The following is a 72,089-nucleotide window of genomic DNA, read 5'->3' on the forward strand; positions in this document are numbered from 1 at the left end:
CGATCATGTCGTTCAAAAAAAATTCTAACGCTTTCAACATCGAAAATCTAGCTCAAGTAGAAGGAAACGTGCTCTTAGGCTGCTCATAGTGGAGAGTAACTTAGACTAGTAACATATGCCATGTTACTAGTCTAGGTTACTATCTTCATAGTGGGTAGTAACTTATATGTGATGTCATGCATTGTGTCAATTATTATGTTGTAGACTCATTTTGCCTTGGGGTGTGTGATGTTATGGTAACATAGCTAGTTACCACCTTACTGTCTTTCTTCATTTATTCGCATGCCATGTCACCAAAATGCCTTGAGATGTGTGATGTTACTAGCTATGTTAGTCCCACTATGAGCAGTCTTAGCACTAGGAGCGCAGCCGCGAGAGCTTGAGGAAGAGCGTCATCCCAGTAATGCAGTCCTTGTTACTCGTCTCCACATGCAGCTTCAGGCTCTGCTTTGTAGATCAAAAGGAAAAAAAGGTTTCAAAATGATGCCATAAAATACCGGTGATGAGATGTCTGCTATCTCTCGGCAATGACGCCTGAAAATATTGTCGATGGCAACAACCTACATATTACATATGTACATCAACTTGTCGGGACTCCATGGGCACAGTGACGACGTAGTAAGCATGTTTTCCCCACAAGAGATGACTCGGGTTTAAAGTCAGTGTTTAATATCAAACTCTCAAGGACATAATAGAACACTTCCTCGTCCTATTCGATCAACCTAAAAACCAAATTAATTGTCTTGTGTCCCTAACTACACCGATGTGCATGACCGGGCCGACAAAATTCACGGCCATGTACGAACTTTTAAAATGGGGGCCTATCTCATTTGAAATATATAACTAATAACCAATTATAACATATCAAAAGGGTCCCAAAAAAGACCTACAAATGGTTCCTATCAAATTTACCTTAATCAAATGGTTTTGATGCATGTGAAGTTATTCCAACAACTATACGTATATAAATAAGCCTATTATAAGAACTATCCCCACAAGAGGAATGGAATATCACTATGTTAAATTTACCTCAATCTCTATAAGTTAAAATCATAGATTTTTTTGCATGGCAATTAATTATTTAATTTGAATATGAGAAGTCAAGATATCGCAGTACAAAGTTTCTAACATGTTTAAAAGCTGAACTAGAAATTTATTTCAAAAGTAGGTATAATATGATTTATAAATGAAGCTTTTTTTAATATTTCATGCTAATAAGATTGATAATAAAATATTTGTATCATAGGCATCAATTCGAATAGAAAAAATAAAAAAAGATAAAATAACAATCAAATAATTGATGCTAATAAAATGAATAATTAAATATTTGTGTCATAGGTATCAATTCGAATAAAAAAGCAAAGAAAATAAAGTAACAATCAAATAGTTGATCCTAATAAAAAGAATAGTCAAATATTTGTATCAAAGGCACCGATTCGAATAGAAAAAAAACCAAAAAAAAGTAACAAGAGGCGTTGCTGCCGAGATTTTAACTTGCAACCTCCTAGTTAGAAATCCCGCACGCATGATGCGTTAAACCAACTGGATGGAGCTTTCTTCGTGATAAATTTCTGAAGTAAAATTTACTACTCTATACCGAAATCCCATTTTGAAATTTTGGGCCCCAGAAATTCGAGGCCCGATGTGACCGCCGCACTCCCACGGGCCTGGGCCCGCCGATGTGGTTGTCAAGCACATGGTGCGTAAATAAGATGAAAACAAAAGAAAGATAAAACTAAAGATATATGCAAATACAATGATGTAAAATAGTGCAATGGTGATGAGAGTGATGCAAACAATTTGTAAACTATAAATACAAAAGGGATAAATGTTTTTTATTTTCAGATTTAATAATTGCAGGAAATAAAAGTATGTGTATCTGAAAGTAAAAGGTTGATCTTATGTTTAAAAATGGATCGGATTCATGGGTTTACTTGATTACTCATCTGTCATAAGCATGGTGACACAAATATAGCTTCGTAAGACAAGATAACCAATGCAACAATATTGAGTGTTTTATTCACATTCATATAGGTATCTCTCCCTATTGTTGAGATGACACAACACATCCTACTAAAACTCCTCTATTAATAGAAAACTTTGCATACTAGGTTTAAGACCAATAGAGTATTGTGTTTACTTTTGACATGATGCATGTTGAATATCAAACATGATACCTCATAATGACATCATCTTTTGAGGTCAGTAGATGGATGCAGCACATGCATTCCGTTTAACCCTATTTAGGTAACAAAAGAAAAGGTAAAAAATCATAGCGGGTCCTAAATTTTAGATCACTATCTAGTTGCTACTACCAATTACTCCATCTAACGCACGTGTTCCTGCACACGTGTTGCTACTATCAACATACTAGTTTGAGCAGAACATACATACATGAATGGGATAATAATATGCAAGTACATATACATCAAACACATAATAGAAAAAATTGTAATCTCATATATCATCACATAATCAAAAGATCCACTGTATGGGAATTACAATGACGGCTATAATCATGTAAGGTAGCTCATATGGTTCTAAAGCATTATAGTGCGCATGCACACACACACAGACAGAGAGAGGTCGAGCTTCTGGCATAAATGCATAATCCAGAGGTGGGCTACCTCCTCTTCATCATGGATGTGATGGAGATGACGTTGATCGAGGTGGAGAAGCAACAGGGGCTACTCCGGTGGCGTTTCCTCCTCTAATCTTCGCAGGGTATGTCTCTGTTTGATGCTTTCTCTGTTCGCGACCGCCTACTCTTGAAATCGCGAAGGGGGCGTATATATAATCGATTTTAGGGCAAGGCGCATCCATTGGCAGGGAAGCAAAGGGAAAAGGAGGTCTCAGGCGGTGGGACCCACCCATGGCTAAGATGCAAGGTTTGGTCGTGCCATGGGGCAACCAGGCGCCTCGTTGACCTTCAAGTGTCTTCATTCGACGTGAAGTCTTTGTATTTTCAAAAATGTTGTTACGGGCCAAAAAGATCCTATGTCCGTTTGAAATTCGGACGATTCCCGAAAACTATAAAGTACTATATGTATCTCAACACCTTATAACCCTACCTCCAACAAACTATATAAAACTAAGGAAGGATCACCTAATCGGTATGAAATCTAACCTTGCGATGTACCAAACTCTAGCATATATACGTGACGGAAGCAATACAACTCGTTGCAAACATGAGCATGGTATAGAAGCTCTCATTTAGATATTTTTGACAGAAGCTCTCTCGCTTGTCATGCGCCTTGAACATTCTAATGTTCTCTCGCATGGTTAAGTCTACGAAAATAGTTATAAACAAGGAATGCTGAACTTATTGCATAGGTCACTACGTAAGCACCACTATAAGAAAGGTTATGGTGGTAGTGAGGACTATGAGGACGAGAGGTGTGATCACTTTTCGCGTAATGGCCACAAAAACATGGATGAGATTTGCGGTTTCCTTCCGATGGAAACTTGTTTCGCATTATCTCTACTAACACTGAGCAAAAGCTGAGAGCTTGACAGCAGTGCTTTGCAAGTTGCCATCGCGCGCCTATGCATCGGCCAGGAGGAATGTTGGCCGCATCACATCACGCATCGACCAAAGCAGCAGCTAGCAGGGGACGACCATAATATCGGCGTTTGCCATTGTGGACAAGAAGGCGGATCCTCTCACGATATTTCCAAGCCACCACCGCACCATCGGCTATGTATAGGCAGCAAAAAAGCGGTGCGGTGCGCCACGAAAAGGAGAGGCGGTAGTGTGCAGACGTGGAGAAGTGGAGGTGACACGAGGCAGGCGCCATCGTGTGGGCGACGAGGCGAGGCAAGTGGTCTGGGCTAGCCAACCCGAGCCCGTCGCCGGATTGCGCGACAGGGAGAGGATAAGCCGAGTGTTATCGTGCGCTACGTGCACGTGCCTCCGCCGCGACGCGCGGCCGCTCCGGCCAGAACCCAATCCAGTCTGACAGCAGGGGTAGGAAATCCGGAGAGACGCGATCTAGACGACGGGGATCTCATCCGCGCCGCGCGCGTCCACGTCCACACGCACGCCGACGTCGGCTAAGCTCGATCGCGCCGTCTCGGCCCCGTCGTCTCTCATCCGCAGGATCCAACCCAACCCTGCCGGCGGCTGATCGAGATACACAACTCACTCCTGTCGTGGCGGAGAGCTCTACGTACAGACACTGGATGGCGCGCGCGCGCGCTTTTGTCCGTGATCTTAATTTGTTGGCAACCAAGACGTACTCATCTCCCTCCACCTTACCTTGGAGTTCAACTTGTCCCTCTCAGCGATGGGACGGGATCATGGACGGATGGCTCATGCGTTGCACCACCAATCGGCGCCTCGATCCTACTGCTAGTGGTAGTGGGGCGTGTGTCGGATGCTTCTTGCCTCCACCACTTAAGCTCATCAAAGAGATCTGCCTTTCCTTTCCTAGTGCACCGTAATCCGCCGAGATGAGATGCTAGTGGGAACCATGCATGCATTCTCCTCATCCCGGTCTCTAGCTTGAGGGAGAAGAATAAGACTGTCAAGCATCGCAGGACAAGTGCTTACATGTATCATGCTTACATCCGCATGGTGCCAGCCAGAGTTCCGCTAGCTTAGGTCTTGCAGAGGAACATTGTTAACACCTGAGCTTAGGTTTGGTTCAACTTTAGTTAACATTGTTAACACCTGAGCTTAGGTTTGGTTCAACTTTAGTTTTACACCACAGCTTATGACTGCAAGAGTTGTTTTAAGACGGTTATAAACCTCAAAGGAAATTTAGACAACATACATCCCGGTCGGCTTTAGATTAATAAAGCCCGGACGGCGGAAGGATGCAAGAGTGTTGATGAACAAAATGAATGCACCAAACACAACAAGCACACAAAGAGAAAGAGAAACAGAAAGAAAGCAAAAAAAAAAGTTAAAACGTCCACTCCGTCCACACAAGAGACACCCGACCTAGCTAGCCGGCAGGATGCATCGTCTTCCTTCTCTACCCTCTCTTCTCGTTTCTAAAGATGTCGCAACATCGAACAAAAGACGTCCCCACCCTATAGATCTACGACATGTACCGACCTCGAGACCTGCACGGGAGGCCAAACACCAAGTAGGGATACCTCGCCGAGACCCTCAAACCTCGGTGTAGATGATGAAATGAAAAGGAAAGAATAATAGGAAGAAACGACTGGTATTTTCCACCGCCTCCATAATTAGTAGAGACATAACTGAATTCTCGGCCATCTAAGGGTATGGGGCCCGAGGGGCCATCTCTAATAGTCGGTATTGTACTAGTGAGATAAAATCTAGGCCACCAACCTCGATGTCAATGTGACCACATGGAACACACCACCCCCACCAAACACACCATCACCACCCCACCAAATCCATGGTTCTCTTGAAATATTGGGCCCACATATAGTGACCCATATTAGATTTCAGATTTCCCGATAAATCTCAAAGCCCACATAGCGGCAACCCATGTGAGTTTGAGTCTAAGTTGGTGGTGGCTCACTAGGGAGTGGTAAGAGGTGGAATAGTCCCACATGGAAAGTTGGGAGGAAGTTAGACCACCTTATAAGGTGGGTTGTTCCACCACTTGTAAGTGAGTGAGAATAGGAGTGGTACACACACGCTCCTCCCCCTCCCAGCTTACTCGTCTCGACACGTCACGACGTGTCGCGTCACGATCGTGGTGAGTGGATTGAGCCTCGAGCCGAGACTTTCCTTTCCTTTTGCAGTTCAGGAAAACGAATAGAGTCCTAGATGGGCGCGTCAAAGTTAGTCGGTTCGGGTCGCTCCCGGACCGTGGGCTATCTGTAACCGACTCGAAACGTGTGTGCGACATGGGCGTGGCCCACGTTTCCTAGGGTTTCCTGAGCCTATATAATCTCTTGCCCAGCTACCGCAAAAACACATATGACATGAGTTAGGGTTTTCCCACCTCTCTGTGCTTGCACCACAATCGTAGCCTACTCCATCCCTCCCGCCGGTGTGCACCGGCGAACGGGAGAGCATGCCTCCGGAACTGCTCGCCTTTGCGATCCTGTACGGTAGATGGCTAATTAGTTTTTTGGGAAGCGCTCTGCGTGACTGCTCAAGCTCTTCATCATGGGTCCTCTTCGTCCAAATCGGATGGTGTTGCCTACCGTTGTCTTGAACGCCGTCTACTTCGATCCATCGTCAACAACGTTACTGCTGCATTGGCGACTGCTACACCGCCTCCACCAGAGTGGTACGTGAGACATATCTCAATCTGTTTAGCGATGGATGTTGTGCCGTTTGCCCTGCTACTATTCATGTTGATTAATGCATCATTGTGTTCGAGTTTCACATGTTAGTAGTTGTTGTCGTCATGCTTAATATTCTGGAATTAATCACGGAAATTGTGCCTAATTATCCTACAATACAAAAACCTAATTGTAGGCAATTTCCTGAGTTAATAATGGCTGGTTTTTCTGATGCACTAAGGCCGGATAATTTTATCGGTGTGCTCTTTCAGAGGTGGAAGATTAAGACCATGCTCTAGCTTACTCATCTGAAAGTGTTCGAAGTTAGTAATGGATTACCTGAAGGAACTATATCTGTGCAAGATCATAAAAAGTTCAATGAAGGCAATACTCTCTTCGTTCGATGCGTTATGAGTATTCTTGCTGATTGTCTGTGTGATGTGTATATGCACATAACAGACGAAAAAGAGCTCTGGGATGCACAAAATGCTAAATTTCGTGCAACCAATGCAGGCAGTGAGTTGTACATCATGGAGAACTTCCATGACATCAGTGAAACCATTCTATAGTCGAACAAGCTCATGAGACACATTCCATTGTCAAAGAGCTTGAACTCCTTAAGTGTGCCTTACCTGGAAAGTTTGTGGCTGGATGCATTATCGCTAACTCGCCCCCCTTCTTGGAGGAACTTTGCCACAACTCTCAAACACAAGAGACATGAGATATTCGTTGAAAATCTGATAGCATCTCTTGATGTTGAGGAGAAATATCGGATTAAGGGTACTACTGAGAAAGGAGAGAGTCAGTCTAGCGCCAACATGGTGAAGAAGAAACCCTACAACAAGAACAAAGAGAATAACAAGCCCTCATTCAATAAGCCTATGAAGAATACAACCTTCAAGAAGAAGAAGATGATAAACAAAGCAGATCTGAGCCGCTTTACCTGTGGAGAGACTGGTCACTTTTCTAAGGACTACCCAGAGCATGTAGACTGCGAGAAAAAGGCGAACCATGTCAACATTGTGACCGCTAGCAATGCTGATGGTTACGGTAATCTATTTACTGTTCTTTCGGTATTTCAATCTCCATGTTGTTGGATTGATACGGGTGCTAATGTCCATGTGTGTGCTGACATATTCATGTTCACTTCTTACCAGGTCTCCCAGGATTCCTCCGTCTTGATGGGGGGTCACATATTTTTTCGTGGTGTTGGCACGGTAGATCTGAAGTTCATTTCGGGGAAGATCGTGCAGCTGTGGAACGTGCAACATGTCCCTACTCTGAACAAGAATCTCGTTAGCGGCTCCCTTCTATGTTGAGATGGGTTTAAGGTTGTTCTAGAGTCAAAGAAAGTAGTTATTTCCAAGTTTGGACAATTTATTGGTAAAGGCTATGCGGGCGGAGACTTGTTCCGCTTTTCGCTTTCTGATTTCAGTAATAAATCTGTGAACCATATTTGTGGCAATGTTAGTGATGATACCAGTGTTTGGCATTCTCGTTTATGTCACATTGATTTTGGTTTAATGTCTCGGCTATCCAGTTTAAATTTAATTCCGAATTTCACCATTGCCAAAGGTTCTAAGTGCCATAGTTGTGTGTAATCAAAGCAAGCTTGGAAGCCTCACATGGTGGCCGAGGAGAGAAACTTGGCACCTCTAAAACTCATACATTCTGATCTATGCGAGATGAATGGTGTGTTGATAAAAGGTGAAAAGATATATTTCATGATATTGATTGATGAGGCGACTAGATTTTGCTATGTTTATTTGTTGTGAACTAAATATGAAGCTTTATACTACTTTAAAATTTATAAGGCCGAAACTGAAAATCAACTAGAGAGAAAGATCAAGCGTCTTAGGTCGGATCGTGGTGGTGAATATTTTCCTAAAATCTTTGATGAACTTTGTGAGGAACGCAACATTATTCATGAGAGGATGCCTCCCTACTCGCCCCAATCAAACGGGGTTGTCGAGAGAAAAAATCGCATGTTAACTGACTTGGTGAACTCCATGTTAGCCATTGCTGGTTTATAAAAGGCATGGTGGGGGAGGCTTTGTTGACTTCATGTCATGTCCTGAATAGAGTTCCAAACAAGAACAAAGAGAAAACCCCTTACGAGGGGTGGGTTGGGAGAAAACCATCACTTTAATTCGTATTTGCGCACGTGGGGATGTTTGATGAAAGTCAATATTCCAATTACTAAGAAGCGCAAACTCGGACCAAAGAACTGGATTGTATCTTTCTAGGTTATGCTCCGCGGAGTGTAGGCTATAGATTTTTAGTAGTTCAATCTGATGTACGTGATATGCATGTTGATACTATTATGGAATCTCGTGATGCACCATTTTTTGAAAATATGTTTCCTATGAAAGATATGCATAGCATTGCTACAATTTCTAGTGAGATAATTCCTACATCTAATGAGTATTTTGAACAATCACATGAGAATGTTAGCGATAAAGATGACAATGAAGCTCCTATACAGAGCAAGAGACAAAGGATTGCAAAATCCTTTGGTGATGATTTCACTGTGTATGTTGTGGATGATGATACTACCATGTCCATTGCAGAGGCATATGCATCTCGAGATGCAGATAATTGGAAATAAGATGTCCATAATGAGATGGACTTGATTCTTCTAATTGAACTTGGGAGCTATCAGAGCGACCCCATGGATGCAAGCCTGTGGGCTGCAAATGGGTGTTCAAGAAGAAGCTAAGGCTTGATGGTACTATTGAGAAGTACAAGATACGGCTTGTAGCGAAAGGCTGCACACAGAGAGAAGGCGATGATTACTTCGATACTTATTCACCTGTCGCTAGACTTACCACCTTTCGAGTACTAATATCCGTGGATGCCTCCTATGGTCTTTTCATTCATCAAATGGACGTAAAGACAACTTTCCTTAATGAAGAGTTGGGAGAGGAAATCTATATGGGTCAGCATGATGGGTTTGTAGTCAAAGGTGAAGAAAGAAAGGTGTGCAAATTGTTGAAATCTTTATATGGCCTGAAACAAGCACCTAAGCAATGGCATGAGAAGTTTGACAGAACTTTAACTTCTATAGGCTCTGCTATTAATGAGGCTAACAAGTGCATGTACTATCGCCATGGTGGGTGCGAAGGGGTTATACTATGTGTGTATGTGGATAATATTCTGATCTTTGGTACAAACATGAAAGTAATAAACGAAGTCAAGTCTTTCTCCTCAAATAGCTTTGATATGAAAGATCTGGGAGAAGCTGATGTGATTCTGAACATCAAGCTGATTAAGAACGTGAGTGGGATTACTCTAACTCAATCCCATTATGTCAGGAAGATATTGAGCCGGTTAGGCTATATTGATAGCAAGTCTTCTCCAACACCTTATGATCCCAGTGTGACACTACACAAGAACTAGAGGATTGTCATAGATCAATTGAGATATTCTCAGATCGTTGGTTCACACATGTACTTAGCCAGCATGACTAGACCCGACATCTTTTTTTGCTGTTAGCAAGTTGAGTAGGTTCATGTCAAACCCGGGTACTGATCATTGGCATGGACTTGATAGGTTCATGCACTACCTATGTGGTACAATAAGTTATATGATTCACTATTCAAGGCACACAGCTGTGTTTGAAGGATATGGTGATTCGAATTGGATCTCTTATGTAGTTGATCTCTACGCCACTAGTGGCTATGTATTTACCTTTGGAGGTGGCGCAGTCTCATGAAGATCTTGCAAACAAACCATATTGACGAGGTCAACTATGGAAGCAGAACTTACAACTTTAGACACGACCACTGTAGAATCAGAATGGCTGCGTGAACTCTTGACGGACTTGCCTTTGGTTGAAAAACCTGTTTCGGCAATTCTTTTGAATTGTGATAATCAAACTGTAATTGTCAAAGTGAACAATTCTAAGGATAACGCGAAGTCATCAAGACACGTAAAGAGATGTTGAAGTCTGTTAGGAAATTGCGAAACTCCGGAATAATAATTGTTACGTATACTCAAACAAACAAAAACCTGGCAGATCCTCTTACAAACGGACTATCACGTAATGTGATAGAAAGTGCATCGAGAGAGATGGGTTTGAGACCCGTTGATGTTCCATAGTAGTAACCCAACCTTTGTGATCGGAGATCCCGTGAATTTGGATCTGGGAAGAACAAACTAGTGGTTTAATTGAGGAGAGTATTATGTAGTCCTCTCTATGTCAAGATGTACAACTCTCAATTGCTGCAAGGCAGGCTGGCAACAAGCCTTAATGTGTTTATGTTGTCTATTTTGGCAAAGATGTTGTCCTACAGAGCATTCTTGAAAGAACACACCTATATGAGTCCGATTGTCAATGTCGCAATCTATGAGATTTGGGTGATTTCTAGTAAACTCATGAAGAGACCACGAAGTATGACGCATATACTTCACCCGCGGGGTAGGCTACTGGCAGACATGTACTGGTTATGACTTTGAGTAAAACCTTTTCAAGCAAAAGTTGCAATTCAAGGCTTAGTCCATTGTTCAAGTGTGAATGGATGTAGCTTAAAATTCTAGGCAGAACTTCAACTTAACAGTCTCTGCTGAAACACTGGTATATAAACAAGCATCGAGTTTTGGTACATCTCTAAATGGGTATTTGAAATATGGTGGGGGTGTTGAAATATTGGGCCCACATATAGTGGCCCATATTAGATTTCAGATTTCCCTATAAATCTTAAATCCCACATAGTGGCATCCCATTCCCATGTGAGTTTGAGTCTAAGTTGGTGCAGCTCACTAGGGAGTGGCAAGAGGTGAAAATTTTAGTCTCACATGGAAAGTAGGGAGGAAGTTAGACCACCTTATAAGGTGGATTGTTCCACCACTTGTAAGTGAGTGAGAATAGGAGTGGTACACGCGCGCTCCTCCCCCTCCTCGCTCACTCGTCTCGACACGTCACGACGCGTCGCGATCGTGGTGAGTGGACTGAGCCTCGAGCCGAGACTTTCCTTTCTTTTTGCTGTTCAGGAAAATGAATTGAGTTCTAGACGAACGCATTGCGGTTAGTCGGTTTGGTAGCTCCCGGACCGTGGGCTATCTGTAACCGACTCGAAACGTGCGTGCGACGTGGGCATGGCCCATGTTGCCTAGGATTTTCTGAGCCTATATAATCTCTTGCCCGGCTACCGCAGAAACACATATGATAGATGAGTTAGGGTTTTCCCACCTCTCTCTGCTTGTGCCTCCATCGTAGCCTACTCCATATCGCCCACTGGCATGCACCGGCGAACGGGAGAGCCAGTCTCCGGAACCGCTCGCTTTTGCGATCTTATACGGGAGAGGGCAAATTAGGTTTTTGGGAAGCGCTCTGCGCGAATGCTTCCTACCATCATCTTCAACACCGTCTACTTTAACCCATCGTCAACAATGTTACTGTTGCATCGGTGACTGCTACACCGTCACCACCACCTCCACCAGAGCGGTACGTGAGACATATCTCAATCTGTTTAGTGATGGATGTTGTGCCATTTGGCCTGCTACTATTCATATTGATTAATGCATCTAGTATGTTTGAATTTCACATGTTAGTAATTGTTGTCGTCATGCTTAATATTCTAGAATTAATCATGAAAATTATGCCTAATTATCCAGCAGGTTCCACAAGCGGTGTCCGCAAGGAGGAAATGATTGCAAGAACACCCATGTTGCCTAATATCATGTGCATTTTGGGCTTTCACCCAGGAACAATGGACGGGGTGCAGAGAAGGGCCTCGACAATGCCTTCAGGGAAGAAGACGACGCCAAGTGGATGTCACCTCCCCCGTGGTTAGACTCGTCAACCAAGGATTTCTCCCGGTCCTGGTCCCTCACAACCAACATCCTAGACATCTCTAGGTCCGACACCCAAGGGACTCCGATGATCTAATCTGGCCGGGAGAAAGAGCCGAGGGGGAAGGGGAAGGCTGGCCTCCGGATCGTACGCTACATGTCGTCGGTGCAACCACCACACCACAACCGTCAAACACAAGACAAGGATGCCGACAAGCACCCGTGTACGCCACCTGCTGCAAAGTCGTCGCCGCCTCGCCATCTTAGCTGATCATCTTAGTGCCTAGGAAAAACCCCCGCCGGAGAATTGGATCGGCATGAGCCACATTTTCACCTTTACTAGAAGCCACATGGGCTTGCCCAACACCCTCCTCGGGCACGATGGGAAGGTGGACTTAGCGGCGCCGAATCTCTATTCGCCCTCAAGAGGACAACGAGAGAGCCGAACGTTTTGTTTCTACTCTTAACTAGTTGTGAGAGACCTCAATTTGTTTTTGAACTGGTTAACCTAAAAGCAATAGGGTAAAACTGCCACTTAGGATTGTGCAGACACATAGTACTCAAGAACTAAATAATACCACTTCAAAGGTATCCAAAAGAAAAGGACTACATTAAAGAACAATGATCCCAGAGTCAATAAGAATAAATAAAAAAGGATCTGAGTTCTATAAATAAATAATTGATCACTGTTTACGTACAAAAAAGGGCAAAACCTACATATGAAGCGAACACCTAAAGAACTAGCTTGCTTGCAAAGAAAAGGCCCGGGGAAAGTTACAATTCAATTGCTCCTAATATGATGCAGGTGAAAGCAGCACTGGTCGGTGCATGATCGGACCAGATTAATTGGCTGCAACAACTTAGTAACCCAAAAGGTAAAGCTCATAGTACAGCTTCCAAAACGGTAACACCAAACAAGTCTATATTGTTTCATACATATGAAAATAGTATACATACACGTTTCAAGAAAAAGTGTACATATGTGTGCTTGGCTTAAATATCGCAAAGCATTCCACAGCCACACAATCTCCAGATGTTATCATGAAGTAATTGGCCCACATAATCCTGATGTTATGCAGTCTTTGGTTAAGCTACCTTGCAATGTGTGGTGTTCAGAGCTGCAACCCAAGAAAATGAAGAGCCTTACCTTTTCTTCATTAGGTGCGACCCCAAGTGCCTTAAGCTAACTAGTATAAGGATAGGTCAAATTGGCAATGACAAGCCTCAACCATCTTAACAGACAAAAAGGCATGTTAATTAAGAGCTTCATGCAGTATTCAATAAGAGGATATTGAGTGCAAGCAAAACTGTTCATCTCTTATCAGACAACATGACGTAGCCATCGATGCAATAAAAAGAATGCCGTCCAGACAACCACCACCGTCTACGAAGGCATGACCGTTGCTTTGTTCAGGAGCGGCCGGTTACAGTATATTTCCTTTGGTTGACCAAATAGCCACTCCATGTATCGTTGTTGATCTCAGTTACTTGCTAAAGCTACTGATGACGATGTCCGCATCGCCGCCCGTCGCAATCGAGTCCGCGTTAGCAATTTAAATTTGAAAGGATCGCGCGGTGGCTTGAGTTCGATGTGAAGCTGACACGCTTGAATTGTAGTGCATTTTCAGATCATCAGCGGAGGCTGACGCCCAGGTGCGCATTGAGGATAGCTGAATTATAATGCACTTCCCTCCTGGTTTTCACTGTCAGGCGGCCATATTGTTTCAGCACTGAAGCTATCAACAGAGGTTTGGTCTTCAGAGAGAATTGTTCAAGTCTATCATCCATTCGAGTTTCTTCTACGTATTCTTGTGATAGAGTGCGTAAGAGTTTACGCAGGCCCTCACGTCGGAATTGCATATAAACCAGTTTAATTTGGCAGACATGAAGAATCTAGTAACAAACCTGGAAAAAAACATCTACACTACATTGAACAGTTCAGAACTGTAGTAAGAAGAGTCTGAATTGAACTGTATAACTACGCTTCCGCAATAACGTACAGCTAGTACACACCGTGGATTAGGACTTGAGACAAGATCATTCTATTTCTGTTCTTCAGAAGCTACCGCTTGCAATCGAAGCAAAGTCGAGACGTTTCTTTACCTGAACAGTGCAGTTTCAGGCTCAAGTGTGGTGGCTGTCTCTGTTCGTGTGCAACTTATTTTTGTCTGGGAACAGTTTTATGGGGAGAGTTTTAGGGTTTGGTCGATCAGGATGTTACTGTCGGAGAGGTATACAGGCCATGTATGCTCACATCTTTCCACCGTGTAATGCTGTCAAGATTCGAGGTGAAGTGCTGTGCACATTTTCTCAGAGAGAATCGGAGCCTGACAGAGAAAAGCTGCCTTTTTCCAATCTCTTTTCCTCCCTCTTGGCCCTGTCATTCTCACCGAAAAAGGGCAGTTGGAAGGAACACTAAAAACTTCCAAGAATGCAGTTAGCAGGGCAGACCAATTAACTGTCCTCTAGAGTCTTGATTACTGTAAAGCTGGGGGAACATTTTCCATCTCCCAGCTATTTTGCCAACAAAATCAACTCGTCTCGTTAAAGTTATTTCGTAGTACTACAGAAATGTTTTACAAGTTGAGTTGCTCTGTAGTACTGCTGTTACAAGATTGCATCAAATCTCTAGCCTCCTAGGTACTAAGTAAGTCTGATATGGATGATTATAACAAGATAAATTATGCAGGAGACGACATGTCCAGAGATGTTCCTGTCAAGTCCTGCCGAAAAAGCCTAAAAACCGTGCCAACCTTTGGTTTCGTTGGAGGGGCCACAGGTGAAAAGCGAGAGCATGCATAAACAGGGGCAACCTACCACGATCTACAAAGACCAACCCTTCAAATCCACAACCTAATTACAGCCTAAATTAGGTCTTGGGCGGCCATTATCGCCAGCTGAGGTTAGCAAAAACATACACCTAAAAGTGAGCGTTTAATAGGGAAAAGAACCAAACAAACAACTTATACTACTAGCCAGTGTAGCCTGTTTCATGCAAGCATGAGTGACCCACAACTTTTTTTTCTCGTAATTAACCGAGCAACTCTATTTCTTCTGTGGTGAGTTACAGTACTCTAGTATTCCTTAGGTTTCTAGAAAGAGAAGTGTGAACCACTCAGTCCCCAAAACCGGGGAGACATGCCATGTAAATTTTGCTGTCAGGTCTCCAATGGTGAGGAGAAATGGGAGCGATTAATTGTATTTGTGGGGAAGCTTGTAGAGATGGTCAATGTGGGGTTCATGTGGCATTGCCATTGAGAGTGAGGGGTATACATCAACATCCCTATGCAATGCGCAATGGGGAAACACTTTGGAGGCGCCGGCACATTGTCACGATGACTTTAATAAAACGGGGTCGATTTTGACATGGCGATGATCAGGGAAGAGGCATCTGATCTGATTGGACGTGACGCCCATGGCCGGAAAAGGTACTAGCATAATTGAGGTGTTGAGATGCACCACCGGCCAATGGTAGCCTGACACGTGTCGCCGTCAGCGCAGCGACGATTGCCCGCTGGCTTGCGACCCTATACTATGATCCTTAATCAGTTGTCATGCATTAGCCTCTTCTTTGGGAGCTATCAAAATGTCCAAAAAGGCATCTTTAATAGCAGGGGAGAATTTAAGGATCTGTGTTGATCTGGCATCAATTAGGGAGAGAGGAGGAGCAGTAGTTAGTTTAGTGGTTTGCACGAGCTGGGTTTGGAGCAACTGTGCAAGTGTGCATAGACTAATAAGATCTGTCTGGCACTTTTGGTTCATGCTGATTCAGACATCACATGTAAGATGCAAATGAACAGTAGTTCAAACATATGTAGCAGATGCAGCTGGTGCCCGAGGAAAAGAATCTCTACAAGGAGGATACTCAATTTACTAGCACTATAACAAGTACATCTCCTGCTTTCCTGACCTAACTCTCATGGATGATTCAGAGGCCGTGGAGAGGGCCAACAGAAACGCATGCCTGCATCTGCTCCACCACTGCACATGCTTATCTTCCTGCACTGACCCAGTATACTATTAGCCACCATTGCCAAGTGCTAACCACTGCATTGACAATGGCTTCTTCTCATAATCTCATGCCTGCTTGCTTGTTGCAGTGCATGCATGTATCTGAAGAAAAACTAGGCTCGTCTCATTTGAACATTTTCTGCAGATTTATTCTTTCTTAATGTCAACAGGGTAAAAACTAAGAGCATCTCCAGTCGCGTCCCCAAACCGTCCCCCAAAGCGATTTGGGGCGCGCCGGACAAAAAAAGCGTTCCAGCCGCGTCCCCCAAAGCCCTTTTTCGTCCGGCGCGCCCCCATTCGGTGTCCGGCGCCCCGAGCCCGTCCCCGTCCCACGGGGACGCACCGGGGACGCCGGACACAACGAAAGCGAGGCGGGGAGTGGCGGGGCCGACCCGTCGCCGGCACAATTAATTTAAACCCAACCGTCGCCTACCTCGCGACGGAAGTTATTGGCGCGCAGCCGACGGTGCAGCTCCCGCAGAGGGCGCAGCCGACGCGTCCCGTCGCGCCTAGCTCCCGCGTGCCGGCGTTAATGAGCGCCACCGCTCCTCCGCCTCCCTCCGGCCTATAAAAAGGGGCGCTCTCATCGTCCCTCTCACACACAAACCCTAGCGCCTCTCTCCCAAACCCTAGCCGCCACCATCTCTCAACAAGACTCGACGCTATGTCCGGTAGAGGCGGAGGCGGACCTCGCGGCCGCGGCCGTGGTCGTGGTCGTGGTCGTGGCCGCGGCGCAGCCGAACGCTCGCCGTCGCCTTCCACGCCGCCGCCTTCATCATCGTCGGAGATGGACGTGGAGCCGGACGTCCTGTTCGAGTTCGTCCACGTCCTCAAGGGCGACCCGCGCGGCATCCGCGAGGCTGCCGGACTCCTTCGCCGAGTACGTCGGCGGCGTACGCCCGCGCACGATGCATCCGCGGGAGCATTCGTGCGGCCACCGCCGGTGGATCGTCAAGGCGATCTACGATGCGCGCGGCAAGATGTACCTCAACATCGGCCGGGAGAAGTTCGCGCGCCACCACAGCCTCCAAGCCGGCTTCATCCTCGTGTTCTCCTACTTCGGCAACAGGGACATGAAGGTCAAGGTCTTCGACGAGAGGCGCCGCCTCCGGGACTACCACGTCGACGGGGACGACGACGGCACCGACGAGGAGGACGACCGAATGAGTGTTGTTTCTTCGCGGCGAATACGTGCACGGAGGTTTCGCCCGTTCGCCTCATCGGTAGAACCAACAAGGGCACCATCCTCCCGCTGGATTTTCCAGTTTAGGTGATCGGGTGTGCCCTCGAGTGTTCTTTCTTAGCAGCGAACACACGAAACCTTCGATGCACGGCCTAGTTAGGTTTAGTTTCTTTGCAATATTTTATATTTGTGTCCACCATGGTTCAAACTATGTATTAGTTTGTGGAAAACCATGTTCCAAACTCGTGTTTTCGTGTAAACCACGTTCCAAATTATGTATTAGTTTGTGGAAATTGAAATAAAAATGCTAGAAAAATTATTTTAAATGTTTGGGGGCGGCGTTTGGGGGACGCGGCTGGGGAGCGACGTCCGCCAAACGCGGCACGAACGAAACACGTCCCCCAAACGCTCGATCCGGCGCGGTTTGGGGGACGGTTTGGGGGACGCGGCTGGAGATGCTCTAAGGAGCATATATATATGTATGGTGCATGGAGAAGGAGATACCGTTTTGTAGTTGGATTGGACACAGGGCTAAGATGACTTGTCGAGCTAGGAAACGCCAGCGGATCGGAGGATGGAGAGAAGAACAATGATATGCTACAAAAATGAGACTGTTAAGGATTAAGACAAGAGATGAGACAGGGGGTTTGCTGTTGCTGTCATCGTCGAGCGTGATCATCAGCCGACTGATGCTAGTACAAATTTGTGCCGTTCCAGTACAAAAAAAATCAATGTGTGACGCAAAAAGCGATGGATGAACACAAGCTAATTAAAACTATGGTATTGGCGTGGTGTCGCCGGTGCTAAGAATGCGTATTAAACCCGACCATGACAAGGGCTAGCTTACAGACGCAAGTAACAGATCAAGATGAGGCTCTATGGTTATCATGACTTCTGAGCTTTGCTTACGGCGCGCTGACAACATCAAATTAAGCTCGTTAATTCAGACATGTTCACTGCAGCCTTGAGCAAAGCCCACAGTTTCAGACTAGGTTAGGACTCGTGTAGAAAACAGTTATGTGCCTCTCTTATCTAACAGAAAGGTCTACTTTTGTTGGTTCCATACGACTGGAAAACTATACTAGTATATTCTCTTATCCGACAGAGTTGAGCACCAATGGCGATCTGAGCAGTGAACCTACTGCAGAATGCAGATAATACATATACAATTGTGAGAAGTGAAATCCGAAAGCAACATTTAGTCCATTCTAAGATGCAACAGTTAGTTTACACCATCAGCTATTCAGATGCATCTACATGCATATATGTATATCAACACACCTACAGCCTAGGCTTGTATCACGGCTACTCAAGGATAACAATATTAATACCGCCGTAGTGAACTGAAGCTTAGCAGCATGCGATGCGATTAGTAGGTTACTGAGCATGCGATTAGTAGGTTAAGATCACCAGCAACACCTACTTTCACCTTCACTCCACCAAAGGAGGAGAAGGATCGCCGCCCCGTTGCTCGGGGTGGTGTCACTGTGCTCTACATGTCACCTGACGTGCGCGTCCGACGAGGGCACAGGGCGAGCACCACCGCCACGGCGTCACGTCCACCGTAAAATAATGACCGTGATCGGGGACGACGAGACGTGACGCCCATGATCAGGCGACCGATCAAGAATGGCCTTTGTTAAACAGTGCTAGCACTTGTTGATTTGCGTGTTTCAGCTGCTGCTGGCACTGAGCTGCGATGCTGCTCTCTCAAGCTGGACAGATGAAGAAGCGTATCGAGAAAAGAAAGGAAATAAGAAACGAGCTGTTCATATTTTTATCAGAAGAAAACGAACAGAGATCTTCAGGCTTTGGTCTCGAATTATATATCGAGGTTTAATTTGTTATGGCAATGCATTACACGCGGCGTTGAGGAGACACGACGCTCGGGAACTCGGCAAGACGGGGAGAACTTTTTGGGACAGAATCGAACAACTCTCGACCGGTGATTGCAGCGACAGGACTTGAACCTTTTGACTACCTAATGGAAGTTTCAGGATCAGATCCTGGACTGTACAGAACTGTTCTCGCCAACAGCAAATTTTTCTATATGGTCATGTGATTGTTCTAGTCTCGAAAGATTCCTTCAACCAGTACCATTAGGCATCAAAGAACGAGTTATGAAGCGGTTGACGATGGGTATGCAAATGCTGAATATTCAGGAAACGCAGGGAGTAAGAGCATCTCCACTCGTCTCCCCACAGAGCCCCCCACGGCCACTTTTTTTCATCCGGACGGCGAAAAACGGCCCAGTCAGGCCCCCGGTTCCTCGTTTTGGTCCGGATTTGAGCCTATTTTCGTCCGGGACTCCCCATGCCATCCTCGGTTTCCCGGGGGTCTCCCGGGACTCCGGATGAAGCTAAACCAACCGCCCACGCCCACGTGTCTCCTCTTTCGTCCGGATTCCCCGAACCATCCTCTTTTTCCCCGAGAAACGCCGCTTGGGGAGCACACGACTGGGAAACTACTCCTCCCCACGCCAAATCTTCCTCCAATCCGGACGAAAATTTCGCCGGATTTGGGCGTGGGGAGCGCCAACGAGTGGGGATGCTCTAACGAACTGCTTCAGATGCAGGCTGTTCTCCGGAAAGTGTAAAACGAGATGATAACAGCATGCTCAAAAAAATTATAAGTGGAGAAAAAGGCAAGAGGGGCAGACAAATGATTGTACCGCAGCCTTGTTTTCTGACAAATTCTACGTGCCTGGTCTGGTAGAGGGGACAAAGCGGTACTGCCAATACAGTGATATGCTCCTACGAGCAACTCTTCAGACCAAAGCAAACACAAAACCCCAGCATGTGAGCTGAGCCTGATGAAGAAGATAACTTAGAAAAAACTCCAGCCAGGGAGCTGTTAAATTTGGAGTTGTCAACACTGGGGGAGTTGGCGATCGAGCAGGCGGGAGAAGATGAACAGCAACTCATCCTGATATGTTAAACAACAGTGGAGCAACATCAACTGCTGTAGGACCGAAGCAATCTAAATGCTACTGCACAGATCCGTCATCTGTTTAACTAAACCTCGTTTTCGGCCCGGATCGGCGACGTCTAAAGCGCACAGTTAATTAGTCTAGAAATGACTAATCACCTTTTTGATCCGTTCGTACGAGCAGGGTTAGGTCCCGGACAAGGCAGCATGTCTCAGGGCTTTACATGTCAGCCGGCCGGGAAGAAACAAGTGGAACATACCAAACGCTTTTGGAAGCAATGCTATGGCTGATCTTGGCAAAGCTCTGAAATCAGGCTAGTTGTTGTTAAGCTTGAATAAGATGTATAACCAATGATGCACCCGAAGCCTTGATCCAAAAGCAACCTTGGAAGGGAAATGTATGTTATAATACGAGGAGTTGTGCATCCTGTCAATGTCATGGCATAATTGATCAGCGTAAAGGACATGTTAGTCGCACGGTTAAGAGAATAATTGGCAAGGTTCCATGTTAAAGTCATAAGGTTAATACAATAAATGGCTAATTTTCCAGTCTAATCAGGTCCACTTGTAAGGTGTCTGCTTGTCATTATCGGTTTATAGCAAATGTGTCTTACATGTTGAGCAAGACATGGAAGAGGGCACTCATCTAGTCTCATGTGTAGACCCCGGACCTAACACAACACCTACTATTAATTTTATGCATCCGACTTCGGCGTGCCATATTTGAATCAGTTTTCAAATGCTTCATCTTGTTTCGAGTCGCCTCTTTCTACAATCCATCCAAATTAGCGATAGACTTTATTGCACATGCTAACATACCATAGTTCTTGCCCTAACATACCATAGGTAGTGACATGATGGATTTCTATGGGGCCATATGGATGTATTTGCATTTTCTAGTTTTGTGCTTGCTTGCAATGGTTTTCTTACATGATGCCAGCTAGCAAATATTTCCTTTCAATCAGGAGCAGCACGCCTAGATACCAACCTTGTAAGGACGCAGTGCACACAGGGAAGGTGAGAACAAAATCCATGAAGATCGAAGGTCTCACAGTGGCACTGTTCAAAACTGAGTTAACTATTATCTAACAGCGTACTACGAAAGAACTACGCAATACAAAGAAAGAGCCAGTTTATTTCTGGCACTGAGAAAAAACAGTTTCCCACACTCTAAATGAGGCCCCGTCTAGAAGGGTTTAGCACAGCATGATAAATGACGATATTAGCAAGTGTAAAAAAAAAAACACCTTAATTGCGGGCTGCTAACTTTCCAGTTCCCCCGACATCAGGTTCCCAGTTTCTACTTACAGTACTAAAATGGAGTATCCGGCGCGCGAGCAAGTCTGACGCCAGTCAACGGCAGCAAGGCTGTTGCGGCGAGGAGCTCTCGATCGGCAGGCACCGCCATGGTGTCACCTCCGACTAAAACAATACCAAATTTGCTTCCGAAAGAACTCTCCGTACTAGTATAATACTAACGCAGCAAGCAGACAAACAAACGAACAGAAAGACATGTTAAAGATCGTGAGCTGCATGATTAGGACGAGAAGGTCAAGACTGTTAGCGTGAGAGGGAGGGAAAGGCACAGAAAAGCCTGTCGTTAACCTGGCAATTAGCTTCACACGGTTCCTTCTATTTTTTCTAATTATGCAGTGTAGTGTAGCGTAGTGCAGTGCATGCAGCTCACATATAGATGTCGTGCCGTCCGTTGATTGTGTACGTTGTTTATACATGGGGCCATGTCCGGCCAGTTGTGTGATCTTTGCTTGTGGAACTGGAACAGCACCCCAAATCATTGAGGGACTAATTAATATCTCTCCATGTTTTCGTTTTATATTGTGATATATATAAGAACTAGATATAGATTAAAAATAGAGCTGGGAACGTAGGTCAGTTGAACAGAATTGGTAACGATTCCTCAAAAGAAATAAAAAACAGTTTGTTATGACAAAACAATTAATAATGCATAATAATATATGCAGAGACCTTTTTCAAGTCAATGATTAAAAAAGTTAAGAGATGCTAACACCAAATAGACAGAAAGACATTTGTTGAGCATACAAAATTCAAATATTATTAAAACCCAAAAGACCCGGATCAGCAGTAGTACTTTGGTATGTGCATCTGTATATGATTGAGTTGGTTTGTTAAACTTGGAATATCTAGCTGGCCATTGAAATTGTGGTAACGAGTAATCCTAAGAAGGCAGAAAGCTAGGAATGTTTTGGAGTGGAAAAGGTGCATAAGTTTTGCTGGAAAATAATCAATAAACCGACCAACATTGCACCTCTGGCCTGCGGTCCAAGAGCCTCTATGCCGATGCTAAAGCTTGGCCCGTGGAATATCCAGGCCTCTTTTCCTTCGGGGGCCTGTCAAGGATAGTGTACTAAATACATGCAAACAGCCTATCTTCATTGTGTGGCCCGGCTTTTCTGCCCATCGCTCCTTTGCCATAACGAACATGCAGGTAGGAGTGGGCCAGTCCTATACACCGACCAGGTCGGTGCCGATGCGGTTGCCGCACACCCTGGTCGGGTATTGGGCCTGGCCCATTTAGCGTTTTTTCGATTTCGCTTTCGTTTTCTCTTTTTTTTTCTTCTTATTTTTTGTTTATCTGTTTTCTGTTTTATTTTCTTTTCTTTCTGTTTATTTTTTTGTTTAAATTGAAAAAGTCTATATACGAAAAATGTTTAAATTTGAAAAACGTTCAAATTTGAGAATTACTAAAATTCAAAAATTGTTCAAATATGAAAACTGTTCAAATTCAAAAATTGTTCAAATATGAAAATCGTTCATATTCGAAATTTGTTCAAATTTGAAATTTGTTCTAATATGAAAATCGTTCAAATTCGAAAATTGTTCAAATATAAAATTTGTTCAAATTCGAAAATGTTCAAATTTGGAAATTGTTCATAGAATTTTTTTTTGTTCAAATTAAAAATTTTCAAATCTGAAAAATGTTCAGATTTTTAAAAAGTGATTTCTTCTTAATTTAAAAATACTAAAATTTGACAAATGTTCAGATTTAAAAGAAAGATTTCTTTTTAAAAAAGAAAACAAACAGCAGAAAACAAAAAGACACGAAAAAAAGGGTTTACTTGTTGTTGGGCTGCGGCCCAGTTGGTAACGCGGGGGCGCGCGGGGTGTGCGGTAACCCGATCGGCACCGACCAGCTCGGTGGGTAGCACCTCCCGTAGGAGTGTGCAGTAAAAAAAAAGATGCAGGTATAGGAATAATTGGCATTTGCATTAAAACAAGATCAATGTCTCAGACCAACAATCTACTTGTAGTATGGTGTTTACCTCTGATTTTTGTTCACCAGAGACTAGTAAAGGTAATTTCTCCAGCCTTCAATGTGGCGTTTTTCAACCCAATGAGCTCATACCATCATGTCTGCTGTCTGGTCGTTCTGACTTATTCCAGTATGAAGTGAATTAGTCCCCCTTCGAGATTTTGCTCGAGCGCTGTATTCAGAGCAGCAATGACCCGTTGTGAGACGGTCTGCTGGGACTCAGTGCCCTTGATAGTCGATGGTCAACAAGTCATCAGCCTGACTATGGCTCAGGAAAGTGCTCTGTACAGATTCAGTATATAAAAGAGATCAGGTGATCTTTTTCCCTCGCTTTAGAAACTTCGGAGGCAATACTTAGCGGCTCATGGATAAGTTTCCTTTGCTGCGGCTGATACACCATTGTTTGCAACATACTACAAGCATGGCTTGTATGCCACCATGATCCTGATTGAGTTGTATGCCACCATGCCGTGCCTATTCTCCAATGTTATGGGACAGCTTTGAACGAACTTCCACTGATCCTCCTGAAAATAATTGCAGTTTACACCATTAATTGTGTTGATACCACCATGAGCAGAGACCTAGTAAATATCTCAATACATTTCGTAGAAAGTACCTGGTTCAATTCTCGTGATTGGTCAGTCAACCGCTAAGCTAACCGTGACCGAAAAGCTGGCACTGAACCTGGTATCCTCAAATATGGAGGCAGTGTTTTCCCCGGGTGCACTCGCTGGACTTGGATTTTCTGGGCACCCACTCAGAGGATCTTCCCGAGCTGGAGGCTGCGTTCACTGAGGACGAGATCTGGGAGGTGATTGGGCGTCTGCCGCCGGGCAAGGCGCCAGGCCCCGACGGCTTCACGGCCGAGTTCCTGCAGAAATGCTGGAACGTGGTCAAGGGTGATTTTATGGCAGCCTTCGACAAGCTGTTCACGATGTGTGGGCGCGGGTTTTAAGGCCTAAATCAGGCAATAATGATCCTGCTGCCTAAGTGCCCGGACGCGGTGGCGCTGGGTGATTATAGGCCGATTAGCCTTATCCACATCTTCTCCAAGCTAGTGGCTAAGACTTTGGCTACACGGCTAGCCCCTAGGATGGAGTCGCTGGTGGATCGTAACCAATGTGCGTTCATTCGCAGGCGGTGCATCCATGACAACTTTATGTTGGTCCAGCAGACTGCTAAGTTCTTGCATGGGAGAAAAGAGCCACGGGTGATGCTCAAGCTGGACATAGCTCGGGCGGACTCTGTCTCGTGGGGATTCCTTATGGAGGTCCTTCGCAAGATAGGGTTCGGCCCCAGGTTCCGCGAGCTGGTCTCCATTCTGCTTTCAACGGCAAGCACCAGGGTGTTGCTCAATGGCGAGCCAGGCCCCCCCATCTGGCATAGGAGGGGCCTGAGACAGGGTGACCCCCTGTCGCCGTCGCTGTTCGTCCTTATGATGAACTCGCTTAATAGGTTGTTGGCCAAGGCCATCGAGTTGGGTGTCGGTTGGCTCATCGTGACCTGGTGACACCTCAGACGGTTGGCTCATCGTGACCTGGTGACATCGGTGTCGCTGTACGCGGACGATGTGGTGATCTTCTGCCACCCAGATGAGATGGAATTGCACGCTGTCCGCGGCATTCTGGAGCTCTTTGGGCAGGCATCGGGGTTGCGCACCAACTTCGCCAAGTGCTCGGTCTCCCCCATTGGATGCTCAGAGGAGGAGGCTGCTGGCGCCGCTGGGCTCATGGAATGCCAGCTGGCGCAGTTCCCGGTGAAGTACCTCGGCATCCCACTCTCTATCAGGAGGCTATCGGCTGCATCCTTTCAACCCCTGGTAGACCGGTTGGCTGACAAACTCCCTACCTAGCGGGCTTCCATGATGCCCAGGGCAGGGCGTTTGGCGCTGATTCGCGCGGTCCTCGCGGCGATCCCTCTGCACCAGCTGATGGTGTTGGGGCTAGACAAGAAGACGTTGAAGCAGGTGAACAAGATTTTGCGCGGCTTCCTGTGGGCCGGCGGGCGAGAGGCCAACGGCGGTGCACCGCCATGTCAACTGGTCCAGGGTATGTCGGCCGCTGCGGCTGGGGGGTCTCGGGATCCCCGACTTGGCGCGCACTGGTCGACCAGTCTGAGGGTGCGCTGGATCTGGAGGATGCGTACTGACCCCGCGCGTCCATGGCGTGGGCTTGATATGCAGTTCTCAAAGATGGAGCTCGATGCCTTCACGGCCTCCACCATGATGGAGGTTGGCGATGGAGAGTCCGCCCTCTTTTGGGAGGACAAATGGCTGGATGGCAGGTCCATTAAGGAGATGGCGCCGGAGGTTTACGCGCTAGTACCTAAACGCCGCAGGAAGGCGCGTACGGTCCGAGAAGCGCTGATCGATCGAGCCTGGATCCCTGACATAGCTGGCGCGCCAAGTGCACTCGCACTCTGGCAGTACGTGCAACTATGGGGTAGGCTGCATGATGTGCATCTTTCAGCTGAGCAGGATAGGATGGTGTGGCGCTGGACGACGGATGGCCGATACAGTGCCCGTTCCTGCTATGACACCCTCTTCCAGGGGCCATCACTTCAGGATCGTGGAGGCTAAATTGGAAATCCCGGGCGTCGCCAAGGGTGAAGTTCTTCATTTGGCTGGCATGCATGGATAGGTGCTGGACGAGGGAGAGACTGGCGCGGCGGGGCCTGCCGCATGCGCCTAGATGTCCATGGCGCACCTGCTGACCGGGTGCTCTTTCTCCAGGACGGTGTGGTTTGAGGTCCTCTCGTGGATCCGATCCACCTCAGGTCCTCCCACGGTGGAGGGTGACTTCGCGGAGTGGTGGTTGCTGGCTGTGCGGACCGCCCCTCGCCAGCTGCGCAAAGGAACTTCATCGATTATCATGCTTACGGCGTGCTGGATATGGAAGCACCGGAATGCGGCGGTATTCAACAACGCACGACCTTCGGTGACGTCCCTATTCAACGACATTAGGTCTGACGCGCGGCAATGGGTGGACGTGGGAGCCCGTGGTGTCCATCAACTCCTCCCCTAGACTAGTTTTTCTTGGGTTGAGTTGTGTGGTGGGGTGCACCCTTTCGGGGGCTTGTACATATAACTTTCTTTTCTATCAATGCATCGAAACGCAAGGCTTTTGCGTTTTCGCGAAAAAAGAGTAGGATCATTAGAAAGAGATTTGATAAAACTTAATACCAAAGGTGACATTAGTGGGCAGCACAACAAGTAAGGACGTTGCTAGAACTACAGAAGAGATCTCAGTTACTTACTTTTGCTATACTGTTATCGAACTGCAAATTAACTTGTCTTCGCATATATAGCCTTAGTAACACATAATAATAGGCTAAAGTTTAGAAGAACTAGTAACTGATTCCTATTTTTCTGTATGCCACATAGGAGCACCTTAATGAAGGAATTATGGATGCTTCAACAAGCTGTCTGTGTTATTGGCTAGTATGAGATTGCCATTGTGTAGAAATAAAATGCCGCATGATGGAGGCGAAGCTTTTCTAGGAAGGTGTGGCAACAATAGGACATAGACAGTCCCCATGAAGGGCAGGATTTCTGGTTTCACTCACTTAATAAATTGGTCAAGTTTCATCTGCCTTGAAGTCCAGATGGGATCGCGCAATGAATACGAAACAAAAAATACACCAGATTTATACGTCGAAACATCACTCAATGCAGAGGCCAGGGGTGACACATCCTTTTCAACAAAAATATATGTGGTTGGTGAAGCAGAGTATCTTGTTACAAAAAAAAATCTAGCATCTGATTGGCTCTATAAATAAATTTTTGTTAGTATCACTTGAGAGAAAAGGACGATGTGGTTAGCAAGAATTAGGCGACTGTAAAAACTATGCTGCATGCTGTAAAAAACAAGTCAAGTGTTGTCAGGAAGCTAATACCTTGCGTGTCCTTTTCCTCTAGGAGAAATACTGGCTCTTGGTTTGGATTTTGGAAAGCCCCTGCTCAGAAACATTGTATTTTGTTGCTTGCAGTTGGTACCCCCCTCCTTCCTTCCAGAAGAGTACAGCTGCAAATTCATGTAACAAAAGTATCCATCATTTTCCATACAAATAACAGGAGAGGATGTCTCGGGACAATAGGAAATAGCTCCAAGCAGGAAAATCCAAGTAGAGCCAACATAACAGACTAGCCAGCAAATTTGTGTTTGCAGTATGATTAATAGAATATAAAAGTAAAGTACGAATAAACATAACATTCCTCTTCACATTAAAATCGAAATGCAAAGTTGTACCTTTTGTACAGTACTTGAAATGAAGAAATATGTAGGCGAGCTAGCATTTTCTATGTTGAAACTCTGAAGCTCCAAGATGAAACCTCGTTCATTTCACACAGATATAAGTTATCAAGTAATAGGTTGAAGATATAAATACCTCCATTAGCAAAAATACGTCTTTAGTTTTCAAGTACAAAAGGTACAACTTTGCGTTTCCATTATAATGACCCTAGAGTCCCAAGACTAAACCTCGTTCATTTCACGCAGATATAAGTCATCAAGGATATAGGTTGAAGATATAAATACCTCCATTAGCAAAAATACGTCATTAATTAAGCTGATTCAGCTGATCATTTACAGTGACAAACACAACGGATATCAACATAGGTACAATATGTAGAGCCTATATTCGCACTGAGCTCTTCATCCACTTCTGCTTACAGAAAAAAAAACTGCTAATTCATCCTTCAAACAATTTATTAATTTTGCTTTTCCACTCAGGCTCAAAATTCTTGGCACTTTGTCCTGCATACTGTTTTTGACTTTCCAAGTGACCATTGTAGGCTCGAGTAACAAACCCCAGGATCTTTGCACGAAGCTCATCTCGAAGAGCTGGACTGGGTACCTTCCAGAACATCTGAAGATTACAAGTTGCACTTAAAGACGAAGCAAAACTTTGCATGGGACTCGGACTGGTGAGCCTGAATGTGAAGAAGTTTATCCTTGCCTTTTTACTAGGAGGCAGGCCTCTTGAAACATCCAAGGTGGATGTGACAGGTACCCATGATGCATACATGTATCTCTTTGTGTACCCGTTGATGCGCAATTGGCGTTTTTCAAACCACTTCGCTTTTACAGTCAACTGTATATCTGATTGCTCGACTTCTTGAAGTATGAAATGTATGTTATTGACCAAGAATATGCACTGGAGTCCTTCAGAAGCAAATGACCTGGAATGCTTATATATTACTGACTCCAGATCAGTGATGAGCCCAAACACTAAACGATATGTCAGACTCATTCCATCAACTGTCAACCGATCGTGATCGTCAGTGTGATCATGATCTAGGATCGTATCAAGTGAGCCTTTATGCTTCACTAGGAGACTGATGTATCTCATGAGGTACTGAGATAACGCCAGGATACTTCCATCCTTCATTGATTTTTGTGAGTTGTAAGTCCGAATCAATCCTTTAAGTACTTTAACTATTCCCCTTGCAGAGCCCTTCAGTTTTGCAAGAACCCCCTCAACATCTGTACTGATAGAATCTGTACAGAAGACTTTCCTGAGAACGGGGGTAGCGTCCATCAGAGCTGTGTACATGTTCAATACACAGAAGAGCTTCTCTGGTGACTTCCTCACCTCATGGTCAGATACAATTGAAGCAACAGTGAACAGACACCTAACAGGTTTTTTTGCTGCTTCTGAAAGGTCATCATGTGTAAATCCATTGCATGCACGATGGTTCTGCTTGAGGAGTTGCATTTGTAATGTCTTCAGAACACTGACAATATACTCCAAAACTGCAGGCCAGCTCTTGATGGATTTCCAATGTGCCTCACCTAAATTTTGGGAATCTACTCCAATGAGTGAGTCAAAGCCACCAATGAACTGACATCTAGTAAAGATGTCACAGTATTTGATGTGAAATGCCTGGTACAAGTCCCTTGAGTGCTCAGCTAAAAGTTGCTGGTTTACTAGCTCCCTGAAAGTGGCAAATGACTTGAGACCAATTATGGCGTTGAACCTACTATCATTGTATATGTAGGTCGTATTCATCACCAGGGAAGGGTCATCAAGATGTTCAGCATCAAACGTGTCAGCGGTGCTACAAGAGTTGAAGAAAGAAGATGATCTTGTGGTGTTGCTGCTGCCTGAGAAGTGGCAGCCTCTCAAAGAGGGTATGTCCATGTCTCTGGCTGGGTGCCGATGCCTGTAAACGAACAAGAGTGTAAGAGAAATGCAGATAAACAGAAAATAGAAGCTAGAAAGAGTGATGTAAGAAAGCTACTAGGGTAACAAAAATTTGCAAGTTTTTCAATCGAAAACAGTAAATTTATGTCTTTGTGAACTATAATAATTTACTTTGGCAGAAAAATATTACAGTCAATCATTACCTGCTTGCAACGAGAATTCCGTTATGCAGGTACAAAATATTGCACAAACAATCGGCTTGTTTATCCAAAGCATCTGCTGTCTTACCCTTCCAGTCATGTTTTCTGTGTCAAGAGCCAGAGGTCACATAAAAGCAATGGTAGTCATCAGTAAGTTGTAGTGAACTGTGCCAGGCTGCCACCCCAACGACATCCCACCAGAATGACATGTTTAACTAGTATGCACGACATAGAATATTGTACTAGCATCCAAGAATCAAAAGATATGTAATGTAAGTAGCAAGTACTAATATACTATTACCTCTGTTCTGAAATATAAGACTTTTTTGAAAGCTATTTTACCTTTCTAAAAAGGCTTATATTTTGGAACGTAGTAATATATACCTCTTTTTAGCACCCATAACGAGTGTGGTAATCCTATGCTCTTTGATTGCCTCCAAAAGTGCGACAACCACATCCTCTTTGTCAACTATGAGTATCTCTGCTTGGACCTAGAAGAAATATATAGTATCAGTGTCCTAGTGTTTCCTTCAAAAATTCATAGCATAAAAAGAAAGCAATTGCGGATTGATCATTTCAGTTTCAGCAGTAACCTTGTAAATTTGCAAGCACTCAACTAAGTTCTTCTCAATCATGTTTCTCGAATTTATTCTGTGTGCACTAACACGGTCTTCTGTCAACATGTTTGCTGGCATTGAAGCTCCCAATACCGCTGAAATATATAGCTACAAAATGTAAGATGTAGCAAATATCTGTAAACTTTTGCCAAAGTAACAGTCCCATCCACTAGCACAAGCAGCACGGCCTCTTGGGATGCATAAGAATTAAAGGGATACACATACATATATGCCATCAGAGAAACTAGATACAAACAAAAAAGAAATCTTACTTGGGATAGCTGGCCTGTGGATGTGAACAAGAACTAACAACATCTGTGGTGGGATGAAGTGCAAAGCCCATCTGAGAGCAAGCAAACACTGCTTAGTATCATCCCCCACTGCCAGGTGTACCTTCTCACTTCCGTGTCGGGATACAGTTGCCAGATGCATGAGCTCAGCTGTCCTCTGTTTCCTGCAGTGTATTAATTAACTACATGCTTCGACTTGTACTTAGTTTCCCCAAATGGTCTGCATTCTGTTCTTTCTTGTTGCCCGGTGCCTTTTGTTGATGGTAGATTATTGTTTCGAAGGAACGGCTCTGTGATAATGCATATAAAGTTTCTGCTAGATTGCTAGGAAACAAACGTAACTCCAAACCACAATGGAATGAAATAATTACGTTCTTGTTGCACAATGCCTTGTCTGGGCGGAATATTCTCGCTTAAAGGAATAATTCTATGAGGGAGGTTTCTGTCACTTTTCAGGGAAATAAAGAATAGCTCCAAATCCCAGGGGGGACAAAAAAGGACAGGTAAAACCAAAGCTCTGCTCAGCGTATCACATCTCTAGTTCTCTACATTGGTATAGATGATCAACCTTGTTAACACAGACAGAATGACGTACTCACAAGCAGAAAATGGAAACACCTTTTTGGATGAAGACCATGAGGTGGATTTAGTTGCTACCAACATTTCAAAATGGATGATGCCCTAGAAGCATGCAGTCAAACTTCTATCTTCGACAAGTAATTGAATCACTAAAATATTTAGGTTGGTCAAGTTGAAATGATACCATTAGATTAGTCATAAAAAAGTAACACGGTGATTTCCGACTCCTTTACATACATATATATGCATACAAAAGTAACAGACAAGTAGCATTGACCCTGAAAATCCAAAGAAACATCTATTTTAGGAATGAAATGGTACAATCAGATACAAATTAGATCTATATATATGCCAACCATATACAGCTAAAAAAATCTAAAAAAAAAGATACCCCAAATTCTTTCCCCGTAAAGAAAGGATACCCCTGATTCCCCATGGAGTTTAGTCACAGCTTTAGGTCCTGAAATGGACGAATCTTCTAGCCAAAGATGCGCCTGCTAGGAAAATGTCCCAAGTTAAACCCTATCTCTTTAGGGTTCATACTTGTTATTTATACTATATTTGCTTGATGTTCTTGCATATCTGTTTCTGAAACATTAGAATTTGTCCAGATTTCATCTGTTTAATTTCTGCTGCTTCAGTACCTGCTGTCCTAAATCTAGTTTTGTTCTAGTTCTTCACTAGCTTATCTGAATCATCTGTGTTTTTTGCGTGTAATATCTAAATCTTCTGTTGATCGGTTTTTAGTAGAAGTAGTTTTTGTAAGCTCCTATTCCCCCACCTCTCTAGTCTTCACCCTCCTCGAAATAGGCTTTCGCCCTGCTATATTAATATAGCAACCAACCGATACAAGATAGCAACCACCTCTCTAGTCTTCATATCTCGGTCTATCATTGACAAGTAAATTAGTGCAAACAAAATAATGAAAGAATAACAAAGATGAGTGCACTAGACAAAAAGGACGTGCAGTAAATGTAGGTTGATAGTGTGTGGAACATTGAAAGTTATATCAAAGGACATCTGATTGGTTAACTCCAGCATATAGAATAACATATGTTCATGACTCTGTAAAAGATCATTCAATCGACCATTATTTTATAAGAGAGCTTGCCGTGTAACAACTAGCACAGAAGGCATACATTTAGTATATTGTGATCTGGGAGATAAAGGCAACCTTATCCCACTCTGGACCTTGCCTCTCAAGTAACGCTTCAGTCAACGTTGGGTGGCACCCAACCAAATGAAGAAATTCCAGGGACTGCGGGATACTACTCGGTAATGACTCAAACCCTGAGCAATGTGATATACTCAGTTTATTAAGAGATATCATTCTCTTCAGTTCAGAAGGTAAGGACTCTGCTGTGACCCTTGGACACCTCTCAATGATCAAACTTTTTAGGAAAGTGAAGCTTTCCAAGGTAGCCAAGGAGGAAATATTCCGGCAACCCTCGAAGCACAAGTGCTGAAGTGTTGTAGAATATCTTGATCCAACTGGCAAGACAAAAGACATGATATTCTGGCACTCAATTATCTCTAAGAAAGCAAGATCAGTTAAATGCTGCAAACACGAATTCAGTCTTGCACCATCCATGTCACACTGGCACAACCGTAGTTTTCTTAGTGATCTTAATACCTGAAAATTTTCAGCAGTCACTGATCCCCAACAGCCCCTAATGTTTAGCACCTCAGTAGCTTCAAGGTGTTGCTAATGTAAGAACCCTTCACTCAGAATGCTTGCCGAAGAAATTTCCAATGTGAATTTGCTTGATCCAAATGAGCAATAAGGGGACAACTTGAGATGTGAAATTCTTTGACTCCGTTCTACTGCCACCCTTTTTATTGTATGAGAAAGTAAGGGCACTTCAACCAATTTTGGACAGTCTGAAATCTTCAACTTTTGAAGGGAAGGGAAAAAAGAGTTACTGGTTCCTCCTTTCCAACAAACTAAATTTGGCATGTCATCAAATTCAAGATCATTTAGTGATGGAAATGCCATCAAGCCACCATAGAATGTCAAGCCAATTTCAATAACAGAACTCATCTCCTTAAGGTGCAACACCCTCAGAAATGGAAGCTGCCCCAGAGCAGGAAGCAACATCCACCTTCTGCAGTTAGCTAGATATAAGGATTTCAGGTGGAACAGCGTTTTCATCTCCAACCACCGCGGTGATGGTACCCCTTCGTACCTTGTGATGTGAAGTTCTTCCAGGTTGGGATGAGGTTGTAAGCAGTCCAATACATCAGCATCCATGGTGGGACCAAAACCTGTGTTAGCAAAGCTCCATTCAAGTTTTAAAATCTGCACATACCGCTTTTTGGCCAATTGAGCTTTGCAATCTTCTTCCCTGCATTGAACATTTTCCAGATTCTGGATGCTAAGAACCCCATGAAGATTGTTCATATCTTTCAGCTCTTCTAAAGTTTGCCCCTTTTCCTTTTTAACATGAAATTCAACAGAACCTTGAAGGTTAACCAGACTACCAATACCTCTTATCATTGAGATGTACTTTGAATCTATGCTAAGATGACGCAAGCTGGCCAACTGGTGCATACCCTCAGGAAATCTATCGAATTGGCACTTCTTTGGGATATCGAAAGTCTGAAGATGCAGTAATCTGCTCACAGATTCAGGTAAGATTTTGATACTATCAGGGAGTGCCATGTAGCGCAGATGAGTTAGTAGGCCAATTGCTTCAGGTAATTCAGATATATCACATCCAGAAAAATCGAGCGTGCGCACATTCTTTATCTCGGCAAGAAAACCATTTGGGATAGGACTCGGAGGCATCAAAGGATCTCTAAATACAATTAGTGTCCTTAATCTCTTCAAGTCATATTGGTTCATAATCTGCCCTAAAGACTTACTTGAAACAGACAAGTGTCTAACAGTTGGCAGTACAGTTTTGGACATGTCACCTTCTATCCTCATGCAATCACCATCAGAAACCATCTGTGCCAAGTCATGAATCAAGTCATGCATGACATAGATCATTTTGCTTCCTCGCTTGAGTGTGTGAAAGAATGATCTTGACAAAAGTTGTTTGAAATACTTCCTACCAATATCCTCCATGCTTCTGCCATTTTCCATCTGAATGAAACCCTGTGATATCCACATCCTAACAAGTTTCTTAGGCTCAAATTTCCAATTCTTGGGAAATATACTGCAATATGCGAAGCAACACTGGAAGTTTGGTGGCAGATGATAATAGCTTGCCAAAAGTGTGGAGACAATATCACCATGAATATCTGCCTCCAAGATACTGAACCATTCCCTTGTACTTCGAGTATCACTAAGCATCCTGCCAGTTACTTTGGCTGCAAGAGGGGATCCTCTAAGCTTCAAAGCGATCTTCCTCCCGATTTCTTGCAATTGTGGATACTCACAGCTCTTCTCACAGCCCAGCGCAAACTTTTTGAGCAATAGCCAATGTTCTTCAGTACCCAACCCAAGCAGCGTGATTGGGGGGATCCTTACACCTAGCATGTCAGCGGCCCTCTTCGTGCGCGTAGTCACAACTATTCTGCTCTCTTGCTGAGCATTCTGCAGAGGTGCTAGCAGGGTCCTCCACCAGTCCATGTTCTCCCAAAGTTTGGTCCAATTGTCATCCCAAACATCGTCAAGGATGAGCAAGAACCTCTTCCCTGCAACGGCCGAAATCAGCAAATCTTGCAATTTAGTAAAACTGACTACCCCACCATAGTCCTTCTCCTCTGTTGTGGCCTGCTGCAGTATCTTCCTAGTAAGCACCATCGCATCCATACAGCTCGACACGCACACCCACATCCGGAGATCGAAGTGAACCTGGATGTTCAAATGATTGAAGGCCATCTGCGCCAGCGTTGTCTTTCCAATGCCGCCGTCGCCAACAATTGCAACAACAGGGATGGCAGACTGGTTCCCTTGTTGAGCAGGACCATTACACCCAACTAATCTTTCCAGCAGACTGGCAAGCTCGCGGCCTCGGCCAAAGAGGGTGCTGTCGTCCGGGATGGCAGAGCTAAATTTCCGGGCGAGCGGGCTTCCGGGCTGCGGAGAGGTGGCAGCGGAGAGCTGGATGATGAGGTGGACGACCCCGTTGTTGGCTGCGGAGGCGGCCTCGAGCTTCTCGAGGACGGAGGGGAGATGAGTGAGGGGGTCATCGGAGAAGAATAGGCGGCGGCAGAGGGAGCGGGAGTACTCGAGGATGCGGCGGAGCTTAGGGCGCGGGGATTCCGCGAGGCGGTCGTGGTTGATGTCGTCGAGGATGTCGTCGGCGTCGTCCGCGGCGTCCTTGAGGCGGCGGAGCCAGGCGGCGAGGCTCGGGTCGAAGGGGCGGCGCCGCGCGCGCTCGACGGCGGAGGCAGACGCGTGGAGGCGGAGGAGGCAGTCGGAGAGGCGCGCGAGGTCGGCGTGCGCGTCTCCCGCTCCTCCGGGAAGGTACCGTGTGAGGTCTTCGGCGCAGGACGTGGCCCGGTCGCTCAGGCACTGCAGCAGCGGCGACACCAGCCACCCCGCCGCTGCCGCGGCAGCCGCCCCTGCCGCGGACGGTGAAGCCATTCGGAGCGGATCGACACCGGAGATGGGCAGGGACGTGGTTCGTGGAGGCTGGCTGTGGCGGCGCACGCGCGTCCTCGCTTCTGGGATTCGCTGGTGGTTCCGATGCGAGTGGCGAAGTGGGGGTGAGAGGCGCGGCGGAGCCATCACCGCGTCCACGGTGAAGTAGGGGGAGACGGCGAGGCCGTGTGGCCTCGGAAACTTCGAACAAATCGAACTTGGACGAAGCTTTTTTTTTTGTCTCCTTTGCTCGTTGATCACGATAGGTAGGATACACGAGGTTATCAGAATTTCATTGGGCCGGTCTCCAGCGGGCTATCTATCTCTGGCTGTGTCTATGCGTGTGGACCGGGCTCATTCGTTGGAGGCCCATTTTTTGTGTACCCTCTCTGTCTAGTCCATACGTATCACCCGGCCCCCGATAAGATGCATACAGAGTGGAGTTTCGGACAGCACAGTAAACCTTCGCCTTGTCCTCGATAAAAAAGAAGCAAACCTTCACCTTCGATCTTTAAAAAACGGTTTTGAGTTTTACGTAGTACTTACGTCCTTCGATTGCATAGTAATTCGTACTACACATGAGTTATAAGCTAGATTACAACTAAGTTTTTTCTAGCTGTAAATAAATGTTGCAATTGAGATTCTTTTTCAGTTATGAGTGAGGCTGCAACTAAGTAAAATCCTTGGTGAGTTACAACTGAGATGCCATTTTTTTTTGCAGATGTCCCCATAATGATGTTTGTCCATTTTGCAAGAAGGCAGGACCTATGATATTACCTCTATTTATTTGGATTCATATTCTCAAAATTATCATTAGCTAGTGTAAATTGGTAAGGTTTTCTATTTTTCACTGGCATGACCAAGCGCCTATGAGGCAGCTCTATCCTTGTTTGCAAGAGATGCTTACACTAGTAGAGAAACCCCCTTTAGTACCGGTTCCAGAGGACCTTTAGTACCGATTTTGGAACCGGTACTAAATATTCGGTACTAAAGTCTCCTCCTTTGGTATTGGTTCCTTACGAACCGGTACTAAAGGTGCCTCCACGTGGGCATGGAGGAGCCCGCGGGGCTGGAGACCTTTGGTACTGGTTCGTAACACGAACCGGTACTAAAGGCTATTTTGCTAAAAAAAATCCATTTTTTCTAATTAATTTTCACTCCCTTTTTTATTATTTTTTCAGAATTTCTAGTATTTCCATTAGTCTCTAACTACACTTAATCTTTAGTCAAATTACTTACCCGTGGTCAAACTTCCCGGTTGATCACCCATCCTCACACTACTCCAGCACTACCACGCTTAACTTCCGAGTTCCTTCCCGTCCCACTTCGAAGTGCTTCGCGCGCATGTTGATAGTAGTATCATATCAATCATATTAACATGTTGGTCGATGTCACACTTCTTTATTGTTTAAATTCCAAATAATTCTTTTAATAAACAAAAGTAATAATGTAATAATAATGTTGAATAAATAAATAAAATAAAAATTTTAATTTGTATTATTTTAATTATTTTTAAAAAAATTAATATTTTTTTGTCAAACCTAAAACCTAAAAAATTGAAAATCTTATAATTTGCTAAAAGAAATAGCAATATTCTGGGATTCAATAAATCTTATAATTATTAATTTAATTTTAAAAAATTCTAAATATATAAAATTCTAAATTTCTGGAAAAAAAACTAAAATCTTCCTGCTTTAATATTTTCATTTGGAATTTTGAGAATTAAAAATTGGCTAACCTGGTAAACCCTGTTGATTTCGGACGTAACTTTTTCCCACGATGATTTTGATATATTACACGACCATTTTTCAAAAAAAAAGTCAAAATTCGAATTTCTTCATTTCACCGAATAGTAGGTTGCATAACATACAAGAATCTGAAAACATTTTATTTTTTCAATTTTCTATTATTTTCATTTGTATTTTACAAAGCAAAAAAAGGCGTTCCAGGAGGGGGGTGGAGGTGCGTGGGGAGCAGAAACATCTTTAGTACCGGTTCGTGACACACGAACCGGTACTAAACGTTTTCCGGCTGACGCCAACCCTTTAACACCGGTTCGTGACACGAACCGGTACTAAAGGTCCCGCATGAACCGGTACTAAAGGTTGCCGGCGGCATGGGCAGTGCAACCGATACTAATGCACCCTTTAGTACCGGTTCGTAAGGAAACCGGTACTAAAGGTTGCCGGTGGTCTGGGCAGTGCAACCGGTACTAATACACCCTTTAGTACCGGTTCGTAAGAAAATCGGTACTAAAGACCTGGACGGAAGCCCCTTATTCTACTAGTGTTAGAAGCGGTCACCCATCTTCTAGTCAATTACCGCTACAATATTCATCATTGGAGTTGTGCACTATTCTGTCATTGGGGTTTACAGAAGATTGGGTTGGCCGTCGTGCACACCGTAAAGAGCTGGTGGTTCAAGATGTGAAACTCATCAACTCGGCTTCTCATCTCACTTGCTCACTTCTTGATAAGTTCGTATCGTGCATTTGAATAAAATAATGCCGGAAAGGTAGTTGGTGATGTAAGATGTATAGTAAGAATTTAAACCAAAACCGTAACACTTATTATGGATCGAATAAAAGACTAGGCATGACATCTCAATACTATGATTTTTCCATTTCTATATCTTTTTATCCTACGAATCAAAGAATCAAATTAAGGAAGTCTTATTATGTACTGCTACTACCGAAAATGCATGTCTACATATACGTGGGCGTCCCTGGCTTATCAACAGCCATTAATTCCCTCTGTATTGCTTTGAGATTCGTGCAACTATTTTGTAACAACAACCCTGAGCTTTTTCTATTTCTTGTCAGCACGTCCCTCTTTCTTTTACATAGTTCCTCTCGGTTCCTTTCATATTAGACGGAGGGTAGTTTCAAAGTCTACACTTATGGGACATATAGTTTTGATTTTGATCCTTAATATTTGGATTTTGTAAACCGGGATTAAGGTATGCTAGATTTAAGAATTTAAGAAAAATATGGATCTGTACTTTATTATATGCTTAATCCAAGAATAGAGAAGAACAAAAAAGAATTCCAAGAACAGAGAAGAAATCCAAGAACAAACTGCAATCCATGGGAAGATATATGCTCTGTTAATACTCGCACTAATTATATGCTCCCGTTAATGCTCGCACTAATTGGGATAGATCCAAGAACAAACCGCAATAGAAGTTCCTCTGCCAATAAAAGAGAGCCTTCCTGTCAATCTGAAGGATGAAACCTTCCAGCCCCGATCTGAGGCACGGAACCTTCCCATCGATTTGAAGGAGACCGGCGTGGGGAACCTGACCTGAGTCCGGTTTGGATCTCTGGGTCGTGGCCCCCGTGTGCTCCCGGCGGCCGATGTGAGAGGGCGGGTTTGGGGTGGCAGCATGGGACACCAGATGTAGCACGGTAGGCTGCTGGGGGAGGTGGATGAGGAGAGATGCAGCGGCGGCGCACTTGAGGAGGAGGAGAGAAGATAGGGTCACGGGATAGGGAAAACGAAGTGTCCTTGTACACTTTGGTTTCTATAAGGGTGAGAAGGTGAACAATGTACAGGATGTAGATGTAAATTTCCGAACACGAATCTTGAAGCTACAGTGGCCTTACGATAAGCCAGGGACACCCACGTGTGGGTAGAAAAACTGCGTCGTGCTACTACCATCGTAATAGCACATTTGTAGAAGTTGAATCCAAACAAATAGAAGTAATATCGATAGGTCCAGGCGTACTAGCAAATTCTCTGGGACCAAAGGCAAACTCAGGCAAACTCTGATAGGAAGATAAAACAGAGACATGCGCTTCAATTTTCATCGTGGGTATTTATGAGGGGGCAGAGAGAAAACGCCATGCATGCAGCGTTCACACTTGCATGCAAACATCTACACCATCAACCAGCTTTCGTTCACGCTTGCATGCTCACATTTACACGGCAGAGAGGAAGGGACTATGGGAGGAGGGAGATTAAACGGCAATCAATGCCATCGCGCCTAAACGAGCTAGAGAAAAGAAACTGCGTGAGTTTGCCTGAGTTTGCCTTTGGTCCCAGAGAATTTGCCAAACGCGCCGGTTAAATCCTATCCGGAGGGAGTATGAAAGATAGATTGAAAAAAGAAATCTCAAGCAACTTTAGTTTGCATGCACGTAATCTTTGTTGTATTTTTCGTGGGAATGGTCGATCCCTCCCGAGGCTGTCTGTAATTCCGATTAACCTCCGCCGGAAAACAGCCTAGTAGCATGAATGAAGGACAAGAAATGAGAAGAGGCGCAAGTCTGAAGAGACGAAGAAGCATGCACGCATGCATTCAGAACTGACATGAGAACGCATCGATCGGCGTACACGCTACAGCGACTATAGCAGCTGCTTCCGTCCGGCGGCATATGCAGCGCACAGCTTCGGCCTTGGAGCGCGCGCTCGCCGCTGCACAGTCTCCTCTTCTTGTCACCCTCGTGTAACAATCGATCTCTCACAGGATACAGAAATAGACAATCCGATCAGATACAAACCCCGACGTCGCGTCGGGAGGATGGAATCCTGATGAACTAGCTAGTTCATCGGAGGAGAAGGGAGAGAGGGAGATGAGCAGTGCTCAGTTTAGTTACAACTGGAATAATCTTCGATCCCGATCTGCTCTCACTCAGGCTCACTTGACGTGCACCCCGTTCTCAGCGTCAGATGTGGTCTTGGGCCCTTGGGTCGTGGATTTGGCCTCCAGATGGGCTTCACGAATCTCTTGCCTCCTTGCGGTCCGACGCGCCACCGTGAGTGCAGCTGGTAAGTGCTGTGTCGTGACAATGCCCCTTCCTGCAAAACCAGCTTGCCCCCAATCTGGTGCCAATGGAAAAGCTTCCACCACCGCGAAGAGGTTCTCCCAGGTGGTGCAATTGTCAGGTAAGCCGGTCCACTGCAGCTTAACTTGTGGTTTCATTTTGCTTCCACACTTGACAAAGCGCTCGGCTATCACTGCGCAGGGTTGAACTGAATGCCTGTCAGTAATGGAAGGATCAGGGAGAGTTGTGCTTACCAAGTCGGAGTCGCCGATCGCTTGCTTCAGTTGAGAAACATGCACTACTGGGTGTATGCGAGCGTCGGCAGGTAGCTGGAGCTTGTATGCCACTGATCCCACACGCTTGAGGATTTTGTATGGACCAAAGTAGCGGAAGCTGAGTTTCTGAGATGACCTGCGTGCCACTGATGTTTGTATGTATGGTTGAAGCTTGAGGTAGACAAAATCCCCTACCAGAAACTGACGCTCCACCCTCTTCTTGTCAGCCTGGGTCTGCATGCGGTGTTGTGCCCTCTCTAGGTGTTGTTTGAACACTGGTAGGAGGGATTGTCGTTCCTGGAGCCAATGCTCAACATCCGTTACAACTGGCTGTAGAGAGTTCTGGATGCCAAAGTGTCTTGGTTTGTGGCCGCACAGGACTTCAAATGGCGATCGACCCAGCGCAGAATGGAAATTAGTGTTGTACCAGTACTCTGCTTGAGGTAACCAGGCAGACCATTTGTTTGGATTTGAGTGCACCAGGCAGCGGAGATACGTCTCAAGACACTGATTGAGACGTTCTGTCTGTCCGTCAGTCTGGGGGTGGTATGAGGAGCTCAAATTCAGAGTAGTGTCAGCCATTTTGAATAACTGGCGCCAGAACGTGCTGATGAACACTTTGTCCCGGTCTGATATGATCACCTGCGGCAACCCATGGAGACGGTAGACATTGTCGAGGAAGAGGCGAGCTACCGACATAGCCGAAAAAGGGTGCTTGAGGGGAATGAAATGCCCGTATTTGGTGAGTTTATCTATGACGACCAAGATGGTGTCATAGTGGTAGGAGTTTGGTAATCCTTCGATAAAGTCGAGACTGATTGTGTGCCAAGCCTCCGGGGGAATGGGCAATGGTTTGAGCAGCCCCGGTAACTTGCAGTGTTCAGATTTGGCTTGCTGACATATGGAGCATTTTTTAACGAAGGCTTCAATATCTTTGCGCATGTTGGGCCATGCAAACAATTGCTTAACTTTCTGATAGGTGACAAGGTTGCCAGAATGGCCTCCCAGGCCGCTGTTATGCAGAGCCTGGAGCACCGCATTGTGTGCCTCTTTGTGAGAACCTAGCCAAACCCTTCCCTTGTGTCTGATTACACCATCAGTGAGAGTGTACCCATGTTCATTGTTGTTGTTCATACTCAACTCTTCCAGAAATTGTTGCGCTTTTGGATCTTGAGCATAACCCTCGATTACTGTTTCGATCCACCGTGGGATCACTGTCGACATGGCGGCACATGTCCCAGTGGTGGAAGGTCGACGAGATAAGGCGTCAGCGGCCCTATTCTCAGATCCTTTTTTATACAACACTTTGTAGTTGAAGCCCATTAGTTTGAAGTATGCCTTCTGTTGGATGGGAGTCGAAATTCTGTGGTCCGTCAGATGGACAAGGCTGCGTTGATCCGTTCGTATGATGAACTGACTGTGTTGCAGGTATGATCTCCAACGATCGATAGCCAGAAGGATCGCCAGACACTCTTTGTCATAAGTAGACATTGCCCTATTCTTCGGCCCAAGCGATTTGCTCAAGAATGCCACAGGGTGTCCGCGTTGCATTAGCACGGCTCCTATCCCTGTATCGCATGCGTCAGCCTCCAAGATGAATTCTTGGTTGAAATCAGGGAGGGCCAACACTGGTGCATCAATCAGAGCAGCCTTAAGCGCTTGGAAGGAAGCTTGTTCATCTCTGGTCCAAAGAAACTGTGTGTTTTTCTTGAGCAGGTTTGTCAGCGGACGAGAGATTGCTCCAAAATTCCTGATGAATTTGCGGTAGTAGCCCGCCAAACCCAAAAAACCTCTGAGTTGCTTCACGTTTGATGGTTTTGGCCAGTTCTTGACAGCTTCGATTTTGGCAGGGTCAGTAGCCACACCATTCTTGCTGATAATGTGACCCAGGTATTCAAGTGAATGCTGCGCGAAAGAGCACTTGCTGCGTTTGATGAACAGGTTGTTTTGCTGCAGCAATTTGAACACTTCTGTGAGGTGTTGCGCATGTTCTTCCGCTGTCTTGCTGTATACCAAAATATCATCGACAAAGACAAGGACGAATTTGCGGATCTGCGCTGCGAACACTTGGTTCATCGCAGACTGGAACGTGGCTGGAGCTGTCGACAACCCGAAGGGCATCACCCGAAATTCAAAGTGTCCGTTGTGTGTGCGGAATGCTGTTTTTGCTTCATCCTCTTCCGCCATTATGATTTGGTGGTACCCCGAGCGCAAGTCCAGTTTGGTGAAAATTGTTGCTCCAGCCAATTCATCGAGGAGTTCTTCGACCACCGGCATGGGGTACTTGTCCGGAATCGTGACTGCGTTTAGGTGGCGGTAATCCACACAAAATCGCCAACACCCGTCTTTCTTCTTCACCAGGAGCACCGGAGATGCGAATGGACTGTGGCTGATGCGAATGATCCCTTTTTTGAGCATCTCCTTGATCTGCTTTTCGATCTCGTCTTTCTGTTGTGGTGTGTATCTGTATGGACGCACACTCACAGGCTTCACGCCGGGTTGCATATGGATGCGGTGATCAAAGTTGCGATGAGGTGGAAGTTCCTGTGATTCGCCAAAACAGCTCTCGAATTCAATTAACACTTTGGCGACAATTGCTGGAGGCGAGGAAATATTGTCTTGTTCCTGGACTAGACATAATTGGATGACTTGTGCCACTGCCTCTGTGCGAATCAAACGATGGAGCTGCTCCCCTTATATTTGCGTGCATGTATCTGTTCTGTTCTTGATCCCTTTGAGAGTGATTCGCTTGCCTTGATGACGGAAGCGAATGGTTTTGCGTTCCCAACTTATCCACATATCCCCACATGCTTCCAGCCAGTCCATGCCAAGAATCATGGCATACCCTTGGAGATCAAACACTCGCAGTGTGGAGGAGAAGACATTATTCTGGCAGTGCCAGATTACTTCAGGTACTGCTGTGTCACACGGCAGCTTCGCCCCATCTGCCACCATCACTCTCACGGCGGATACACGGTCAGTTTTGAGCTGCAGGCTGTCAACGGTTTTCTGGGATATAAAGCTGCCAGAACTCCCTGAATCAACAAGCACTAGCACCTGTTTGCCATTTATAGTTGCCTGTAACTTGATTGTCTTCTTAGCTGCTGTGCCCACTGATGCACAATAGGATATCTTCATCAGTGTCTCATCTTCTGATGTGTCAGTGTCTCTCTCATCTTCAGAGGATGACTCATGCTTGTAGTAGCTCAAGCAATTCTTCAACTACATTGAGAGATACAGTTCACTTGTGTCCAGGTTGGTACTTCTCACCACATTTGAAGCACTCCCCACGAGCTCTGCGTTGTGCTTTTAGTGTCTTCATTTGGTCAGACCAAGGAGGTTTCTCTTCCACCTTTTTTTGCTCATCAGCTGGCTGGGACAATATGCCTCTATTCGCGTACCCACTTCTGAAGGAACTCTTGCTGATGAGGGTTAGGTTTCCCGATCTTTCACGATGCACCTTGTTGATCCATAGGACCGATAGATCTTGAACTCCCTCGACAGATTCAAGGATACTCAAGCTCATATGATTACTCTTGACAACTCAAGAACTCACACATCTTTATTGGATAACTAGACGAACGTCCGAGACGCCGTCATAAGGCCAACCCCGCAGGGATGGTGATACTGGAGGAACCCAAGGTTCTACATAACTTGAATCAAAACTAGACTACTGAAACCCTAGCCGCCCCACCTCCTTATATGAGGGGGAGGGTGGCCGGCCGGCCAACCCCTATTGGGTTGGGGCGCCCACTCATGGGCCTAACCCTAATTTGACTTGGACAGGCCCAAGTCAAATAGACTCTATTAAAACCCTAATTTGGCCCACGACATGACTCGGCTACATTATTTCCTAGATAACAAAGCTACGATACAATAATAATGGTACAACCTTAGACTTAATCCTCGTATCTATGGCTGTCCTAGTGTACCATGCCTGGATATCCATATCATTCTCCCCTTCTTCAAGAAGCGTTGTCCCCAACGCGTGAGGGTCTGCTAGAAAAAGGTAAGTCGGATAAGAACATCGCCGATCTTCATCCTCAAGCCTCGCCGAGTCTTCCACACCACATCCTCCCTCTCGACTAGCTTGTCTTGAACTTGGCCCCCCTTTGGTCTTTGACGCCGTCAACCTGATTGAGACACGGGCATCCTCCAAACACAAACTGAAAGTGTAACATGCATACCACCCAAGACATACAGAACAAATTCACGCACGCCATAGATCCAAATAAGCCGAATACACCTGAGTATGCGCCCTTCTGAAACACCAATGTCTTCTTCCTTGAAAAACAAAATTTGCCCTCCACGACGAACAAGCAACAGCAGCAACAACAGCAGCAGGAAACAGCCAAAAACTGACTCACGGCAGAAAATTCCTGTCGCGGCAGAGAAACTGGCAGAAATCCTGCCGCGGCAGAGAAAACTGTCAAAAATTCTGCGAGGTCGGTCGGCCGGCCTGGTGACCGTACCATCCGGTTTTGGAGCCGGTCTGCCGGGCGGCGCACCGGCCGCCGGACGGATCTGCCTTCTTCCTCGCGAATTTCCTGCCGCGGCACAGATTTCCGACGAAACCCTGCCATGGCAGAACTTGAGCAGCTTTCCTCCTTGCAGCCACCACCTCCGCATGCACGAAAGCCGTGAGAACTTGACTCTGCTGCCCAACTCCTTCTCCTTGATCTTCACCAACACCATGGCGGCGACGTACCCAATGGTAGCCACATCAATCGAGCAAGAACAAGCGAGCAACAAACCAATGCTGCACCGTGATCAACCTAGCAATGCGATACCACATGATGAGGACTGGCTTCCCGATCTTTCACGATGCACCTTGTTGATCCATAGGACCGATAGATCTTGAACTCCCTCGACAGATTCAAGGATACTCAAGCGCATATGATTACTCTTGACAACTCAAGAACTCACACATCTTTATTGGATAACTAGACGAACGTCCAGAGACGCCGTCATAAGGCCAACCCCGCGGGGATGGTGATACTGGAGGAACCCAAGGTTCTACATAACTTGAATCAAAACTAGACTACCGAAACCCTAGCCGCCCCACCTCCTTATATGAGGGGGAGGGTGGCGGCCGAGCCAACCCCTATTGGGTTGGGCGCCCACTCATGGGCCTAACCCTAATTTGACTTGGACAGGCCCAAGTCAAATAGACTCTATTAAAACCCTAATTTGGCCCACAGCATGACCTGGCTACATTATTTCCTAGATAACAAAGCTACGATACAATAATAATGGTACAACCTTAGACTTAATCCTCGTATCTATGGCTGTCCTAGTGTACCATGCCTGGATATCCATATCACTTGCCTTGTGAGTAATCTTGCCTGTACCTTGGCTGAGGTAATTGTTTTGCTTCTTCCAGCATTTCCTCCTGTGTTTCAGCAAGAGATAACGCAGCATCAACCGTTCTTGGGCAGTGTAAATGAATTGCTTTTTGAATTTCCATTTTTAAACCAACTACAAACTTGGTAACAAAAAAAGCTTCATCGTAATGTTTATTATGCAACAGCACTTTGTGTCTAAGACTCTCAAAACCTTGATAGTATGCCTCTACTGTACCTTTCTGTTTCCACCTCTCTAAAGCTTCTAAATGCTTGATATGCTTGTTTTTTCCAAATTTAGTATGCACAGCTACGGCAAGTTCTTCCCAGGTTTCTATTTCATTTACTTCCTCATAGTTTGTGAGCCATAAAGCAGCATTACCATGGAAATGCGTGGTGGCAAAACTGGCCCATGAATGCCTGTCTACCTCATAAGTGTTAAAGTATTTCTCACAAACCGTTTTCCACCATTTTGGGTTCTCACCATCAAAACGGGGGAAATCAGTTTTTGGCATGCGAGAGTAATTCCTATCTCTATGTATAGAATGATTAGTGTAGCTACTGTCATCAAGGTGACAATCCTTTCCAGATTGTTCACCCATTTCAAAATGGACATGAGTGTGGGGAAATTTTTTCGTACCCTTGACCAGGGTGTGAAACGGTGCACGAATGGCATCCGAATCAGGACCCTGGGTGTTGTTTCGCTGGCGGTGCCCGTCGGGCCGAGGCGTTTGATCGTCATCAGGAGATCGCACCGCCTCCAGTCTTTGTGACACGGCTCGCCACCGCGTCGATGGACTTTTGGACGGTCGTGATTGAGGTCTCCACTTGCGGCATCCACGCCGACAAGCCACAAAGGGTCTCGTTCATGGCCTTGAGTGATTCCGCCACGAGAGCTCCCTGGGTTTTGAGCTCAGCGAGGTCCTTCTCCATGGTTGCTGGGCTTGCTTGCCTCCACACCGCCGCACCTGGAGCAAGGGTCAACCGCCGCCGACCGCACCCGCCCCCCGTAGCGCACAATTCTGTGAGCAACCGCTCTTCCGTCGTGAATCCACTATCGCCGCCAACGCCGCCTCAATCGTCGCTGATGTCTGGTTCGTGGATGACCAGAGTTTCCAGATCTGAGCCAAATCGGGCCCAAATCGAACTGCTCGGAATTTTTTTGTGGGGGAATTTTCTGGGGATTTAGAGTGGAAGCGGGTCGCAAGACGACTGCTTGCACGATACCATATGTAACAATCGATCTCTCACAGGATACAGAAATAGACAATTCGATCAGATACAAACCCCGACGTCGCGTCGGGAGGATGGAATCCTGATGAACTAGCTAGTTCATCGGAGGAGAAGGGAGAGAGAGAGATGAGCAGTGCTCAATTTAGTTACAACTGGAATAATCTTCGATCCCGATCTGCTCTCACTCAGGCTCACTTGACGTGCACCCCCTTCTCAGCGTCAGATGTGGTCTTGGGCCCTTGGGTCGTGGACTTGGCCTCCAGATGGGCTTCACGAATCTCTTGCCTCCTTGCGGTCCGACGCGCCACTGTGAGCGCAGCTGGTAAGTGCTGTGTCGTGACACCTCGTCGGATCAGTCGAGAGCAGCTGATCGCCCAGAGCTCCATTGTAGTCCACCCAGATCTCTTGTTGAAGAAGCTGACAGGGATGACAGGTCACGGGGCCGCGTGCGTAGCGTACGTGTGGGGAGGGAGAGGGAGAGGGAGAGGGACTGGACCTGCTGCTGTCCCCGCATCCGCCGGCACACGACGCTCTGCGCTGACATGCTGCGTGCGTGCGTGCCCACCTTCACGTCACGCCCACAAGTGCCAGGCCGGCCTGGCCACCCATGCGTCGCGCTCGTGCAGTCGTGCACCTGCTCTCATCTCTTTACTGTGTTACTGTGCCACATCTCTGTTTCGATCCATCGGGAGATAGGAGTAGATGCATCTATACGCGCGTGCCACTCGCGAGGAAATGGATGTAACCGCTCTTCTGTAGCTGTAGCTGTAGCTGTAGCTGTTGCGGAGCCGGCCGTTGCAAGAGGGACAGTCTTGTCAACCACACCATCCTCGCCTCAGCTGCTTACTGTATACTGTACGAGTTATAAAACAACCCGCTATGGGAGCTACCAGAGCGTTGCCGGCTTCTGCCTACCACGTCACATCGATCGCCAGATTTGATCGACTTCTGCAGAAAATACATTCCGTGTCACAAAAGTTGACACCCTTATCGGCCTCCATCACCGTACATAGAAATACACATTTTACGGTCACTAAATACGCTTTAGAGACTAATCGACTATCACTATGTGGCATAGCTCAGCGTATTTGATGACATGGCAAGAAAAAACACCGCTGCCAGACCAAAACTAGTTCCAGCTATGAAGTTTATTTTTAAAAAAGCCCCTAAATTATTAGCAGTGGGTCCTACCCAATGTCTTTTCCTTCTCCCTGGCTCTGGCTAGGAAATTTCCCACGATGCCACACTGAAATCCGCCCGCACCTTGGCTCCCTTGCCACCGACGAGTTCCTCCACGTCTCCTCTATCATCTGGCTCATCACGGAGACGGAATTTCGTCGGAGACGCGCCGCCGGCGATGCCCCCGACTGGATTGGCGGCGGATTCCCATCACCCAACCGTGCAAGACCAGGGCGCGCTGGCCACCACGTCGAGGGACCAAGCCCACAAGGCTAAGACTACCATCCCCTCGCTCCACACCGCCGTCCTCACCTCTCGCTGCGGCCGGTACGTGGGGTTGCGGGGCCAGAAGATCGAGTCCGCCCACCGACGGCCGGAGCAGGGGCATCCAGATTCTTCTAAGGCAACTTGAGGGCGGCGTCGTAGGCCGATAGTGGAGACCAGGGCGGTGCCTGAGCTCCGGGAAGGAGGCGCGTGTCTTGCCACGGATGGGGAGCACGAGCGGGTGGACATATCTGTCATTTTTCAGTTCGGTCCTTGTAGTTCATTATTACTAATAAAATAGTCTCTCTGAACGGTCATTACCTGACATATGGGGTCAAATTTAGGCCACGTCAGCAAAAATACGACGCTATACCCCTCGCCGGTGATCATTTTGTGCTCTGAGCCGACTTCAGTTACCGTAAAATACGTATTCCTATGTACAATGATGGAGACGGGTAAGGGTGTCAAGTTTAATGACGCACCATGTATTTTACTCTTTAATTACAGTCGTGGTTTTCTTCTTCTTTGTGGAGGTAGAAGCGGGACTTCTTCGTGCGGACCCTTCTCGCGCGTGCAGTAAAAATGCTATCTTGCACAGTGGGCAGCCAAGTGTGGGGTGCTCTGTTTTGCCCCAAAAAAAAAAACCATCGTGCCGACGATACACTACTGTATCACAGTCAGCGAAAGCGCACGTGAGGTAACTAGAATTTGCAGTTTTAGTCCATGTCGGGACAGGCTTTTCTGAATACGTCACTGATGGAGGTGCTCGTGACTGCACTGTGCACCAACAAAAACGCTACTACTACTACCGCTCGTGAAACAAAGAAATTTTGCAGTGGCAGGTGCGTGAAACGGGTGATGAGGAGGATTGGTTGTTGCGCGCCCTGATTGGATATGGCGCAGCCTGTGAGAGCACATGGAGGTGCCATGCAGTGCGCCGGCTTTTGTACGGATGGCCTCCCGTATCCCATCACGCCAGATCTCCCTGCCCTCTCTATTTTTCTTCCGCCTCTCTCTCGACTCACCAACCGATGAAGGTCAATTAGTTTTCTTCTTTTGCCAAGAAATAGGTCAATCAGTTGTTGGGCAAAATGATGCAAAGCTCTCTCTTCATTTTGGAGTGTATCTGCGACTTAAAAAAAGCATGTGATGCATAGGCTGAGTCTATGCTTCCTTTAAAATAAAAAAACTATAAGTACGTCATTAGGGGGTGACATGTGCGTGGCACGTGTTTGCCCAAACGGTGTCACGACATTACCACTTGTTGCAGGATCAACTAGACAAACAACATATCACCAACTTTACCATAAAGCAATCACCATTTGACAGGAGTCTTGTTGTAGATAATCAACCATATCAAAGCAAATTGTGAATAGCATGCATAATGCAATTATTTGGAAAATTTACACGTAGTCAGCGCAAGGAGACATCCACCGACTCCCCGCTATCCTCATGGCCAAGAAGAGCACTTTTCGACCGGCGTTGTAATGTTGCCAAGAGTCGCCGCCCCGACATGAAGAGCCTACATGAGAATGAAGCAATGGGGATCCTCATCGTTACCCTCACCAGAGGCCATAGGAACGTATCCAGCGACCCACTCATGCTGTTGCCGGGAGGGAGGGGATGAGAAGAGAGGGTCGGCAGCTAGAGTTTGTTGGTTGCCCCCAAGTTGCCCTCGATCGGGAGAGCGACCCATGGAGGTCGAAGCGAATCCTCCATTTGTCCCTTCGTCATCTCGTGGAGAGCTTTATATGGAATTGATCTTCTCTTCATCCAGTCTACATATAAAACCTCTTTTTCTTGAAATTTGACCAACCCAACCTCACAAGAATTCTACCTCACACCTATAAATACAAAAAAAAACCAAGAAAAAGCAATAAAATCCTAGTAAAAACTAAAAGCTATGCAATTCTCAAAATGAAAAAGTGTAGGTGGAAGTATGAAGAAATTAATAAATTAGCCTCAAAATTTTTTAAAAAAAGTCTGCCTGATTTGGGGTGGTGCCGTGGGCACTTGGCTATATCGGTCCTTAATACTACCTCTGTTTCAAAGAATAAGGCGTCCTTGTTTTACGTGTTTTGTGTTTAACCAAAAATTACTTCAAACATATAAAGATTGTTTGTATAAAAAAGTGCTTTTCAATACGAATCAAACAGTACTAATTACAAATAATATAATCAAGATTTTGCTGCACTATTTTTATGGTCAAAGTTTATCTTCAAATACGCGTGTGCCTTATTTCTTGAAATGGAGGTAGTATGTGTCTGAATTCCCTTAAAGTCAACGGAGCGGTAGGGATAGCTAACTAAACACCCCATGCATTCGTCTATTATACTGTACGTGTAGATGTATTTGTAAAGTTGTTATATTTATTTACTGTTACCGCCGGATTTTAGCCAAATCAGGAGTTGGGCCGTGATTGAGATGGGCTTAGAGGATATGCACATAAAGTGTTTCTGAATTGGCCTCGTGCAAGAGTTTGGGCTAGATTGCCCGTATATCTGTACATTATAGTAGATCACGTTTCAGTTTATAATTAAGAGATAGAGTTTGGTTCGTACACAGTTCGGTTTATTCCAAAGATAGAAAGTCTACGGACTATAAATATGTACCTAGGGTTATTGAGAAAGGAAGACGATCACGTTCACAACAAACACAATCTAGGCGCATCGCCACCCCTTGTTTCGAGGGTTTCTTCCGGGTAAGCGACATGCTGCCTAGATCGCATCTTGCGATCTAGGCAGTATCAGTTTATTCGCTGTTTTGTGTTGCTCGTACTGAAACCTTGTTGATGGCGAGCAATACTGTTATCATAGATGTTTTGGGGCTAACATCGATACTTTTCTGATATGTTTGCTTAGTTATGCTGCCCCTAAATATCTAGCTGCCTTTGCACCTATCTTAGGTGTAAGGGCAGCATCTTGCTTGGACTTTATTTAGTAGATCTGATTTGTTATGGTTGTTCCTTGTTCTCCAAGGATTTGTTTGATATCCGCATGGTTAGGCCTTGCAAACGGGTTGAACGATCCAGTAGTGCGTGAGGTATGGTTTGCCGATCCAAGAGGGGTTATTCCGGGAATCGACTCTGTGTTGGTTTTTAGGCCTCTTCTAGGATTAGTTTTCTGTTATCTTTCGTATCTGCCAGGCTCAACTACGCGTAGGACGTTCCAATTATGCGGTGAAAGCTCTAGACTGTCTTAGATTGATTTAACTTGGTATTGATCAAGCAGGATCCCCATGTTATCGTAGATCCTATACGAACCATGGGTGAATCGGCTCTTCGAGCTGATTCACAGGATAACCTGAGAGCCAATCGAGGCTCGGATTTAATGTTTATGTGTCTGCTATGCAGGAAACTAATTGAAGCAATCCATCACCTTCCTGACCAGGTATAGGTCAGGTGGCACGCCCTCGCAACAGCCAGGACGTGTGCCGGAGTTTTGCGGGCCGTCGCCGAGGGACCGGGACCCACCAGCGGTTCGGGAGCCTCCCGGCTCTTCGTGTTGCTCGTCGGCTGCTCGCCGGTGAGTTTTGGCGAGCAACACATTCGCGCACGCTCGGTGGGACATTCTACGGCAACTACGTCAACATCTGCGGACTGAGATGGCGGACGGACCAATCACGTACGAAGATCCGCCCGAGGAGCACAAGAAGAAATATGATGAGATTAAAGGCTGTCTTCGAAGCCGATCTCATCGGCTCTTTCGAGAGGACCCGTCAACATGGCATTAGGTGGAGAGGGTTCTCACCCGAAGGCGTTCTCGATGAAGTAGATCCGTCTGTCCCTTCAGAGGAACGCACCAGAGCTCTGCGCCAGGAAGTTAATTACATGGTGGCTCATTCTCTACACCGTCATTCTGAGAGCCTGGTGAACGCTTTCGAGCGCATTGCGGTTCGCGTGGTTCAGGAAATCATGAAGCATCAGTACTCTCCGTCAGGGCCTGCCCTAGGAACTCACCAGGGAGAAATACCGTTCCAGACCAGACCGCAGCTGTCATTCACGCTTGCAGCTCCAGAGCCACAGGGTTCACCGGCATACGTCGTCTACAAGATTTGAGGCGATCCTGGCGATTACCAATTCATGTATGAGCCGCCTAAGGAAATACCACATGGATACGCGTGCACATACGTGTCGGACTGCAATAACTTGGCGCGCACGAACCAGATTGCAGCAGGAGGGATTTCTGGAGCGGACGCCGATAAACAGGCGTGGCTAGCTAAATATGCCACCGGAACGAGTCGTGAAAGCTCAGCCCCTGCAGCTCATACCGTGGAACAAATCAGTACAATCTTGAGAGACCAGTTCGGCATCCTGCCAAAGAGGAGAACAGTTGGCTATTCAAAGCCGTACCCCAACGAATATGATTTGATTCCGCTGCCGCCCAAGTATCGGCTCCCTGAGTTCTCAAAGTTCAATGGATCACAAGGGTCTAGCTCAATTGAGCATGTGAGCCGATATTTGGCACAGTTGGGCATGATTTCAGCGTCAGACCCCTTACGTGTGAGGTTTTTTGCACAATCTCTCACAGGACCAGCTTTTGGGTGGTACACCTCGTTGCCACCAAATTCAGTCCGGACGTGGAAGCAACTGGAAGAGCAGTTTCATGTTCAATATCACTCAGAAGCTACTGAGGCTGGCATTGCCGATCTGGCGCAGGTGCGGCAGAAGAGGGGAGAAACGGTGTCGGAATACATTCAGCGTTTCAGGAGTCGTCAAGAACCGATGTTATTCGGCTCGTTTAAGCGAGAAAAAAGCGATCGATGCGGCGGCGTTGGGCCTCGCAGCGCCGATCAAGGATCTGGATTTCCAAGTGGAATACAATTCAATGGCGCACATGGTCCAGAAATTAACATTGTATGAGCAGCGCCACCCAGAATTGTACCAAGAAAGGTTCAAACGCCCGATAGGCCTGGTCGAGACGGAAGAAGTTGGGGACTCTGCAGAAGACCAGGAAGTAGCCGTTGTTGAATGGGCTCGGGGGGCAGATCCCGTGTCCTGCAAATGGGTGAAACAACAAGGGCCTGCAAAAGGGTTTGACTTCGATGTAAGCAAAGCTGAGCAGATATTCGATTTATTGCTTGAGGAAAAACAGCTGAAGATACCCGAAGGCCATAAAATCCCTACGGCGCAAGAAATGAACGGGAGACCGTACTGCAAGTGGCATCACGCGTTCACTCATATCACCAATGACTGCAAAGAGTTGCGTCGGCAGATCCAAATGGCGATAGAACAAGGCCGTTTGATCCTTGGTCAGTTTGCCATGAAAGTGGACACGCAACCGTTTCCTAACGTCAACATGGTGGAACACAATCACTCCACGAGGCGTCAGCTAGATTTCTCATTCGATGTTAACATGGCAGGGCCTGTATACCACCATGGCAGGGATAAAGAAGAAATCGGTCACTCCCGTGGCAAGGAAAAGGAGGAGGCCGGCCCACGCGACCGGCCCCGATATGATGACAGACGGTACATCACCGAGGAACAAGTTAGAAACGTGCGGTATCAATGACCGCTCTCCGCGCATCTCCTTAACAAATATGAGCGTCAGTACGACCAACGCCGGCGGTACAACATAGATGACGAAAGATATCGTCGGTCTGATGTAGACAACAGAAAATATCGTCGGTGTGATAGAGACGACGAAGGATATGAGCACCGCGCTAAGGGGAAGTCAAGAGAGCAGGAAGACATGGATAGACACTGGGATTGTCCTTTCTTTAAGCACTGCTGGGATTCAGGAATGAGCCGATTGCCTACAATCGACAAGCTGCCCCGAATGTAGACAGCGGAAGGAGGACACGAGTGAGGTTTCAGTGTTCAAGCGTTTAGGGCCTCTCCCATCTCAGAACAGACGAGCTGAGTCATCTCGAGTGGAAGATTTCGAGGAGTCAGAAGATGAAGAAAAAGATAGATACCACCGGCCAAGGTGGTGTCCTGATGGACTCAGTCACTCCCAAAAGCGTACGGTTCAGCAACTACGTAGCTTGGAGGAAGCCGAGGCGCAATACCTGCACACGCTGAGGAAAGCGCGGCCCGATCTGGCCGTGAAAATTCAGCAAACTTTGGAGGCGGAGATGCGTCCACAGAAGAAAGAATGGTGCCCCAAACAAATAAAAGCCGATGCGAAGGCATCGGCTGGCACAAATATGGTGTTCATACTTCCGTCAGAGTTTTGTGCTCCAAGAACCGAAGAAGTACCGATAGCACAGTTTGACTGCGGCCCACGGCCAGTTATCTTTGAAAAGCCACGAGAGAAGAGCTACAAACATTTGAAGGCCCTGTACCTAAGAGGTTATATCAACGGGCAGCCTGTCAGCAAGATGTTGGTTGACACAGGAGCATCATTGAGCATCGGCTCCCTCTTAAGAAAGGATTTCGGCCGTTCCAGCAGCGAGCACGACAGATGAAGGCCGAAATTTTAGAAGAAGTCAAGAAAGAGATCGAGAAAATGTTGAACGCCGGGTTCATCGGGCCATGCAGGTATGCTGAGTGGATTTCTAGTATCGTACTGCAACAGAAAAAGGACGGCTGATGGCGCGTCGCCATAGATTTTCGGGATCTCAATAGAGCCACTCCAAAGGATGAGTATCCAATGCCGGTAGCAGAGACATTGATCAATGCAGCTGCTGGTCATAAGGTTTTAAGTTTCATGGATGGCAATGCCGGTTACAACCAATTTTTTATGGCTCCAGAAGATATACACAAAACTGCATTCAGAGTACCGGGTTCGGTGGGTTTGTTTGAATATGTAGTCATGACATTTGGACTGAAAAATGCCGGCGCAACATACCAAAGAGCCATGAATTACATCTTTCATGATCTGATCGGCAAGTTGGTGGAGATTTACATTGATGACGTGGTAGTCAAGTCTGTTTCAGTAGAAGGACACTTGGAGGATTTGCGACGCATCCTGGACCGAACTAGAAAATTAGGGCTAAGAATGAATCCAAAGAAGTGTGCCTTTGGTGTAACGGTCGGTCAATTCTTGGGTTTCTTGGTTCATGAACGCGGAATTGAGATCGGCCTGAAAAGTCAGGAGGCAGTGCGAACAATGAAGCCACCTACCACGAAGAAGGAACTCTAGTGTCTCATCGGCAAAATCAACTTCGTCAGAAGGTTCATCTCCAATCTGTCAGGGCGAATCGAGCCGTTCATGGGATTGGTAAAAATTAAATCTGATGAGGAGTTTCGCTGGGGGGCAGAGCAACAGCAAGCGTTTGACGAGATTAAAGAGTATCTAACGAAGCCACCTGTGTTGGTTCCGCCCCAGCAAGACAGACCATTCTATATTTACTTGTCAGTAGCTAGCACTTCCATCGCCTCAGTGGTGGTGCAAGTTTATGATGGTCTGGAGAGAGTCGCTTTCTACATCAGCAGAAGGATGTTGAATGCAGAGACTAGGTACCCTGAGATCGAGAAGTTGTGCCTCTGCCTATTTTTTACCTGCACCAAGCTTCGTCACATCTTGCTGTCAGCGGAAATTGTCATTATTTGCAAATCAGATGTCATCAAACATATGCTGTCGACTCCTGTGTTGAAAGGCCGACTCGGTAAGTGGATGTTTGCATTATCGGAATTTGATCTCCGGTATCAGCCTGCGAAAGCAGTCAAGGGACAGGCGTTGGCCGATCTTATTGCTGAACGAATCAACACTGATATAGCAGCACTTTCTGTGCGTGCATGGGCCATGTTTTTCGATGGGTCGGTTTGTGATGATGGTTGCGGCATCGGCATTCTACTCGTGTCGCCCCGGGGGGCAACATATTCCTTCTCCATCAGGCTACCTATCCCTTGCACCAACAATGTCGCTGAGTATGAGGCAATACGCAAGGGAATGGAGTTGCTTATGGAAGCCGGGGCAGAAGCAGTGGAACTTTTTGGAGAGTCAAAATTGGTGATTTCCCAACTCACGGAGGAATACAAATGTGAGAGTGAGTCGCTCTTCCCATTATGGATGCAATTCCGTGAGCTGATGGCACAATTTAGGTACATAAACTTCAACTGGATCCCGAGGTCGCAAAATACCGAGGCGAACGATCTCGCACAGATGGCGTCAGGCTACAAGGACGTAGCAGGTAAAGCCGATGTTCAGGTACAGTTCCTGGAATCGGATGACTGGAGAGCCGATATCTTCAATTACTTGAAAGATTTGGCTCGGGGGGCACCTAAACGGATAAGGTACAAGGCCATGAAGTATCTCCTTATTGGGGATGACATGTTCTACAGGACTTTGGAAGGGTTACTTCTCGGATATACTGGGACCGACCGAGTCAAATCGGCTCTTACACGAGGTACACGAAGGCGCCTGTAGAACTCACCAATCGGCTCATAAGATGAAATGGTTGATCACGCGATCGGGGTTTTATTGGCCCACCATGCTTGAGGATTGTTTTAAGTACTATAAAGGGTGTCAAGCGTGTCAGAAGTTTGGGAAAATTCAGACGGTACCCGCATCAGCAATGAACCCCATCATCAAGCCTTGGCCATTTCGAGGTTGGGGCATGGATATGATCGGCAAAATCAATCCTCCATCGAGCAAAGGCCATATGTGGATTTTGGCCATTACAGATTATTTCTCTAAATGGGTGGAGGCCATCCCTATGAAGTCAGTGACATCGAAAGATGTTATCAATTTCGTGAAAGAACATGTCATCCATAGATTCGGGATTCCCCAGACTATAACGACCGATGGAGGTTCGGTCTTCGTTTCTCGCGAGTTTAGAAAGTTCTGCGAGGACATGGGAATTAAGTTGATTCGATCATCTCCATACTATGCTCGAGCAAATGGGCAAGCTGAAGCGTCCAACCAGAGCCTTATCAAGCTAATTAAGAGGAAATCGATGAGCACCCTAGACGTTGGCACGAGGTATTGTCAGAGGCTTTGTGGGCTTATCGCATGTCATGTCATGGAGCGATAAAAACCTCGCCATACCATCTGGTCTATGGACAAGAAGCCGTATTGCCCTGGGAAATCATGGCTGGGTCGAGACGTATTACGTTTCAGAATGATTTAACAAGCTGAAGAATATGCAGCCACGATGAGTGATAGCATTGAGGATCTAACGGAACTTAGGCTGTGGTCGCTTGAGAAAATTAAAGAGAACAAAGCCAAGGTAGCTCGCGCATATAATAAGAAGGTGAGACCAAAGGAGTTCCACGTTGGTGATGCGGTATGGGAAGCGGTATTGCCATTGGGGACTAAGGATGCAACGTATGGTAAATGGTCTCCAAATTGGCACGGGCCGTACAGGGTCGACCAAGTTTTAAAGGGTAACGCATACATGCTCGAGGAGCTGAGCGGTGTGAAGTTCCCAGTGGTTGTCAATGATCAGCATCTCAAAAAATATTTCCCAAGTATGTGGGATGACGGACACTGAAATATGGGGGCCGATGCATGAAATTGGCCAGTAAAAAATATTTCCCAACTATGTGGGATGATGGAAAGTGAAATATGGGGGCCGATGCATGAAATCGGACAGTAAAAAAAAATATATATATACAAAGCAACAGGATGCAAAGCACAGCCGATGCACAGACATCGACTTTAGACTAAAAAGCCGATGCGCAGCCATCGACTCTAGAGATACAAACTGTTACGAGCAGGTATCAGGTTACATGGATAAGCTCTACTAAAGGAATTCCTCGAAGGCACGAAGGGCGTCAGCACAGACACGATCCACCTCGGCGATCTCGGCCTCATCATCTTCGTCCTCGCCCGTCACTAGCCGTTTGTTCAGGGCACGTATTTCTGCCAGATCGTCGCATGCCGTAGAAGGAGCTGGTTCGATGGATTCAGGGTCGAACGTTAGCAAGCCCGAGAGGTCACAACCCTGATAAACAGAAACAGGGTCAGTATGCAGCAAAAGGGAAGGGTAAGCCAAACGAAAGGAGTATACCTCTCCTGAGACCAGGGGGACAGCCGATGATGAGGTAATCGGCTCTTGTGTTTATGCTGGGGGCTTGGCCAAATTGGCGACTTTGTCTACAGCACCTACAGGGATTACTGGATCCAGGTTTGCGGAAGGCATCTGTACTTCCTCGACTCCCCCACTAGAAGTGTCATCACTCTGCAAAGGAGTTGGTTAGCCGATGTGAGCAGCAATGAATTAGCATGAAAGATGAGCTGGGGAGAGTATGGAGGGTAATTACATTTGAAGCCTCTTGGTTTGATGAAGGGGCTTGTGGTTCCTTTCGAGTCCTCTTGGTGCTCACGCCCTGCACCGCTTCGATTGGAGCTTGGGGGGCAACATGTTCAGGAACTGGCCTTTTCCTGGAAGCCGATGGTGGCAAATCAGTCTGACCGCCGATTGCTCACAAAAGAGAGATTTGCTGCCTAATGTACTACTACTAGCCCTATTCTAGTAGTCCCTAATCTAGGGGTCGGCGCCGTCGCTGCCCTCGTCGTCGCCGTCCTCGCCGCCATCGGCATAGCTGCCGGCGACGTCTTCGTCGCTGCTGCTGAAGCCCTCGGCAGGGGCTTCTTCTTCTTCGTCGTCGTCGTCGTCGTCCTCCGACCCGGCGCGGAAGCGCTTCGCCGGCGGGTATTCGTCGGAGGAGGTGTCGTCCTCCGTTTCATCCTCCTCGTCGGAGGAGATGTCCTCGCCCCAGGAGAAGGCGTCGTCGTCGCTCTCTTCCTCCAACTCCCCGTCAACGAGGAACTGGAGGTTATCCTCCCCGTCGGTCAAGGATTCGTCATCCTCTGACCCGACGGCGAAATCCCAATCTGCCTCGTCCCACCACAGTGGGGCGAGGGCCTCGTACGCCGCTATCGGGTCGTACTCCGGCGTCGGCTCACGGGAGGAGGAGGATTGGAAGGAGAGACCCGAAGAGTAGGAGGCAGAGGAGGAGTCCATGATTGCAGAGGAGGAGAGTGTCGATTGCTAATGCAGAACAAGAGGATGAAGAGGTAAACTGCTCGGATGCGGTTAAATAAAGGGGATACAGTGGAAGATGATTCAATGTTGTGGCAGTTTTCGAGGATGCGGTGCCAAAACTGTCAAATCGTGCAGTACGGAGAAGTTGAGAAGGCAAGGCATCATGATGGAAGGGCACTGTAGCGGTTCTGCTCTGCAACGCGTAACCCGATGAAGGAAAACAGAGTGGTTTTGGAATTATTATTGCCAAAACCAGGGGGGCATGTGTTACCGCCGGATTTTAGCCAAATCAGGAGTTGGGCCGTGATTGTGATGGGCTTAGAGGATATGCACATAAAGTGTTTCTGAATCAGCCACGTGCAAGAGTTTGGGCTAGATTGCCCGTATATCTGTACATTATAGTAGATCACGTTTCAGTTTAGAATTAAGAGATAGAGTTTGGTTCGTACACAGTTCGGTTTATTCCAAAGATAGAAAGTCTACGGACTATAAATATGTACCTAGGGTTATTGAGAAAGGAGGACGATCACGTTCACAACAAACACAATCTAGGCGCATCGCCACCCCTTGTTTCGAGGGTTTCTTCGGGTAAGCGTCATGCTTGCCTAGATCGCATCTTGCGATCTAGGCGATATCGATTTATTCGTTGTTTTGTGTTGCTCGTATCGAAGCCTTGTTGATGGCGAGCAATATCGTTATCATAGATGTTTTGAGGCCAACATCGATACTTTTCGATATGTTTGCTTAGTTATGCTGCCCCTAAATATCTAGTTGCCTTTGCACCTATCTTAGGTGTAAGGGCAGCATCTTGCTTGGACTTTATTTAGTAGATCTGATCTGTTATGGTTGTTCCTTGTTCTCCAAGGATTTGTTTGATATCCGCATGGTTAGGTCTTGCAAACGGGTTGAACGATCCAGTAGTGCGTGAGGTATGGTTTGCCGATCCGAAAGGGGTTTTTCCGGGAATCGACTCTGTGTTGGTTTTTAGGCCTCTTCTAGGATTAGTTTTCTGTTATCTTTCGTATCTGCCAGGCTCAACTACGCGTAGGACGTTCCAATTATGCGGTGAAAGCCCTAGACTGTCGTAGATTGATTTAACTTGGTATTGATCAAGCAGGATCCCCATGTTATCGTAGATCCTATACGAACCATGGGTGAATCGGCTCTTCGAGCTGATTCACAGGATAACCTGAGAGCCGATCGAGGCTCGGATTTAATGTTTACGTGTCTGCCATGCAGGAAACTAATTGAAGCAATCCATCACCTTCACGACCGGGTATAGGTCGGGTGGCACGCCGTCGCAACGACCGGGACGTGTGCCGGAGTTTTGCTGGCCGTCGCCCGAGGGACCAGGACCCACCAGCAGTTCTGGGAGCCTCCCGGCTCTTCGTGTTGCTCGTGGCTGCTCGCCGGTGGGTTTTGGCAGGCAACATTTACGACCGTTGAACAATTTGCTGAAGAGAAATAGTTTTATTTGCACCTGCAGTACTTTAAGATCATAGATATGTGAATGTGCTGCCATCTACCACAACCTCGTGAAAGAGGTAATTGAGGTCCAAAAGGCAGACGCCAAGGCCAAATTTCTTAACGCCGAGGCTAGGAGGATGGACGCCAAGGCCAAGATCCTTACAGAGGACACTAGGATCATGCTAGCCGACTTGAGCAGCGTCGACGACGATACTAGGGCCTGGTTCATGAAGAGGCGCGACGAAATCCGCGCGCGAGACGCCTGATCGTCGGCGCCATGCGCCCAGCACCTTGGCCTCCTTTTGGACATTTTTATTGCTATTCAGGCTTGTTGTGCCCCTTTTGGACTCCACTTTGCGCCGTACCATCTGCAAAGTGTGATGAACTTGTTTTAGCCCTCAATTTGCGGTTGTAAAATTTCGTGCAAAGTTGACGCTATTTCCTCTTTTTTAAATGCTGGCCTGCGCCGAAAATGCGTCACCCCGCTGGAGCCAGCTCCAGACGCAAACGGACGCGCGACCATTTCCGCATCCGTCAGGCGACGCAAATGGACGCCCGCGGACATTTTGGGTCCGAAATGTGTCGCTTCGGTGGAGATGCCCTTACTACGTGGGGGCATGGTTTGCTTGCTCCGAGTAATTTTCGTGCTGCGCTTGAAGTGCCCGATCTACTACCTTGTACACCCGCCCTTCACGTCCACATAGCCCCATTGACCTGACTGCCAGTGCCAGACTGCCAGTGTTGCTGCCAAGTCTCTGTTCCGACTAGGATCCGCGGCAGCCAATCAGCTAGGCGGAATCCCCGAAATGAAACCCAAACCGTCCGATGAAATACGGAACCATCACGGTCCGCTCGATTACCCCGTAGCCCAGCCCGGGCAGGACACGGCATGTGCGTTCTGCTCTGCTTTGCGCTGCCACGGCCACCCTCCCTCCCCCGCCAGCCCTGCCACAACCACCAACCGATCGATAGGTGCGGCGCGGCGGTGGCGGTGGCGGTGGCGCTCCACTCGTCGTGTCGGGTCGCCGATCACCTGCCCCGCCGGCGCCCCTCCCCAAACCGCAGGGCGCATGATACGTCAAAGCTGATTGATTCCTCCACACCCCAGTGGCCAGTGGCCTGCCCGTCCGTACTTTCTCTCCAAAAGAAAAAGGTCGAGAGAGATGCAGTTGCCTGCTGCTCGGGCACGAACGTCGCATGACGAACCCGTCGTGGCCTCGAAGGCCGGGAGTCTGCGTAGATCAAATCAACCACTTCCTATGCAAACTCGCCATCCAGGCGCCGGTGGCAGTCAGCCGCTGCCGGCCCACTTGGCCGGCCGCCGCATGTCCTGCGCCTCACGGCTGCTCTCCGCTCCTCTCGCGCGCGACGCACGCAGCCGTACTGCCCTCCTTCTGAATCCGGAGATTAGATTATAACTGTAGTTAGTACTATGCCACCATTAGATGCTGCACCCTTTAACCTCTCCGTCTCTCTCTGTCCTGAATGAAACCGATCTTTAATTTGAAGCAAGCTGTGATCTTGGGCCGGGGTGGTACGAGTGCTACAGCGCCGCTTGCTTCCCCACTTGCTGCTACGTCGCGCCTTCTGCAAAAAGGCTATGTAACCTCGGCACACGGTACGGGGGTTTCATTACTCATGGCTTTGTTCATGGTACAGTTTTAGCTGTACACTGTTAGTACTAGTGAAGGTGTGAAGGACCGATCGATCGCTGCTCTAACGCCGCCATCAGTACATCTCACACTTGAATCGCTCCGGTACCACCGGCTGTAATTAGGACATCTCCACCGGCGGTAACAATGCGTCTTCTTCTGCCGGGTCTCAAATACTCTTATCTCATATCCGAAATCCTTCCTTTTGGGCACTGGCGGCATGGGAACCCTGTCCAGGCTAATGTTGAAGCCCTTCAGCACCGTCGCTTAGATGGCAGGAGGATGCCTTACTTGGCAAGCTCGGTGGTCTTCGTGCCAACTCACCAATGATCTATACACGACGACGGTGGGAGAGAGTGGGGAGAGAGAAGGGAGACATGACAATGACATGGCTCGACTCGATTCTTGGGGTTAGGGGAGGGGTGGGGGTAAATACTAGATAGGTATTTGCGGGCGGAGGCGTCAATGAAATTTGGCGTCTCGGAAGTCGATCCAGCAGATGTCTTAAAAGTTTATATCTGGTCGCCCTTGACGCCTATTTTAACCCCACTTGTACTGAGCGGTCGCAGTGGCAGCAAAGCGGACCAAAGGAACCCGTCCGACGTGTCTTACAGCATCGGAGCCCCTGCTCCACACACGTCCACATGGGCTAGCACTCTCCTGTGCCAGATTTTCTATTGGAATTCAAAAACGACTATTTTCAGAGTAAATTACAAAAAAACTACCACATTTCGGGCTAGGAGCTAGGGTAACAGTCCATACCAATTTTTCCTAATTTTTGCATAACACTACCAACTCTGAGGCATAGCGTTACAAATCGAGTTGATTCTCGTTTAATCATGTATTGACAACTTTGCTAACCACTAGGACCCACTTGCCAGGGCCGAGTTGGTGCAACCTGTCAACTAAGAGCTGAGGTGGACGTGGGGCCAGCCTGTCAGCCTCCACCCTCTCCCATTTTCCCCCTTTCTTCTTCTCCTAGCTCTGACCGACCTGATGACACAACACCACTCCATCGACCTCATCTACTTGCCCCTTCTACCCCTGTCCGCTGCTAGCTGTTGCCAGCGACCGATGTCGGCCCCACGCGCCTAACTCCGGCGACCATGGCCCCGAGCATCTTCCTCCAGTGCACCCCCCCCCCCCGGTGCGCCTTATTTCCCTCGAGCAGACAAGATCCCCCAGTGCGTCTATCGGCGTGCCACCATTTCATCAAGCAGACTGGATCGCTCGGCACCGCCGACTGAGATCCCACAGTCCATGTTCTCCCTCCCGCCACGGGACGCGTTGTAGACACCATGGCCAGTGCAAGCTCACCACACAGTTGCGCCGCCATGTACCAGTCTAGGTTGCCATGGTGCTTAGGGAGAGGCGATAGGAGGGTCCCCGGAGAGGGATGGCGTACAGGAACTACACCCATTGCCGGAGGAAGGGCATCCGGGGGCCGTGCCGGTGGTGCAGAGACATGGGACTCGGATCCACCGGGAGAGAGTGGGGATGAAGAAAATAAGAGAGGAGAAAAATATTGGGGATGATAGGCGGGCCCATGTCCACCTCAGCTCATATTTTGCCAACTCAGCCCTGACGAGTTGGTCCTGCTGCTTGGTACTTTTTTGCAAAAAATAGTAAAAAACGATGCTGACATGTTACCCTAGCTCGAAATGTGGTTAGTTTTCTTTGATTTACTCCTATTTTAAAGACACACTGATATGCCCTGAAAAGTTAAAAGAGAGAGGGTCGAACCCGTAAAGCTATTGGAGGCACCTATGAATATGCTCTTTGAGCACCATTTACCAGCTTGAGTTTTGCTGCAGACACTACCACATCTATCGGGATCGATCTATCTATCTTTGGTCCCAGAAGCAAATTGTTGCTACTAGAACTAGGATGGGTGCATGCAGATGCAGCGGCATGCATGGCCCCGGACCCAGCTGGATGGATCCATCCCAGCACAAGAGACAGTGCAGACACGGCGCCGGTGGAGCTGTATCGGCATGGATAATACAGCAGGCATGCATTATCAGTGCATCTACCGCAAGATCCCAACAGATTTAGCAAGCGCATGTGCAGAGGAAACCAACGGCATATGCCTTGTTCCGTAGCGTGTGGCCGCATATCGGAGCAGCGCAGCGAGTTGCCCATCCACCGGATCCATCGAGCCGCGGTGCCGGTGCGTGCATGGACGACGCGACAATCTCTGCAGAGGCCACCGCCGCCCACCGGTGGCTGCCCCCGCCCTGCCGCACTGACTTTTCCAGCCTTTTGCCCCCAAATCATCCTCCGCCCATCACCCCTCACCCACTCGGACTCGGACGGGAAGGCAACCAACCACCATTAACTAATGTTTCACCCTGCAAGCTAGGTAACCATCGATCCAAAGTTTTTGTTACACGCGACGTCGATGCCATGATAGACAACATACTAGTAGTTATGATGCGGCGTGTTGTCACCGTTTTACCGGCTGTACATTGCACGGAGGGACATGGAATGGATGCTCCTTCATGATTGGACTTGGGCTTGAGCCGAGCTATTGTCTTAGGGCATCTCCAACCGCGCGACCCAAACCGCGCCCGCGCGTCCGTTTGGGTCGAGCCGGACAAAAACGCGGCCCAGCGCGGGGACGCACCGCAAAAGCGGACTGCCGCGGCGTCCGGAGCAGCACGCAAACCCGGCCCAAATCTGGGCTAGGTTTGCGTGGCCGCGGATGGCACGCGCCGTCCGCTCGCGTCCGCGCGCTGGTCGCCTCGTCTCCCTTGGGCCCGCCGTCGGTGACCGAGGGAGTCTATTAAATGGGGACCCGGAGGGGATGCGGCCGCTCCGACTCCGGTCCCCACTCCACTCCGCGGCGAAACCGCCGCCATGGCCCCGAAGCGGGTTTTCGCCGGAGCCAACGACGACGAGGCGAGCGGCGGCCGCCGTCGTCCGCCGGCGGTGCGACCGTCGTGCGGAAACCGAGGCGGCCTCCACATCGGAGAGGCCGCCCGCGGCGGCGCGGCATTGCCGCAACCGCCGCCGCCCAAGCCCGAGTCCTCGGAGGAGGACCCGGACCTCCGCGCCGCCCTCGTCGTCTCGGCGGCGGAGGAGGAGGGCGCAATGGCCGCAACTCCATGCGGCCATTCGCACCTCCGAAATGGAGGAGGCGGCGCGGCGGGAGGCGGAGGGCTGGGAGCTCTGCGCCCGGGCGCGACGGGAGGAGGGAGGAGGAGGCGGCGCGGCGGGAGGAGGCCGGGCGCCGCGCGGCGCGACCGGCAGCGCCGCCGGAGGAGAGGTGCCGCCGCCGGAGAGGCGGCGCCGGGAGGCCGGGCGGCGCCGGCCGCGCGGAGAGGCGCGAGCGGCGCCTCCGGGCGGCGCGGGTGGCTCCGGACCCCCGCTCGCCGTGGGAGGAGGCCCCGTGGTCTCCCGGCCGGAGGCGGGAGGAGGCGGCGCGGCGGCGGGAGGCCGGTCCCCGGCGCGGTCGAGCCACTGACAGTGCCTCGCCGCCCGGGGACCTCGGCGACGTCGCCGACGACGCCCACGAGGGCTAGGCGACGCACCGGCGGCCACCGCGCCGCCGACCAAACCCTAGAGGGTTTGGTCTTTTCTGTTTATATTTTAGTTTAATTTTAAAAGCCCATATAGGGGCTTCTTTTGTTAGTTTTTTTTGCCCAAAATAGGGCTATGTACTAAATTTGCCCAAAATAGGGCATATGTTTAATCAAATATCGTTTAAATTTGCCTCTTTTTTGTTTTCGTTTTTCTCCGGTTTATGCGATGCGTCCGCGCGTTGGGCGCAGCACGCGACCCAAACGGACACGCGGACGCGAGGCGCTGTCCGCGTGTCCGGGCGGCGACCCAAACGGCCCAAAACGGACGGCCCAGCGCGTCCGTTTGGGTCGCCCGGTTGGAGATGCCCTTAATCACCTAGCGTAGTACACAGCAGTACAAGAAGATTACAAGCTTAAGCTACTTGGGAAGAGGATTCAACTTGAACCCAAGCGGAAGAGAAGATCGTGGAACTGATGAGCCTATAGTAGCAGCTCCAATCCTATGTACATTGATTCTGCCACGCGCGCGCATGGCGTGGCGAATGGTGACCGATCGATCAGTACACCTTCTTGGAGAAGAAGGTGCGGCGGAGGCCGAACAGCCCGTGCGGCGGGATGCACTCCTCGCCGCCGGCCTCCGAGCAGGCCGCGTTGTTCCGGCACGGGGCCGTCGCCGGCGCGCTCACGCTCTCCGCCGCCGCCGCAGACGACGCGGCCGTTTCAGCATCTTCGCCGGCGTCCGCTTCGACGTCTGGGACGGCCGTATTGTTCTTGTCGGTGGCCGTGCTGTCCCTCTGCTTCTGCTCCGCGGCGGCAGCGGCTTGCTGGAGCTTGTTGCGCCTGAGCTGCCAGACGGGGCTTGCACGGCCCAGGCGGATGCCGTTGGCGCCGGCCCCTGTTCGTCCCTGGCCGCCGGGAACCCACCTCCTCAGCATGGAGGTGGCGGGCACTGCCCCTGCTTGCGTGGCGGCCTTTTCGGCTGCCACCGCGATGGCGACGGTCGGCGCGGCCGGCCCGGAGGTCTCGCCGCGGGAGTTGCTCCGTGAGCAGGGCGCGCTGCTCACCTTGCGCCCGGCCGGCGCCGCGGACGACGCCGGTGCGCCTGCAGTAGCCGCAACGGCACAAGTTGTGTTGCTGGCGCTCGGAACGCTCGCCTTTGCCTTGCTGCTGATGCCGGCGCCGGAGCCGGTGCCTGAGTGGCCGGCGGAGCGGCTCCTGGAGAAGGGCCAGATGTTGATGTTGATGAGCTCGGAGCTGCCGCTGACGCTGCTGACGCGCCGCTCGTTCTTCTTGCCGCCGCGGTCCTTGGACTCGCCGGTCGCCTTGAAGATGTCCTTCCACTTGAAGGTCACCGTGGGGAGGTCCGGCGGCGCGACGCTGCACGACTCCGCAAGCGGCTGCGCGGGGAACTCGCCTTCACCCTCACAGGGCTCCTTGTCCTTGACGTCGTCGGCGCCTTCCTCGCCCTCGTCCTCGGCGTCTTCATCAGCTTCTTCGTCGGTGTTGGGGCAAGGGGCCTGAAATGTGTGGAGCGGGAGCACAATGCCGCCGGAGAAGAGCTCGTCGGCGGTGAGCAGGGCGGGGAGGGGAAGGAGCCCGGGTTCTTGCCGACCATCCAGAACTCGAACTCCGGGGACGCGGTCGGGGACGGCGAGGACCGGCCGGACTCGGGCGGGGGAGACGCAGGCTCGAGGACGAGGACGTCCATCGCCAAGCAATGCAGCTCAACGAGAAAGCACGGCACAGGCTGAAGTGGGAGGCTTGGACAAGCAGCTCGAAGCGGATAGGAGTTTGTTAGCTGCAGGACACCATTGACATGGGCAGCAGTAGCAGAGGGTGGAACCGGAATGGGAATGGGAAAGAGAAAGGGAGGCGGAGGAAGCGACTTGACGCGGTATTTATCAATCACATCATCACCAAAGTGGGGAGAGAGGGTCACTGATTTCCACGTCGCCAAGGCCAAGCCTCGCGTGCCGTGAAACCGCAGGGCTGCATATGCGCTCTGCAATCTTTGTCTGGTGACGCGCAACCGTCTCTCTCGGCTCCGGCCACCACCGTCCTCTCCTCGCCACGGCCTTTACTCGAGTTACCGCCCGGGAGTTAAATAACTGCTGCCCTCATCGTGTCCGTGCGTGACTGAGCTGCTGCTGCACCGGCCACCGGAGACCCGGCCGGTGGAGGCAGACAGTCACGTACGTGGTGCGGCTGAAAATTAAGTCGTGACCAGGCCACCGTAGTCTACAGTGCCAACCATCCGTGCGTGTATGTTAAGGCGATGTGTCCGTGTATCACTTAACGTGCGCGCGCCGCAGACGCGCAGTTACACTTGGCTGCAACCAAGCCTGCAGATCACGGCAGCCTTCGGAATAGTTCATGTACTACGGTGCCGGTGCAGCATGCTCGCCCGAGTTTATTTAGGGTAGGATGCAAATGATCCTACTTAGAGCATCTCCAGTCGCGTCCCCCAAACCGTCCCCCAAAGCGATTTGGGGCGCGCCGGACAAAAAAAGCGTTCCAGCCGCGTCCCCCAAAGCCTTTTTTTGTCCGGCGCGCCCCCGTTCGGTGTCCGGCGTCCCGAGCCCGTCCCCGTCCCACGGGGGCCGCACGGGCACGCCGGACACAGCGAATGAGAGGCGAGGAGCGCGGGGCCGACCCGTCGGCCGGCTCGGACGCTCAGCCGCCACATACGTAGCGACGGTGCGGTTGACGGAAGCGGAGCCGTCGCATTGGCAAGCGCGTCGACGACGCGCCAACCCCGCCGGAATGGAGCGCCGACTCCTCGGAAGAGCAACCGCTGCTCTCTTCGACTTCGCGCCGCCGTTCATCCGCGCTCAATAAGACCCGTACGTACGCCGTACGCACGCCACCATTCATCCAAGCCTTCATCCAGACACCTCCGGCGACGATGAGCTACATCTCCCGGCTCCGTCCGAGCACCTCCCGGCGAGGGAAAGCCTGGCGGGCCGGCGCCAGTGGTGGGAGAGAGCCGGGACGCCGAGCGGCGGCGGCGATTCCCCGCCGCCGGTTGACGGCGAGGAGGAATGGCTGAGGCCGGGGAGGAGGAAGAAGAGAGCGAGGCCGCGGCGGCGGCGGTGGCCGTGCGAGGCGAAGGCGGCCAAGGCGAAGGCGGCCAAGGCGAAGGCTTCCAAGGCGAAGGCCGCCAAGGCCAAGGCCAAGGCCAAGGCCAAGGCCAAGGCCAAGGCGACGGCGAAGGCCAAGGCGCGGCCGACGAGCACCGGCGACGACGACGCGTCGAGCGCGGACACCGCCTCTTCGGAAGAGGTGACGAGCAGGAAGCGCCACCGCGATGACGACGACGAGGCGGGGCCATCGGCGAAGAAGAAGAAGTAGATAGTTTATATGTATTTAATTATATTTTTTCGAAGTTTTATATATAATTTGTTTATGTTCAACCGATTTGAATATTATTAAATAGTTTCTTTCTAGCCAAAAAAATACTTTAAATGTTTGGGGGCGGCGTTTGGGGGACGCGGCTGGGGAGCGACGTCCCCCAAACGCGGCACGAACGAAACACGTCCCCCAAACGCTCGATCCGGCGCGGTTTGGGGGACGGTTTGGGGGACGCGGCTGGAGATGCTCTTATGTCCCATTTCTAAATTATTCTCACATCTATAATCATTTCTTTCTTGGACTCTTCTATTAGATTATTAAACAATTTAGAAGTGAGTTTAATTACTGGAAACAATATCACACATGTGTTGGATTATTAGGCAATTTCCGTGTGAGTTTAATTACCGAAAGCAAGATTACAGATGCACAAGCATACTTAACCACGCACATCAGACTAAGCACACGCATCAGATCTGAACATGGAACAAGTAGCAGTGCAAGGTGGGAGAGTAAAAGCACGTACATCGCGGCCAGGAAGGTCGCACCAAGGCAGACGACCACCACCACCATGGGAGTTGTTGATGTCGCCCATGGTGTAGTCGGATCTGTCGATGAAGCGAGCCGAACCGTCGAAGAAGAAGACAAACGGCGAGCGAGCGGTCGCGCCGAGACGCTCCCCAAAAACCTTATCGCCCGTCTCCCGGTGCGGGATCTCAACGGACGGAGTTTCGGAGGCCTGCTCTCCGGACGGCTGTGCACGCGATCGCCGGGATGGGGAAGACTAGAGAGTAGCACGGCAAAAGGAACTTCGCGGAGAGAGATCTAAGAGCACTTGTTCTCCGGATCTGATCGGTCTCCTTGTATAGCCTGGGAGGAGAGCCGCCCCGACCGCGTTGACACGCGTAGGAAGCCAGGGACACGCGGCGAGCATGCACATGCAGGCCGACACGTACCCAACACAGTTGGTGCACCAAGCAAACATTTAGGCTTCCTTGAGTGTGTCTCGAACTCGAACTCGAGTCACGAAACGCGGCGTGCGTGCGCGACGAGGCGAGGCGAGGCGGGGCGGGCGGAGAAGGAGGAGTGCGCGAGGGCTCCTTCTATTCTCACTCACTTGGAATGACTAGAACAGCAGCCCTTATATACCACTCCAACTCACTCCCAACTAGCAATGTGGGACTAAACTTTGTCCCCCAAGGCTATCCCAAGGCTGCCAACGTGATGGGCCTTGAGATTTCAGGAATTGTAGACTATATGGGCTGCCTTAGCTGGGCTGCGGCCCATCTACATTCAACAATCCCCCACCGGATCTCATATGCACATCGAGATGACACATTAGTTCCATTCACTTGTTTAATATACGCACTTCGGTGGAGGCTGTAAAGTTGAACTTCCACTTAGGCAAGGTGCTACGCTTGACTACAAGCTGAACAATGGACTATGCCTTGAATTGTCGGTCTTTGTGCGGCAAGTTTCGCTCAATGCAGGCACGGTACTAGGCTACCTTAGCCTTCCCCTCGGGTGGAGCTTATAAGTCATACTCCTCGGCCTTTCATGAGCTTACTAGAGATTCACCCAAATCTCCCAAACTATGACCGATAGTGTCACTCATATAGGTGTGTTCTTCAAAAGATCGCCCATGTAGGACGGCGTCTTCGCTCATCAAGAGCCGCTCGGAACACATTAAGACATTGTCAACTCTGCCTTACGGTATCTATGAGAGAATTGCATCCGCGACGGAGTGGGAGTATTAAATTTTCTCTCAACTCAGTTACTCCGGTTTGTTTTCCCAAATCCTACTTCACGGAATTTCCGATTACATAGGTTGGGTTACCCCCTCGGCAACTCAAGTGGGTCTCAAACCCATCTCCCTCGATGCAAGGTCTATCATGTTTCTTGATAGTCCTTTTGTGAAAGGATCTGCCGGATTTTTAGCACTTTGGACATAATCCAATGCTATCACTCCGGAGTTCTTCGGTTTTCGACGAGACTTCGATCTCTTCTTGATATGTTTGGAATTTTTCATATTGTCCTTAGAACTTTTCACTTTAATAATCACAGTTTGATTATCACAGTTCATGAGGATAGCCGGTATTGGTTTTTCAACCATAGGCAAGTCCATCAAGAGCTCACGAAGCCATTCCGCTTCGACGGTAAGCTGTATCTAATGTTGTGAGTTACGCTTCCATAGTTGACCTCGTTAAGATGGTACTGCTTGCAAGACTTCCAGGAAACAGCGCCACCACCAAGAGTGAAAACATATCCACTTGTGGCCTTCATTTTAGCATCGAAATCCAATTGGAATCACTATACCCTTCAAGTCCTCTTGGATACCCGGTATAATGAATTCCATAACTCATGGTTCCCTTTAGATAGCG

General features: G+C 48.0%; 2 protein-coding genes and 2 pseudogenes across 2 annotated transcripts; all 4 read right to left on the reverse strand.

Moving 5' to 3' along the window:
• Positions 1 to 20,013: 20,013 nt before the first annotated feature.
• On the reverse strand, positions 20,014 to 29,580 carry LOC124667874. The gene is made up of 3 exons (XM_047205111.1): positions 27,956 to 29,580; positions 27,315 to 27,374; positions 20,014 to 20,555 (listed from the first exon to the last, which is right to left on the reverse strand). The coding sequence occupies exon 1, from the start codon at positions 29,559 to 29,561 to the stop codon at positions 28,110 to 28,112; it is 1,452 nt and encodes a 483-aa protein (XP_047061067.1). The 5' UTR covers positions 29,562 to 29,580; the 3' UTR covers positions 20,014 to 20,555; positions 27,315 to 27,374; positions 27,956 to 28,109.
• A 183-nt stretch (positions 29,581 to 29,763) lies between these two features.
• On the reverse strand, positions 29,764 to 31,187 carry LOC124662531. The gene is made up of 5 exons (XM_047200358.1): positions 31,043 to 31,187; positions 30,654 to 30,961; positions 30,358 to 30,476; positions 30,149 to 30,255; positions 29,764 to 29,869 (listed from the first exon to the last, which is right to left on the reverse strand). The coding sequence occupies exons 2-5, from the start codon at positions 30,811 to 30,813 to the stop codon at positions 29,764 to 29,766; spliced, it is 492 nt and encodes a 163-aa protein (XP_047056314.1). The 5' UTR covers positions 30,814 to 30,961; positions 31,043 to 31,187.
• Positions 31,188 to 32,214: 1,027 nt separating this feature from the next.
• Positions 32,215 to 35,931, reverse strand: LOC124662532 (annotated as a pseudogene).
• Positions 35,932 to 66,733: 30,802 nt separating this feature from the next.
• On the reverse strand, positions 66,734 to 68,189 carry LOC124659199 (annotated as a pseudogene).
• Positions 68,190 to 72,089: the final 3,900 nt, after the last annotated feature.

Source organism: Lolium rigidum, chromosome 6, assembly GCF_022539505.1.
Source record: "Lolium rigidum isolate FL_2022 chromosome 6, APGP_CSIRO_Lrig_0.1, whole genome shotgun sequence".
NCBI classification, from domain to species: Eukaryota; Viridiplantae; Streptophyta; class Magnoliopsida; order Poales; family Poaceae; genus Lolium; species Lolium rigidum.

Coding starts and splice junctions, on each gene's coding strand:
- LOC124667874 (XM_047205111.1), bottom strand. CDS start 29,561: ATGGACATACCCTCTTTGAGAGGCTGCCACTTCTCAGGCAGCAGCAAC.
- LOC124662531 (XM_047200358.1), bottom strand. CDS start 30,813: ATGCATCTGGCAACTGTATCCCGACACGGAAGTGAGAAGGTACACCTG. Junction 30,477..30,653: donor CCACAGGCCAGCTATCCCAA/GTAAGATTTCTT, acceptor TATATATTTCAG/CGGTATTGGGAGCTTCAATG. Junction 29,870..30,148: donor GTTATGGGTGCTAAAAAGAG/GTATATATTACT, acceptor CTCTTGACACAG/AAAACATGACTGGAAGGGTA.